At 56.6% G+C, this 67480-nt stretch overlaps 4 protein-coding genes across 10 annotated transcripts; 2 read left to right on the top strand and 2 right to left on the bottom strand.

Annotated features, from left to right (window-relative positions):
- The first annotated feature begins 6207 nt into the window (after positions 1-6207).
- Positions 6208-14110, top strand: PTGES (prostaglandin E synthase). Of its 2 annotated transcripts, none has more exons than XM_074161262.1 (4): positions 6208-6397; positions 7199-7381; positions 9026-9108; positions 11922-14110. In XM_074161262.1, exons 2-4 carry the CDS (start codon positions 7274-7276, stop codon positions 12169-12171), a joined length of 441 nt encoding a protein of 146 aa, XP_074017363.1. In that variant the 5' UTR covers positions 6208-6397; positions 7199-7273; the 3' UTR covers positions 12172-14110. The 2 variants fall into 2 exon arrangements, with proteins under 2 accessions (XP_074017363.1, XP_074017364.1); XM_074161263.1 differs by lacking the exon at positions 6208-6397 and adding an exon at positions 6702-6738.
- A 6874-nt stretch (positions 14111-20984) lies between these two features.
- Positions 20985-44018, bottom strand: PRRX2 (paired related homeobox 2). The gene is made up of 4 exons (XM_074161229.1): positions 43529-44018; positions 22039-22223; positions 21686-21864; positions 20985-21120 (listed from the first exon to the last, which is right to left on the bottom strand). The coding sequence occupies exons 1-4, from the start codon at positions 43770-43772 to the stop codon at positions 20985-20987; spliced, it is 744 nt and encodes a 247-aa protein (XP_074017330.1). The 5' UTR covers positions 43773-44018.
- Positions 44019-51175: 7157 nt separating this feature from the next.
- ASB6 (ankyrin repeat and SOCS box containing 6) lies at positions 51176-55802 on the top strand. 2 transcript variants are annotated; one of them, XM_074161208.1, is made up of 6 exons: positions 51176-51409; positions 51866-52047; positions 52325-52431; positions 52824-52932; positions 53441-53527; positions 53715-55802. In XM_074161208.1, the coding sequence occupies exons 1-6, from the start codon at positions 51297-51299 to the stop codon at positions 54389-54391; spliced, it is 1275 nt and encodes a 424-aa protein (XP_074017309.1). In that variant the 5' UTR covers positions 51176-51296; the 3' UTR covers positions 54392-55802. The 2 variants fall into 2 exon arrangements, with proteins under 2 accessions (XP_074017309.1, XP_074017310.1); XM_074161209.1 differs by lacking the exon at positions 53441-53527 and having other exon boundaries at positions 51297-51409.
- Positions 55803-56337: 535 nt separating this feature from the next.
- On the bottom strand, positions 56338-59808 carry NTMT1 (N-terminal Xaa-Pro-Lys N-methyltransferase 1). Of its 5 annotated transcripts, none has more exons than XM_074161124.1 (5): positions 59752-59808; positions 58739-58803; positions 57744-58005; positions 57269-57521; positions 56338-56847 (listed from the first exon to the last, which is right to left on the bottom strand). In XM_074161124.1, exons 3-5 carry the CDS (start codon positions 57903-57905, stop codon positions 56591-56593), a joined length of 672 nt encoding a protein of 223 aa, XP_074017225.1. In that variant the 5' UTR covers positions 57906-58005; positions 58739-58803; positions 59752-59808; the 3' UTR covers positions 56338-56590. The 5 variants fall into 5 exon arrangements, with proteins under 5 accessions (XP_074017225.1, XP_074017226.1, XP_074017227.1 ...); XM_074161125.1 differs by having other exon boundaries at positions 56344-56847; positions 57744-57939; positions 58662-58803; XM_074161126.1 differs by having other exon boundaries at positions 56344-56847; positions 57744-57945.
- Positions 59809-67480: the final 7672 nt, after the last annotated feature.

Below are 67480 nucleotides of genomic sequence, written 5' to 3'. Positions count from 1 at the left end.
GTAAGGTCCTACCTTCCTGTCCCTTCCTCACTGTGGGTTTGGGAAATATGCACTGACTGGTTTTAACTTTCAAGTGCAGGAGATGTTGTGTTGCACAGGGTATGTAATCCCTGCTCTGATGTCCACACAGGGGCCTGTGAGCTTCATTCCCTTCTTGTCTCCCGCTCTGCTGCCTCCGGACATGACTGCAGCCTGGGTCATGCTCTGTGACTGCTCCCACCACTGTGAGCAAGAGGGCAGCTGAAACAGCAACACAATAAAAAGCTTCCAGGCAACAGGGGCTGTAAATAATGCAGTTAAATTACTCCCTGCTTTCCCGGCTGATTATGGGGAGGGTCTTTTAGCATTGCACGCAGGGTGTGTTTATTAATAACATCAGAGTTGAGACCTAGACCACCTTTCTCCTGGCTGCTGAGATGCTGAAGCAAGCTGAAGTGTTGTGCATCACTCGGAGCAGGGGAAAGAAAGGGAAAGTTTTAACATTTATCTGGATCATAGCTACAGACTGACAAGTGACTCACTCGAAAAACCTCAAACTGCCAAGAAGCTCTGACTTCTATCTGAGTCACGGCTCTTGACAAGGAGGGCCTGGTCTGCTGCGCAAGGAAGCCCACCCAGCCTACTGCTGCTGAGGACCTTGCTGTGGGAAGTGAGAACATGTAGGAGATCAGCATGTGTGATAAAGAGATTTAGAAAACATGACCTATAAGGAAGGAAATGCTGCTGTTTAGTCTAGGGGCGATGGAGGGTACACAGAAAACTCGGGGGTTTAAAGATAAGCTCTGTTTTGGAAAGCTTTGTGCTGGGTGAAGCTCTACAGCAAGGCCGTGAAGGAAGGCTCTCCTTAGAGTTGGTCTCACCAGGATGGTCTGGCCACTCTCAGCTGGTGTCACGGGCAGGCAGTGAAGCATTGACCTTTCCATTCCTTCTTGTCCTATATTTCCATGTCTCTGGCAACTTGAAAATGCCTTTCGGTTGAAAAGGGTACTTAAAGGGCTTTAAAATGGGTGAGCTCTGAAGTCTGTTGTTCTTCCTGTGTTTCAGAGCAGGGTTAACAGCCCAAGAGCTAAGAGGTACCCACCTGTCAAAAAAGGTCCCTGTTCTTAAACTGGGCACCACATTGCACTTCTGAGAACGAGTAGAGCCCTGTGGATCTGCACAGCAGGAGGTTACAGCCCTTGACCAGGCTCTGAAGAAAAGAAAGGCCATCTTGGTTTGTTTTCTTCTTTTCTCCTTGAAGCTGCTCATCTGCTGTTGAATGTCACATCTCCGTAAGGCTGAAATCTGGGACCACATCTGCTTTTTCTCCCAGCCCTGTTAGTGAGCCAATGCTCTTAATGCTGTAAAACGGGCCCTGATTCCCATTTCTCCATAACACGTCATGTGGAGGCAGAACCACACAGGATCCTTTACCTTTGCTCTTGCTCAAGAGCATCCCACTAGGGAATCTGTATTTACTTTGTAGTTTTGCAAATGCTTGAAGTCTAAGAAATGTTTCCCGATTTTGAAATTTTTTGGCAGCAGGATTTGTTTCTGCTCTCTCCCAGCCTGGCGGGGAAAATCCCTCTCTTTGGGCAATAACATAAGTGGTTTTGCCTGTTGTTTACAGCTGATGGGATCTGGTTCTTGGGAAGAGAAACACATCACAAGTTGCTGTGGTGTGGCTGAGAGAGATGCCAGCTTCCTGCACACCCCAAGCCCTGACCCATCTTCTACCTACCCCATGGCATCAGTGGCAGGTGGAGCTTTGCCTAAAGCCAACTTTTAAACCAGCTGGGTCAGAGGGAGAAACCAGGGGAGAGGAGAAATAACTTCCCTCAGCCCTTCAGCCCCTCTCCCAGCGGGACTGCATCCCTGAAGGCACAGAGCAGCGTAGCCAAGGAATTCTTTCCTCTAAGAGAAAGCCCAGGCATGAATCCCGGGCTCAGAATAAGAGAAAATAATCTGCCTCCCACATGCTCACAGCCTGGTGGCCTCTATTCTAGTGTCTCTTTGCTGTCCCAGCAGCAGGGACATAGTGACTCCTCTGCAGCCAGGATGGGTATGACAGTTTGGGGCAGGAGAGTGGCTGAGAGCAGGAGCAGTGGATGGAGCTGGAAGGAGAAGGCAGGAGGATGTGCCACTGCCTCTCACTTGGCCCTGGCCCTGGTCTCTGTCCTGGGGCTGGCTGATGAACTGCAGCTTCTTCTGCTTCCCTTTCCCTGACACCCGGAGCCCCCACACCCCTGTCCCTTCCCCAGGCCTCTCCTGCTGGCTTTCTCCTACTGCGGACATCCGGTCTTCTGAGTGTGAAGGACTATTTGGGACGGTCTGATCCCACATTCCTCATGCTTGAGACCTCTCAGATACTCCAGCCAGTACAGTCACTTTAAAATGCAGAACAGACAAAATCTGCCTCAGTTTGCCAAAGACTGAAGCATCCCATTTGTTTCAGGCGATGCTAATGCTGGCGGTTTCGCTGCTGAGTGACTTTGCCTTATCTTCTGCTGTCCTACACGCTGCAAAGAGCAGTGAGGAGCCCAGGAGCTGGGAGATGAGGAGCTCCAGGTGAAGCAATGGGATTTCATTCATCTTGGGAAGAAGGTGTGTCATGGTGATGTGTGACTTTCCGTGCAGGCTAAGGAGTGCACGCAAGTGGAGCGCCTTTCTCTTTAGTAAATAGCTAAACTGCTCATGCCTTTACTTGAAGCAGTGTTTGATGAGCCAGCGTAGCACAACCTCCCGTGGGCAGCCGGATTTCCCAGGGCTGGGCGCAGCCAAGGGCAAGTGATCACTGGGGCAGGGCATGTCTGCAGGCTCCGAGGCTTTGTGGTGGGAGAAGCAGGAAGAAATGGCAGGGAAGGAGGGCACCGGTGCCTGCAGCAGCGTCGCCCAGAACGTGGGAGCACGCTGGAGAAGTGCCACCCGCCTGCCTGTCTCCTCCAGGCTGGAGCAGACCCCTCGGGCTCTTTGCCCAGCCAAGCTGTCTGATGTAATTGCTCTTTGGGAAAATTTTGGGGAATCTGAGCTGTAATTGCCCAAAGCATCTGCTGCCCTTCGAGATCAGGTTGGAGCCCAGGCCATGGCACCTTGGCAGAGGTGCCTGTGCCCTGTTGACGAGCATTTATTGCACAACCAACCCCGTTGTGTAGCTGCCACCAGAAAATTCCCCAGCATAGCGATAGTGGAAAAACATGTCGTTATAATACTGTAGTGTAATTCAGCTGGTCAAATAAATAACAACCCATGTGGGAACTCAGGGTGATCTTTATTCCATAATCTTTCCAGAGCAGGATTGTTACTAGAAGCTTCTATTTTTAAGTACTTTTCTCAAGCATCTCCCATGAATTGTTCATTCCTTCTGCCTGCTGCTGTTCAGTCCCTTCTCCAGCCAAACCCTCCATCTTTTCTCCACAGCTCCTGGGGTCAGCCTAACCTGGTGGCTAAATCTTTCAAAGCCTGACCTCCGTTCTTATTAATAATTTCTCAAAAAAAATGTGTTGTTTTTTGCTAGCATTGTTGGTTTTGGGTAGGTCCTGTCCTGGGTTGAGACCTCTTGTGCTAAAAGCTTTAAGGCACAGCTTGTAGTTTAAAGACATACTGCCCTTAGGACCTGGTCTCGTTCAAGCAATGGCTTTTTCCTAGCAGGATGTGACCCGTGGAGGAGGATCAAACTGTTAATATTAACAGCCTGCTTCCGCCCAGATTAATGCGATGGTTGAACATACTCCTGGGAGCTGCGTTGCCTTGGGTCAGGAAAGTCAGGAAGGACTGTGGATGTGTCCTACGTGATGCGAGACCCCTGAACTTGAGAAATCAAGCAGGAGCCGGGATCCCAGGGGCATTATACCTACCTTCCCAGGCAGCTTCTGCCCTTCATCCCCATCCATGTAGGTGCTGTGCCGACAGACACCATCCCTCCCTGCTGGGGTTCAGCTTGGTGTAACGGTGAAAGGGTCTGAAATGCATAAACATGTGGGAAAAACAACTTTCTTTGCCCACATGGTTTTTATACGCCATGGAGCCCGCCCAGCATATACAACACCCACGCCTCGGTCTGCCCCAGGGGCTTACGCCTAAACAAACTGTGCTTCTTGATCACTCCATTCAATTTAAATTTGTGCCAGTGGCTGGTGCAAATTGTCCAGGGCTTCCTGCCAGAGCTTGAATAACGCTGAGGAGGAGAAAGGCAGGCTGGCTGGCTAGCAGGAGAAGTCCTGGCTTGTCTGCAGGTGGTACCAAGCTTGTGTATATTCCTGCCGCTCAGTGAGGCATGCTGGCTGCTTTGGAAGAGGAAGAAGGTGCATGAAGGAAAAAAGTCTCGCTGCCGAAGAGCCTGCAGGCTGGATCCTCAGCTGGTAAAAACTGGAGTGGCTCCATGGAGGGCGTGATGTGTTGGTGAAGGGTCTGGCTGCCTGCCCTTGCCCCAGGCTCCCGGGAGAGCCAGGCAAGGGGCTGCCGGAGAGAGTCTCACCTCTGCTGCAGGGGTGGGCTGGCTCTTCTATCACCCCAGTCCTTGGACACCAAGGTCTTCTCCTCTACAGGTTTGCTCCCTGTCAGCTATGGAGAGGGGAGATGGGAGGGAGCAGTGTTTGGGATGTGGCTTTGCCGTCAACTGCTTCTGCTTGGCATTATGGTGTTTATTCTACTCTGCCGAGCCCCAGGGAGATGTGAGAGGGGTTGGGTGCAGTTTGGTTGCAGCACAAGGCTGGGGTCCAGGGCGAACACCCCAGCCCTTACCACAGTGTTTGAACCCACGTGGCTGCTGTGTGCCCCGGTGTCCCCATTCCCACGCCCGGGGAAGCAGCCGGTCGGAGACATTCACTGCCTGGCTGCAGAGCTCCACTTCGGGCTGTGCCGGGACTTGTTCTGCAGCCACCCTGACGCCAGGGTGGTGGTGACCAGCCTCAAGTACCTCTCCCTTGAAGCCAAGCGTTTGGGGTTTTCAAAGGCTCTCTGCACACTTGGTTGTCACGGGGATGAGCCAGTGCATCGCAGTGAGCAGTGCGGCATCTTTGGGTTTGCAGCATCAGGGCAGAACAGCTGCGGTGAGGGAGATTCGGAGGGAAATGTGAAAAATTTGCAGATCTCCATGCCAGGAGGGAGGTGGTGGTGTGCCTGAAGGGTCTGTCTGGCTCTGAGCCCTGCTCTGCCAGGCTGGGAGCAGCGTAGGGGTCTGGAGCAGGCAGTCTGGGGTGGAAGGAGGGACACCTGCTCTGGATGGGCACAGAGAGAGCTCAGCCCTTGGCTGGGATGGCTGGAGCATGCAGCTCCCGTCTGAGCTGAGCGTGGCAGGAGCAAAACCTCTTCCTCGGTGCTGACCCTGGCAGAAAAGCTGCCCTGGTGTGGCTCTGCTGACCATTTGCTGGGAATACAAGAAATGGTGTAACTCTCCCTTCTGCAGGGGCAGAGGCTGGGGCTGGCCTGTGGCATCCCTCGGCTGATGGTCAGGGCTGGTGGGATAACACTGTCCAGATGGAGAGGTGACTGTTTTTCTTCTTGGCTTGTTCCCTGATCAGGAGCCAGTCTTCTGGGGCTGCCCATATAATCATGCTTGCATCAAAGGTACTTCTGTGTCACCTGGGACCAGAGCTGCTGTACCCAGAGCATGAGGCTGCCTTAAATTCATACCAGCACCCCAGGAAAAAGGCTCCTATAGCCCATTCCCAGGGAGTGGGGTGCCACCGGCATCCCATTGCTGGGGACAGAACTGTCCTTGTGCAACAAGGTCTGTAGCGGTGGGACCAGAGCCTGGTCCTGGGCTGGGTGCAATGCTTCTCTTGGGTTACTCTGGACCCTCTTGGAAAGGACGGGATTAGTTTTGTTCAATGACAGTTTAAAAGTTAAAAACAAAACCAGTCCTAGATGCACGAGTGCTTCAATAGATGGTTCTGTAAATGACAAACCATCATACTCTGTTTTTTGAGGCTTTTTTGTGGCTTGAAACAATTTCTTTTATTCCAACATGGCAGTTAATTAAAAAACTGCTCACATTCTCAAAGCATTCATTTTCCATTCAATCTCCAACAATTTCCATTTGCCTGAAATAAGTAGGTTTGGTGGTTTGGTTGGTTGGTTTTTTTTTTCCCCGTGTAAAGGAGCCAAACCCAATCCAGCACTTCAACACTAATAAACCTGGAGAGCTCCGATCCGCTCTGTGCTGCGGGCTCCCTGGAGGTTTGCTGCTGCCAGCACTGGGGCCAGGGCTGGGGAAGACGTTAAAGGTTTGCACTGGAAGAGCAATCCAGCTGCTTGCAGAGGCTTAGATCCCACTCTTTCTTCCTCAGTGTTTGATGGCTGGGGAAAGCCAGCTCCAAATTCAAATGCCACTTTCTAGACCAAGGACAAGATTGCACCTGATCGCCCTGATTCACCCTCTCGGAGAAAACCAGGACGAGCTGTCTTTGGGGCTGGGCAGGCTGGTGTTTATTTCTATTTGCAGGTTTGGGGCTTTGCAATCTGCAACTTGCCTGGTTGTGCTTCCAGGCTGGTCACTCCGGGAGCTCCCATCTGAGCCGGGGCTGCAGGGGCAGCCCAGACCCCCGAGTGGTGGGCACTGGTGGGGCAAGGGATGTCTCTGTCCCCTGTGCCCCATCCCTCAGCAGGTGGCTGTGTAGGGGAGGGCTGGCCGCTTCTGCCATGGGAGCGCTCAGCCCGCACTGGGCGGGACTGGGGAATACTGGGAGCGTTGCCATGGAGGGGTGGGCTGTGGGATCGGAACGGAGGGAGCGCAGGAGCACAGTGCTAGATGCAGCTGAGGTAGGTACCTACCTTCTTCCTAGCTCCTTCTTTCCAGGGCTGATCAGCTTCTGTCTGTGGGTGAGCAGTGCCCGGCTGGGCGAGGGATGCTCTGTGCAGCTCCGTCCCTCTGGGCACAAACTGGAGGGGAGGTGGGACAGGGGGGAGTGTGGTGGGCTGGGTTAGGGAGGCAGGAGGTCGAGCTGTGGCCAGGCTGAGCCTTGCTGTGGCCCACACGGTCGAGGGGGCTGTATCCCAGCTTGGGGCATTGCGTCACCGTGGAGCTGGTGGCGGCAGGGATTGAAGAGCAGAAGCAGCCCTCTCCGCGTCCCTGTCTGGGGCTCGCTCACAGGCAGCTCTGCTACATCCTTTACTCCTGTCTGGCCCGAAGGGGTCTATGGGGGCTGTGAGTTTTCACCAAAGAAACAGCAATTACTTCTGTTGTCTTTAAACGTGGCTGTTCCTGCCCCTTCTCCCGCAGAGCCCTCTCGCAGCCCGAGCAAGATCTCCGCTGGCTGAGAGTGCTGCAGGCGACCGAGAGGCACCTTCCCCCAAAATGACGGAAAATGCAGTGTTTATGTCATTTACGTTCTACAGCACAATATTGATTTTAAAAATGTATGTCGTTGCCATCATTACGGGACAAGTGAGACTCAGAAAGAAGGTAAGTTCCAGTTTCCTTTACCTTTTTCTCCCTTTCTGGCTTTTCCCTTAGGTTTCTGTGGTTTTTCTTTCTTCTTTTATTCCTGTAAAGGCCAACAAAATTTTCCTGGAGCAAGCTGAGTTTTCTTTGACTGAAGTTGAAAGCAAAACATGTTTCATAGCTGTGGCAGATAAATATCTCGCTTCTCTTTGGCTCTTTCTGTTTATTTCTACCATCTGTAGCTTGATGTTTATAATTTCTGAATCCTAATCTAAATAGTAATTTCAGATCTAAAATGCCACACAGGTGAGCTACTTCTGGAAAGAGACTGTTTACGGTTAATTTGCCATGTCTGAAAGAAAAGAAGGGGGCGAGGGCGGGGGGAAAGGGTTGAAGAGCAAACTATTGCAATGGTCTTTTTTCTTGCAATGTAGCAGAAAGCTTTTGTGCTTTCGGAGGCTGAGTCGCTGTGTGAACACTCCAGGAGAGCAGAAAGTCACGGAGAATAAAAACAATAGCTGGAGGAAATGGCTCTTGGACACGAGGGGAAATACAGGAAGGACCAGGGGTTAACCAGACCTTTTATCGCCACAACCCAAATTGAACTCCTGGTAAAGCTCAGCTGTCTGTAAAATCTGTTTTAAAGTATTTGAGGAGTTTCTGACTACATTAGTGCAGCAAGAGGGAGAGATTTCTGCTCTCGGATAAAACACAAAGCTAGATTTTCCTGTGCACTAGCATCATTGTAGCTGATGATTTGGCTTTTCCTCGGGTGTTCCTGAATGATGCTCCGGCCCTGGGACAGTCTGGGCTTGTAACACGATTAAAGAAAACACCAGGGTCCTTTCCAGGCTGCAAAGTGAAGCTGTCGCATGTAACCAGGTCTCTGAGGAACAGCTTCTGAGCATAAGTGGCGAGCTCATATAAATCATTTTTATTTCTAAGTTTATTAGTATAGAATCATGGAATGGATTGGGTTGGAAAGAACCTTTAAAGATCATCTAGTCCAACCCACCTGCGATGAGCAAGGACATCTTCCACTAGATCATGTTGCTGATAGCCCCACCCAGCCTGACCTTGAATGTCTCCAGGGATGGGGCATCGACCACCTCTCTGGGCAACCTGTAAAGCCGTACATCTAGGCAAGATGTAGGACCCGATTCCTCCGGGGCAGGTTTCAGTCACACGGTGTCACTGCCAGAAAATCAGCCGGGAAATACTCTTTCTCGGTAGGGTGAACTAATCTGTCAGTCTCAATTATCCTTTGGATGCCACGTTCAGTGCCTGCCAGCTCTGTGCCAACAATGATCTTATTTGGCAGTTGGCAATGTCTCCTTTTGATTGGTTTCATGGGGAGAAGTGGACTGGGATCAGGCTGGAGCTCCCTTAGATCCCCCAGTTTGGGACCTGCTTGGCGGGCAGAGTTGGGTTTTTCAGAGGATATGGAAAACCCATCGGGAGGTGCAGAGTTTAACCCCCAGGACCGTGCACGTGGAAGTGCAGCAGCTCTTGTGTTTGTGAAGGGTGGTGAGAAATTGGGGCTGAAAGGTTTCCTTGGGCAGGAAGAAATCCCTACTGGCCTTAAAGATTAGGGGGAAAAACTTCTACCTGTAAAGATCCTGAAAACATTATGAGCACGTATGTTATAGGGACTCTCTTTTGCAGGCGTTTGCAAACCCGGAGGATGCGCTGCGCAACGGGGGGCTGCAGTACCACCGCGAGGACCCTGATGTGGAGCGGTGCCGCAGGTGAGTATGCGGCAGTGCTGGCATTCCCTCTGCCCCACAGGGTCATCCCTGGCAGCTGCTGGCAGAGAAACAGTGGGAAGCTAAAGGGCTCATTAATTAAGTAATTAGCTAGATGGGTTGAATGCCTGGAGCTCAGCTGTGGGACCCTGTGCACCAGAGCAGTTTAATCATTACCAGGAGCATGGTGTGCACTGGAGGACCTGGTGGAAGGACCTGGGTGGAGACTGTGGTACAATTAAACTCACTGCTAGATGCTCAAAGTCCCACGAGCCCTGGAGCCCAAAGGCTCCTCGTGCCCTGCTTTAACAGGAGCCCAACTCCCTCCAGATCCCTGCACAGCTTGGACAGGGAACTGTGTGACTGGTCCCAGTGCTGTATGCGGCTGCCCCTTTTTGGGGATTTGGGAAGAGTGTGGGCATGATTGCAGTAACTTCTGCCTCCCTAATTGGGCAAACTCTGAATCTTCCCCCTCTTCTGTGGGGCTTACAGTTCCTTGGAGGTAAAACGTGGGGTCATTCAGTCCCGGACTTGGTTTGCTGTCCTCCTCGCCCAGAAGGAGGTGCCCCAAGCATTGGGCTGGATCACTGGTGACGTGCAGGAAGGGAGCTGGAGCCGTGCCCTGCCGTCACTGAGCCCTTGGCCGCCAGCTCTGCTGAGGGGGGAGGTCTGCACCATTCACCTCTCACTGCATGCCAGATTTGCTTTAAAAAACATCCAGTGCCACCTAATCCCTGGGTTTTCAGAAGGAGGAGAAGGAGAAACAAGCTGTTCCCTTGCTAGGAAAAAGAAAATAATGGTAGTAATAATAATCATAATCCTCTTTTGATTAGTCAGAAAGACAAACTTCCATAAAAATAAACAAACAGAGCTGCGGCAAAGACCTGGGGCAGCCGGGGATCTGACGTGCAGTTAAAGCTCTCAGGGTCGGTCCTTGCTGATCTGTTCACAGCCCTGGGGAAAACAAATTAAGCCCAAGGTATTTCCCCTGAAGAAGGGTGATGTCGGGTTTCATTCTCAGGTGTTATCGGGAGGGGAGCAGGGCCACAGCCGGGCTGCTGGGCTCTGTGCAGGACGGGAGCAGAGCAGGGGAGAGCAAGCGGCAGCCTGGAGGGAGGTTTCCCCCTCGCCTCTTGGAGAGGCCCCCGGCTGCGTCTCAGCTCTGGAACAACAATTTGCCTTTATTTTTTATGTTCTCCTCCCCGTTCTTCTGTTTGTCCTTCCAGCTCTGCTGGACCTCCGAGTCCTCGGGGACTTGTTTGGATGGGGCTGCCGGGGGGCAAGGTGGGGGGTGTCCGCTCGTGTCCCCACCCCTGGGCATCGCAGAGAAGGGGAGGAGGTTGGGCCAGGCTGACATTCACCGCAGCTCCCGCTTGGTCTCCCTGCTCAGAGACCGACCCTGCCTGGAAGCAGTCGCTCTCCAAAAAACCCCGGCACTTGGTGTTGAAAATTTCTGATGGAGAAGCTTTTGGAAAACCTTGGCCTGAGGAAATTGGTGTGTTTGGTGGGGCTGTCACCAAGGTGGACATGGGGATGTCTCCTGCTTCGTAGACCTGACCCCAGGGGCAGGAGAGGGGGTTTAAAACACAGCCTTCTTTCTTTTTCAAAGTCAGTTTTCAGCCAGGTCTATCGCAGCCTGTGTCTGCACTAACGAGCTGTGACTGAGTGTCCTAAAACTTCCTGGCCACTTCTCAACTCGCACAGAAGAGCAGCACAGGCATCTTGGCCTTTGCTTCAGGGAAGAAATTACTTAAAATTTTCTCTTGGCTTTATCAACATTCAAACATCCTGGGGCACAGGAATGGGGAAGCAAGGGCAGCTCTTATCAAGGCTTCATCTCTGCTTCTCAAACCTTCAGACATGTGGGGAAAAGGCAACTGAGCCTCACGCCTGGGTCACCCTCCAGCACGGGTTTGGTCCCCACCAAGCAGGGCACAACCCGAGAGTCTCCCCCATCGAAGCTTGGGAATGGGGCTCTGTGCTGCAGAAACAGCTCTTCCATTGCAAAGGAACCAAAGAAGGAGAGGTGGAGGCAGTGGGAGGGCGAGGACAACCTGCTGCTTTGGGGACCAGTTTCCCTCCTTCGAAGAGCGGTCCCTGGGGGAGGAGGGACATGGCTCACGGCAGGATCCACTCCTGTTCTGTAGCGGTGCGGGTGGTGGCAGGTGATGTTGTGACACCCAGGCAGGCACACGTTCAGGTGGAGCGTGGGGTTTGGCCCTATTGGTGCCAATGTGTCACCACATGGCCACAGCAGTCCCTCCAGCCTGACTACGGTGCAATTAAGCAGGTGCTGCTGGCAGAGCGTGGAGGCGCAGGCGGTGCTCGGGGTGCTCCTCTCCGGTCCCCTTTGGATGCACTTACGGGGAGGGGCGAAGTCACAAACCCTCCCATTCCGGCAGTTTCTCCTCTGGAAAAAGAACGTGGTCTGGAAACCGCCTTGTTATTGTGTAACGTGGCCACATCTGGGGCCGTGCCGTGCTGGCGCCACACCAGCTTCGAGCTTCTCTCAGCTTGGCGGGGTCTTTGTTTTGCTTTGCTTATTTAAAAGCTCTGACCCTCAAGCTGCCATCCATCGCAGCAAAGGCGTCCCAGTCATGGAGGGCAAGCTTTGGGAGCATCCCAAGGGAGAGACACCAGGTGTAAAATTCTGCTGCCTCTGTGTGTAGGGGGTATCTGACTCTTCTGGGGGCTGCGTCTGCCCCATCCAACAGAGGAGAGGGCCAGCAGCACCCAGGGATGGGCGCTCTGGCTAGAAGGGATGGGAGACAGCAGGGAAGCCTGGTGGGAAGGAGCAACCTTATCTCTCTTTTCAGAGCCCACCGCAATGACATGGAGAACATCTTTCCCTTCCTTTTCCTGGGAGCCATCTACTCCCTGCTGAATCCCAGTCCCACAGTGGCCAGGATCCACTTCTTCATCTTCTGCGTGGGGCGCATCATCCACACCATCGCCTACCTCCTGCGGTTGAAGGCGCCCATGCGGTCTGTGGCATACAGCGTGGCACAACTGCCCTGCTTCTCCATGGCCCTGCAGATCCTTCTGGCCACCACCCCGTACTGGTAGCACCCAGCGAGACCGACCATCCAAACCCTGCGCTCTGCTGGCTTCCCTGGCTGGACTGGGTGGTGTGTGTGAGTGTTCCTGTGTGTGTGTGTGCATGTGTTTTGTTGCCAGGGAGGCCACTTGCGCCCCAAGGATGCTCAGTGCAACCTTTATTGATAAAGACCCTGTGCTATTGAAATGGGGCAGGGAGGTCACCAGAGAGAAGGGGCACATCTCCCTGTGGACCAGGAAGGGGACGCGGAGGCAGGTTTCTCTCGCCTTTGCTAAGGATGGGAGTGGGAGAGCACACGGACGCCGCTCGAGGAAGGGGGTCATTGAAGGAAAGAAGGTTTTCTGGCCCAACTGCATTCAGAGCTGGGAAGGGGAAGATGTGCCCTTTCCCCTTGGTCACAAATTCCTTGTGAATTGGGAAGGAAAAATCATGAGGGTCCCACAAAGTCTCTTGGTCAGCAGACATGGGTGGTCGCAGCTGTGTGGGTCTGTGGGGAGGGGGAGGTCCCTTAGGTTCCCCCTCCCGCGAGGAGGACAGGAGGCAGGTGCCTGCCGAGCAGTGTAATAGAGAAGTCGGTATCTCAGAGGCGACGTTGTGAAGCCACCAAAGTGTTCAGTGCTCTCGGCGCTGCCTCATCTCACCTCATGGGACGCAGCTCCCTGCCGGGGAGCCTGGCTGCAGGCAGGAGCCACCATGTCCCAGCAAGGACACCCCGGGGCCAGTGTTTGGCAGCTCCGGGCCAGCAGCGACTGTGGCTTTTCCATCTCAGCAAGATGCAGGAGGGATGTGCCTGGAGCAGCCAGAAGGGATTGCTTACTCTATAGAGAGCCGGACCCTTGCACAAAGCTCTGGGATTTCTGGAAAGACTGAGACGCTCACACAAAACGGGAGGTTTGCAGTTTGCAGAGCTTTCTCCCGAGGGTGGTGTCTGCGTTCACATGCCGCTGATGCCTGAAAACGCTCCCAGGGCAGCGGACTGAATTTCTCCCCCTTTGTTTGTAGCCTTTCTCCGGCTGCAAAATGGTCCGTTGCTATCTGGGGAATGTGCCGTGACCGCTTTGGGGTGTTTTCTTTCAGCTGTTTCCTGCTGTCCACTGCTGCCGAGCCCTGCGCAGCCTGGATTAGCTGGTGTTTGCAGAAAGCTCTGGAAAGGAGAAGAGTGGCTTTGAACTGCCTGGCAGGAGGAGAATTCCTCTGCTCTGCTGGTCACCTGAAAGCCGTTGTGTTGAAGAAGAGGGGCTGGGACCAGGGTACCGCAGGATGACGAACCCTGCTGAGCTCCTCTGTCCTGAAGTGCCGAGGGCTGGTCCCCAGGGCCACAGCAGCATGCAAAGGAGCAGCCCTTTGGAGAACAAGGCAGGAGGAAGCCTCTGCTGTTCAGTGCCTCCTCCCTCCTCTGACAGCAACGCAGAGTTTTACTAAGATCGCAGGGGCAAATGAGTAGAAAATAAATTCCCCTTCCACCAGTCCTAAGCACTAGAACTGTTCCCTTAACACCCTTGTCCTCGGAGATGCTCTTACTGAGACCTCACTGAGCGCCTGCCCTCACAAAGCACGAAGTGAAACACCAGCTCAGACTGATGCTCTGAGCCCTTGCCCAGCTCGGGTAGGAGCTTCTGTACCAGTAACTCCTGACCCCAGTGCAGATGTGGCCTCAGGCTAAGCTCTTTGGAGAGGTTTGGAGCAGAGCGTGCAGCTCTCCTGCGGGGGATGCGGGACCCACCGCGTGTGGAGGGTGGGCAGGACTGCAGGTTCAGCAGTTTGCCCTTGGCCACCTCTCGTTTACACGGCCTCCACAGATGTCTGCCTAATATATACCCTTCTTAACAAGCCTTTTCTGCCTCACGTGGTGCACAAGGTCCCGAACCCCTGTACGTTTCGCTGCTGCTGCTGCACATGCATCCTGGTGGCAGGAAGCAAATATTCCCAATAAAAACAAATCATTGTGCTCTGATACATCCTTCCTTCGGGAGCAGCAGATGCAGCTGGGTAGCAGCTGGGTCCAGCCCCAGCAGGCTGGCTCCCCAGCTGCAAAGCGCTTTGCTAAACCTCGCTGCAGAGCCTGGAGTGCCCAGGGACTTCAAAAGGGACATCCCTTCCCTCGGGGCCCACCTGCCCTGCAGAGGAAGCTCTTTTCCAGGTGTGTGTTATTTGTGCTGATCCTTTAAATTCAGCAAAGCTGGGGCTTGCAAAGCATTTATGCTCAGTTTTCCTTCCCAGAACAGCAGGAACACAAAGCTTGGTGTTTCTCAACCTTCCTCCATCCTGGTTTCCCCAAAGCAGGTTAGCAGTATGAGATGCTTTGTCCCAGTGAGCTCTCTTTGCAGCCAAGCTGGTGCTTAAATCCTGGAGGGCTGGAGAAGTTCAGGTAAGACGTGGTTGCTCTTGTTTCTGTGCTTATGACTTGCAAAGGAGCTGCCTGTATTTTTTCAAGCTCAGCAGCCCCCTCCTTTAGCTGGTACCTTGCTGGGAAGCCAAAGCCTTATTTCTCTAGTTTTCCCCCCTATTTTCTTAAACTGTTGGTGTTTAGGAGGTGCTGTCCCATCGGTGTCTACGTTACCTGGTTGAGACAGGCAAAATGGCTACACTGGGTAGTTTCTTCTTTCCCTTATGCTTTTTGTTTTCAAATAAGAAAGGCAGTGGCTTTATAAAATGGACTCTCTCCAATACATGTTGCTGTGGTTAGAGATGTAGCTGGGACTGAGATTTTTGGCATGGAAAGGAAGAAATGGGGGTGCAGAACCCCTCCAGCCCCCAGAGCTGCCAGTTCCTTCAGCCTCTGCTAAACTGCCTGTTCGGTGCCTGGGGCTGATGCCCTGCTCGGGGAAGCCGAGGTTACATGCCGAGCTCCGCTTTCTTCTTTCTCATTAAAAAAACCCAGCAAACCCTGCTGTACTGGCTGCAGGGAAAAGCTTGGGAACGTGAACTCTCCTTGCTCAAAAAAAAAAAACAAACAGAAAAAGCCCACAAGGCGAACTGCAGAGAGGCCTAAGCATTATTTTGAAAGGCTGTGGAGGTTTGTGGGAGGCAGGACAGAGCCCGGCTGCCTGGTCAACCCCAGCCCCGGCAGGGCTCTCCCAGGACTGAGGTGGTAGGAGCCACCGGCTCTTCCTGCGGCAGAGCCAGTGATGTTCACTGCGTGCGGGGAAAGCGATAAGCTAAAGCTTCCCCCGCCTTTTCCCAAATAATATCCTAAAGGCTGGAGCTCCCAGATTCCCGCTCCAGCCTCGGTGCGGGGGGAGGATGAGCCCAGGGTCTCTTCCAGCTCCAGGAGAGCAGGGAGGGTGGTTCCACCTACCAGTCTCTGGGTTTTTGTGCATGTGTTGTGTGTGCCAACAATGTGGTTTTCACACCTGAAATGGTAACACTGTGAAACCCACCTGGGACTGCGAAGTTTGGTGCTTAAGTATTTGAATATGACTCACGCTGCCAGTACGTGTCTTCCCTCCGCCCTGCTGAGCCCAAGGTGTCTGGAGGTGGGGGAAAAGCAAGTGGAGCCCCAGCACAAACCACTTTCCCTCCTGTGCACTTCCAGTCCGTTCAGCCCCGAGATCCCTCCTACCCCTGAGCTTTGGGCTTATCCCCTCCTTGCCTACCTGCGCCGCTTCCCAGATCTCTCCTGTTCATTGAGGCCTTCTCCCGGTAGAGTCTGGGACAAAGATCCCCCCGCCATGGGCATCTCTCTTGTGACACAGGTCACTCAGCCCTCTTTGCCCTCCCAAAATCTCCTGTTTCCTCTAGCAGATGTGGGGTTCTTCCATCTCATGCTGTAGGGTTTTGCCACACAACCCCCCCCCTTATTCCTCTGGAGGAGGTGGGACCCCTGTGGCTCATAGGGAGAGCGAGAAGAGCCAGCTCTTACAGGTATGGACACCCCAGAGCTTTGTCCCCTGGAAAAGATAACGGTGTCCAATGATGTTTCCCTGCTCCTCTCTGGCACTTATGGGGGTGAAGCTGGCACAGGGAAAACTTCATCCACCGGGTTTTTTCCTGCCTGGCTCTGGAGCTGAGCTGCGAGATGTCACCAGTTTGCGATACAGGTGCCATGTGTGTGGCAGCCCCAGCTCCAGCCAGGGGAGAAGGAGCCGGACCGGGGGGGTCCCTGGCCCGGTATGGGGAGGGGTGTGGAGCAAAGCAGCACGATGATGGGGAGGGGGGGGGCGGCTCCGCTCCGCACCCCCGACCCCGCCGGGCTTCCGCGGGCTGCGCCGCGCTCTCCTGCGCGGGTCTGTAGCACCCTCGTGTGGCTGCGGGGGGGACCCGGCTCCCTCCGACCCGGGCACCCCAGCCCGGGTGCTGGCTGGCCATGGAGCGGTGGGCAGGCCCCGGGGAGGGGGCTTGGGGTGTTTAGGGCGGAGAGAAGGAGGGATGGATGGATGCTGGGTACCATTCCTTGGGGAGTGGGTTGAGGAGGAGCCTCATGTCCGTCCCTGAACCCATAACGTCTCCGGAGCTGGCAGATGTGATGCTCCGTCGCATTCCCAGCCCCACTGATCGTCTGTGGGCAATAATTCTTCCTTGGCTTTCTAACACCCGCTACAAAGGGAACCTTTGCTTCCTCCCTCCTTCCCGAATTGTTACAGAGCACTTACACCCCCAGCAGAGGGCTACCACCCAGCTTCTCGAAAGCTTCGCTGCTGCCTTAGATTGAGTCTTTCCGGGGTTTGGAAAGAAGTAACAGTGAGCAAAATATCAGCTGTGGGGTGGAGACGCTCGTTCAAATGGAGCACAGAGTTTGGGGTGACCGTCGCATCCCCCAGGACAGGAGGGGCTCAGCTGCTGGGGGTGACACGTTGCTGTCACAAGTGCGTGTGTTTCTGCAGTTCGTAGGTGGTGTCAGCAGGACTCAGAGGTTCTCCGGCCCTTCCCGTTGCCACCAGAGGGAGAAGGGCTCAGAGCAAGGGTAGCGGGAGAGGAGGATGCTGTAACCACTAGATGTTTGTGTAATTCGTTCTGGATGGGGATAACCAGGCTGGCATCCCTGCGAGCTGGAAAATGTGAACTCTGTTTTGTCTCGCTGCCGTGGCAGCCCATGCTGATGACAATACAAAATTGTTGTCACTAAAATATTGCAGGGGCAAACTTCAGCTTTTCATCGGTTGGAAAGCCACACGCGAGCGTCGGGCTGTGGGGTCAGAAACAAGGAAAGGGCAGGGGGGCACAGCGAGGTCCTCCCATCAGCTGGGACTTGCCCTTTGGGAGTCAGCTGGTTGAAAAACAACTGCTTTGAGGAGGGAAATACAATTTGCAAATGATGTTCTTGCAAACCTTCCCCTCCCCCGCACCTGAAGTTGTGGTGTGTGCCTGGCTGTGCCTGCAGTGATGGTGTAGGAGACAATCTCCTTATTTCTCCAGTGCCTCCAATTCTCCGAGCAGGTCCAGACCTCCACATTGCCCGTTTCCAGCTCCCAGGGCTGTGTGATAACTTTCTGGTGGTCTCTGTTGGGACCATTGATGAGTACTTGTCCCAGGAGGACGGGATGTCTGTAACAGATGCTCATCCCTGATGTCTGTGGAGCATCAATTAGTGTTTCCAGGTTTCCACCCCCAATTACAGTGCTGGATTTGACCTGATAACCTAGCAGCAAGGGGCTCTGCTCCTGGATGCATCCCATCTTAGCTCGTTTCCTTGCTGGTGGGGGGAAATATGGGTGCTGTTCCCAAGGCTGTGGGTGTGAATTGGGGCAAGCACTAATGTGAGCTGCTGCTTTGTGGAGAATTTGTGAGCTGCCCGGGGTAGAACTTATAAGCTCTGCCACTCCCAGTGGGATTTCGAACGGGAAAAGCATACCTCTTCCCTAATACCTCTTCCTCAATAGCCCACATTCGTTATCCTAGAATGGAATAAGATGGATCTGGCAAGGCCCTGCAATTAGCTGTTATGCAGGGACCTTCTTTGAGCTGTTTTTTGTGTCCCTTGAGTTTCCACCACCTCTGGGCATCAGCTCGAGGGTCCCCAAGCCAGAGAGAAGCCCAGTAGCTCTGCTGTGGGAGTGCATCCCAGCTCCAATGGGCCTCAACACGCTCCCCCCTTGCTCCTGCCCCTCTCCTAGGGCATGTGGACCACTTGCTGTTTGGGAGCCTGAGATGAAATCCAAGTCTCGGAGAGAAGCTGAGAGGTGCCACCGTCACACAAGGTGAAGGTGGCTGGATCCTGGCTCTCGTCCCCTTGCCCAGAGCAGTTGGTTCCCTTGCCCATGCTCCTTGTCCAAGGCAGGTGGGGAAACCACAGTGGCCGGTGAGGAAAGAGCCACATCCCTGTCACGTGCACGGACACGTCTCTACTCAGTAAAATATTTATTCCTCCATTATTTCACAAGAGTTGTTTTTACAAAAACCTTACAAAAATTTCCAAAACACAGACATGCAGAAGAAAAAAAAAAAAATCCACCGTGGATCTTGTTACAAGTAATTGAAATGTACAAATAGAAAGGGCAAGAGGGAGCTTAGATTACAATAATCCCTCTGTCCTGCTACCCCTCCGTGGGTGCAATTTGTATCTCGTCTGGGTGAGGATTCAGCATTGACTGACAAGCTGCGATAAGCTGCCAAGAGCACGGCAGAGGAGGGGCCCTAAGATTAGGAGCGAATGTTTTCAAATATATATATACATATAGATATTTAGTGAAGAAATATTTATTCCCTGCTTTTTTTAGGTTTACAGAAATGGCATCTGCAAACTATTAAATGGGTTTATTTTCATTAATGCTCTCAAAGAGGCAGCGACATTTATATCCCTGTGGTTTCATCTTGTATAACCAAAAAAAGAGCCCTATGCTTTCCATGGGAATAGGACACCCCCAGCCCCATCCTCCTGCCCCAAGCAGCGTTTCTCATGGCGGATGATTTGATCCGCAGTGGATCCCTCTTCCCCCTGACCTGGCATGTCTTGGCTTTTGTTAGGTCTCTGTGCGGTCTCTCGCTGCGGTCTGGGGAGTTGTGTGCTCCACTTCTGGCATGGCAAACGGGGGGGGATATCAGCCCTGGAGATAGGGGTGGGGGGCACAGGGTGGGTGTTTAGGGTGGCTTTGCTCCCTGGATGGGGTGGGCAGTGTCGGTCAGGCTGTGCCCCCTCCCTGCCCACTGTGCTTGAGGAGGAGGTGGCTGTTCCCAACTCAGGGTCTGCATTGAGTGGAGCAGAGAAAGCTGGGACTGGAGGGACCAGTTCACCCCCAGCCAGAGGAGATGTGCTCCTCTCCTGTTCTCCCATCAGGTCTCTAGCTCCGGGTGCTGGGTGAGTCCCCCCAGGCAGGCACTGCTGGGGGTGAAGCTGAGGGTCCTGGTGTCCCAGGTGCTAGGTACCATGTGCGGCTGCAGTGAGAGCCCCAGTGGGAAAGGGAGAGGATGCTCCTGGGAGTGCTGGGGACACTTTCAGCCTTGGTGTTGCACGCTGGAGGATGTTTATCTGGAGGAAGCACTTTAGCAATTGCTGTGTTCATCCTCAGATCTACTGCTACAGTTCTCAGCGGGGCTAAGCCTTTCTAGGCAAATAGGGCTGGTGCCTTCTCCATCCAGACCACCCATCCAAGCTGGTGGTGTCCCTGTGCTTGGCTGCTGGCTCTTTGCAGTGGGTGAGGAAAGGGTGGTCTGGCTTCCAGAGGGCTTTTTCCACAGGGTAAAACCTCCATCAGTCCGGCTCATGCCCGATTGCTGTGGTACTGGCAGGGGAAGGTGGAAGGTGCGTCCCTCTGTGGCTCAGTCCCATGGGCAAAGGACTGGGGTGGCGTTAGCCTGGGGCAAGTTTGCCCACCCTGTGTCCATCCCCCTGCACATCCCACCTTGCAACCTCATTAGGCTGCACGGCAGGGTGGGATGAGGGGGAAACCATTTCCTTTCTGGAAAACCAAAAAAAGCCGACCCCCATGGAGTTGCCAGCCCCAGACCCCCGCACACATCTGCGGAGCTGCCGACGGGGAGGCTGTGCCTCCGGAAGGCGAAGCCTGCTTTGCCGTTGGCACGAAGCGCTGGGAGCCGCCTACTCAGCTGAAACCCAACAGCTTTTTCCAATTTTCTCTTTCCCTGGGACGGTTCAATGACCTGGGGCTCTGCAGAATCGCTGGCAAACCCACCGAGGCAGGGCAGCAGTGCCTGTTTGGGGACTGGCGATGCTCCCCCCAGCTCATAGGAGACCTTGCAGCCTCCGAGTGAGTCTGGCGAGATGCTCCAGCCCTCCTGGCCCCTCTGGGAAGGGGAAAAGCCTGATGCCATTGCCATAGGCAGCGCAGTGCCGGGGGCTGGCTGGGGCAGGGACAAGCTGTCGGCTTCCCAAAGTCTTTCCCAAGCTCCCGGCTGGGGATGCACAAAGAGGTGAATGCACGGTTCCATTTCGGCATGCATGGTTGAGTGCCGCGAGTCACAGCCCAACAGAAAGGGGGGCTCGTGATCCTCCCACCGCCGCATGCTGTCCCTGCGGGAGGAGAAGACCCAATAACTCTTTGGCTCTCTGGGCAAGATACCCAAATTGGTCAAATCCAATAGTCCAAGTTCCTTCCATGTTTGGAAGCAAATTCTTGTTCCCTTGGCAAGTCTGTTTGTCCTCGAAGAGCGCGTGGGGGGTATGTGTGTGTATATATAGCCTTTATTATAAGGGTGTGCGGAAAAGCAAGTTTCTAACCAAGTTTGCTCCATATGTGGCTATAATTATGTGCCACTTTGGCCTGGGACTGACTCTACCTTCAAAAGGGAAGAGAGGAGGAGAGGAGAAATGCTGAGACGTTGGAAGAGTGGCATGTAGATTGAGCGGGTGGTGGGTTCGTCCTGGGCCAGCACAGGAGCTCCACGCTGTATCCTGGATGAGGCCACGGGGTGGGATTTGCCCTGGTCAGTTCACAGTTGGCACCTGGTTCTGATGGAGGCTGAACTCTTTGGCTTTGAGGCGCAGGCTGGCAATGCTGTTGGCCATGTTCACCCCTTGGGTGGGCGTCGCGGTCCCACTGGAGCTGTAGGAGGGCACAGTGCTGCTGGGAGGGAGCAGGGGAGGAATGAGGCATGGCCCACGGAGAAGTCCCCATGCCCCGCACAGTCCTGCTGGCTTCCCAGGTCAGACTGGCCGTTCCCTCTTAGACATCTCCCACAAGAGCAGTCAAGGCTTCAGCATTTTTATGTGGCTGGATGCATGTGGGAACTCTTCAAACTATGCACCAGGAAGCCCTGCCTCGAGCTTTTGGACGAGATGGCTGGATGCAGAGAGCTGGGAACCAGAAGGGACCTATGCCACCTCCCTTGCCAAGATGTGGGAAGGGTCAACACAAGGGCAAGCGAATCCCTTGCGAGGACCAGGGCCCACACTCTGGCCCCAAAATGCATGGAGGCAGGGAAGCCTGCTCAGCAGCGGGCAGGGGATGCTCAGATGGGGCCGAAACAGGTTCCCAAAGCAAAGCTGGACAAGCTCCTTTCAGGCCCGTAAAACTCCCCATGTCCTCAGCAGCAGCACAGGGCTGCACTGCCATGGCAGTGGGGTGGTTCCTAGGCGGCCTGTCCCATGGCCAAGTCCTCCCCAGCTCCTCCAGAGCCTGCACCTACCTGTATGGTGAGGTGCTGGTCCAGGAGAGATACTCCGGGGTCAGTGCGGTGGGTCGTGGAGCCATGGGCTGCTCAATGGCTGCTTCTTGGCTGTAGGATTTGAGGAGTGATGCTGATCTGTTGGCCAGCATCGCCCTCTCGTTACGGCGGAACTTGGCCCTCCGGTTCTGAAACCAGACCTGCAGGGGGAGGGAAGGTGGTCAGCGGGGACTCGGTATGAGCAGGGATGTCCCAAGCATCTGTCCTACCAGTCATGGTCATGTACAGGATGAAACGAGAGAGGGGACAGTCCCTGCTCCCACCTGGGGACAAGGCAGAGGGTGGTGTTTTCTCCCACACAAACCTTTGCTCACCTGAACTCTTGCCTCACTGAGGTTGACCCTTCTCGCCAGCTCCTCCCGCACGAAGGCATCGGGGTAGTGCGTCCTCTCGAAGACCCTCTCCAGCGCTTGCAGTTGGCTGCTGTTGAAGGTGGTGCGGTTCCTCCTCTGCTTCTTCTTCCTCTTGGCCGCCCCACGGCTTGGGCTCAGGCTTTCACCTGCAGGGAAAGTACAGAAGAGGCCACATGAGAGCCAGACCTGTGCAAGACCCCACACAGTGACCTGGCTGGGCTCAAGCCTTGCTGGGGGTCTGCGCTGCCCTGCTCTGTACCAGCCGTGCTCCCTGCTACCTCCCTTGCCTCCCGTGCAACCCGGTGGTCTCCATGAGAATCAAAACCTATTTCAGGAGCTGCTGGAGCTTAGGGTTAAGCCCAACATTTGCAAAGACCTGTGGTGGTTTCGCTTCTGGCTAAAAACACCAGGACCTGATTTTGAATGCCAGTTTCAGTGGATTCTGGGGCAGCGCATGACCCAAACTGCTGAGACTGCATTTCACAGCGCCCCCCCAGCAGGGACATGTCCACGGAGTGTCTTGGGCTTGGGTCTTGGTAAGGGTTTAGGTCTAGCTTTCATGGACGGCAATGGAAATTCAGCATCAAAATATCTCCGAGATGTGGGTCTCAGCTCCCGCCTCCAGCACCGCCTGAAGGCCCGGATGTGGCATGTCCCCAAGGTGACACAGGACTGCAGCTGAGCATGCGCTCATCCAACCCTGTTCTTCAGAGCTAGGAACGAACACCACTGCGTCTCGCAGAGCTCAGCCTCCGCAGTGTTTATTTCTGGCTTTGCTGGCTCATGGAAACATGAAGCTGAGGGTGTAGTTTGGTTTCTCAGTATTGATCTTGGGCTTTCAGCCAGGCTGAGATTAATCTCCTCTTTGTTACTAATATCATCAGGTTTAGGCAAGTTTATAAAGTCTTTTTTCTGAGATACCCAGTCAGCCGCCTGAAAAGGCTTCGTGGGGAGCACATCTCACTGTCGTTCTTCCCTGTGGAGGTACTGGTTAATTATTCTTTCTGTTAATAAAGCATCTGGATCCAATCTGTACCTACTGGTGGGAAAGTATTTTGGAATTACTTGAAATGTTAATAGTTTTATGACATTCTGATTCATAGCAGGGTTATATTGGGGTTTTCTGCTCTATATCATTGCAGAGGCCATGATGGCAGGAATTACTGCTCCCTGAATATGCTCAAGAAATAAATACTGGCTAATAAGCTGTCTTGATACTTATTAAATAGATGTGCAGCATTTTCAGATGATACTTGAGCAAATAACAAAATCTACTGGAAGGGATATTAAGTCTCCTGCTTCAAGTCACCACCAAGCTGTTGAGCAGGAGGAAACTATGCGTTCCAAGACCTTTAAGGCCAGAAAAACCTTCTTGGACCTTAATTCTGAATAATCCAAGCCATGAAACCTCCACCAACAAGTTTTCTATCAAGTTCCTAAGGTCCCTTTGTACCTGAGTATATCGCTTTCAAGGGCAGTCCCATCCTGAGATGAGCCATGAGGACCAGAGAAACCCCAATGTCTGCTGGGAGGTTGTCCCAGGGACTACTCACTTTCTTCCCAAAGTAGGGTCCAAGCTTAGAGCTACTGCAGTTTTCTTGCACCCTTCTCTGAAAACCATGCTGCTGACTGATGCCACCAACAGCGTCCCAGTGCCCAACGTGAGCCAAGCCAGGGGATGTGGCAGAGGAAGGGTTATGCTTATTCCCATTGCTGGCAGTGGCCTCCTGGAAAGAGCAGATGGCTTCTCTGGTGCTTGCTGCAGCGAGGACCAGTGCCAGGGCCTGGGAGCACTGGGTGTCTCCAACACCCTGACCTGCTAGGGGATGAGACGTTGGGCTGGAAGGAGATGCAGGGATGTGGCGGTGGGACCTGGGCACCACCACCAGCCCCATTCCCCATCTCTCAGGCGCGTGCAGGGATGCTGCATCATTTTGACCATGACAGGGCCAAACTAGGACTGTGGGAAGGGGAGGAAAAGGAACTCCATCCACCTCCTAGGGCCTCACTGCAGCCACTGGCATTTCTCTGGGTCTTTTATTGTGTTCTAGGTGCTTTTGGACCTTGGTTTACCATCCCTTGGGCTGGGAATAGCCCGTGCTCTTGTATTTGGGACACAGCCTTCTTGGCTGGGTAAAGACATGATGGTTGGCGTGGTGTCTGATGTACATAGGGGTTTGAGGCCCTTTCCCCAGCCAGGAAACCACAGGCTGCCCTTCGCTGCCGTTTGTGTTTAAAGGCTCACAAATAAAATTCTCCAGATTCCCTCCAGCCCTTGTTCCTCCAGCTTCAAATGTTCTGCCAGTCTCCGCTTTCCAGTTGCCCCTTTTAGTTAAACTCCTTTTTTGGTCCTGTTTTCCTTCAGCAAGCTAACGAGCCGCTGGATTAAAATACATGAAGCCCAGCCATGGTTGTCCCTGGGTTTTCCAGGAGCCTGGGACCAAAACGGGAACCATCAGGCTGGGAAGGAGCTACAGGATGTAACAGGGTGAGAGACATTTCCTTGCGGGTTTACGGCCACCCTGTAGGGTTTCTGAGGAAATTATAGACTGGGGCTTGGTTCAAAAAGTGCCATCGCCAAGGGCACCCAATGCCCCCACCGACTGAACCAACAATGATTTCAACAGAACCCTAGTAAATGTAAAAATAAAGGTTATAAACCCCTTTTGGTTTCATCTCCGATTTAAAATCTGGCTATAGGACTTTTCCATAAGTGATGGCTTCTCTCACCCACTCTAATTTGGCTGAAAGCAAGGAGGAGGAGGAAACGTTTCTTAAATTAACTCTCAAATGAGCTCCATAGGATCTGTCCCCATTTCTCTCTGGTTTCTATCTCCCCAAACCCATGGAAGCAAGAGCTAAATGGCCACAGGAGCCGAGAAGAGCTGAGCAATTCCCGCGTGGGGCTGGCAGGCGTGCTGGGATGGAGATTTAAGACTGGATTTGGGTCAGGATGCATCCAGGTGCTGGTGGTTCCTGGGTGTTTGGGGAGCTGCAAGCCCTGGGCCGTGCCTGGGTTGGGACATATTTTTCAGCCCTTATTGTTGGTTTTAATGGAGGGGCCTTCTCCTGTACCACAAAACCCTGTGGGGTGCTCCAGGGAGTTTCTCAGAGGATGCTGGTGGCCAAAATCTCTTCCCCGCCTACTCACACCTCCCTTAAAACACGCTGCACCCCAGTGTAGCTCAGAGCTCCCCAGTCCCCCACAGAAACCTTTGCTTTCCAGCTCAATTATCTGCTATGTTCGTTTTTCCACCCCATTTCCCACCCCATCTCTGTACTGCGGGGTGGCAGCTCCTTGCCCGGGGTGCCTGCCTGGGTCCCCTGCTCTGCTCGAGGACGAGCCTTGGTAACGTATCAACATCTTTTCCCCATTAGCTCAGGCATCGCAGGCTTGTGGGACTAGATAAATGCCACCCTAATTGCCGGCGGCGTGCGTCTGACAGGTTTACAGCCTGCAAAGTCGGGCTGGATCGCTTCTATCAAAGATGCTTTAATAACCCCAAATCAGCTTTCCTAAAATGAGCATCACTAAGCGCTCTACAGCATCAGAGAAGGAACAAGGAAGAAGATGGGCTGGGTCCCTGAAGACCCCCTGCCTTCTCGCTGCCACCCATCCGCGGGAATCGCATTTAACCAGAGCCGCTGACACCTTGATGGAGGAGTCAGAAACCGGTTCCCCGCCCTGATGGGCTTCCAGGAATAAGAGTTTGTAGTTGCACAAAGTTAAAAACCAGCTCACGGCCGTCATTCTCTCACCACAAAGCAGAGCTCGGGGAGGTTATGGAGAAAGCCAAACCCTTGCCTTTGTCAGTTATAATTTGGGGGTTTCGTTTGGGGCATGGCTGGAGGCATTGGCTTGATTGTCGAACCCCGAGGTCAGAGGGGCTCCTGAGCCGCCCCCCAGCCACCTTCGCCTTCAGTGTATTTATCTTCCACTGATTACAATTTCCGCTAAAGGGAGAAAAAATGCAGGGGAAGGGGGAAAACTGGGGAGATAACGTTACTGAATAACGAAAGATGACATGAGGGGGAGGATGGGGAGAAGGAGGCGCAGGGGCTTTGCGCGGAGCAGGATGGGCCCGATGTGCTTCACAAAAAGAGCCTTAATTTGCCCCAGTGTGTTAGAAAAGACACGAGTCTTTTTGCCCACAATGTGGATGAGTTTTGGGGTGCTGGATGCAGCCGGGGGTAACATCCAGCCTCCTCTCCGTGATGCCCAACCTCAGGCGATGCTGCCTGCCCGAGAGCTGGGGGCAGCGCTCTGTCCCATGGATGCCATGGGGCGCTGGGAGCCACCCCAAAACCCTTCTCCGTGTGGGAACACACATGCTGGCCAGCCTGGACTGTGCCAGCAAGCTACCCTGCCACGGGGAACTGGGAAGAGACTGGTCCTGCCCCATTTGCAAAAGTGATGGCCCTAGTGCCGTGGGTCAGAGCTGAGCTGGTTCAGCTGAGCACCGACCAAGCCCACTTTTCTGGCTCTTGCCTTTTCCCTCCGTGCTTCCATTAGTTTTCCATCGGAAGGACTCAGTGGGTTTCAGCTGCCGAAGCCTGGGCGCGGGCCTTGCCAAGGGGGGCCCCCATGCTGGCAGGGCCCCCAGCCTCCCGCCCAGCAGCCGCCGAGTGCTGTAAAGAGGTAATTTTCACTAGATTTCCACCGAGGCTTCGGCTTTGACTTACGACCTCCATTAGCGAGCGATAAACGACCTCCGTGCAGCTGCGATCCAGACCTAACTAGCATGTAAAATCCCAGCTGCTCGCACGCCTGAGCCCTGGGGACGGCGACGTCCCTGGCTAGGGATGCTCCAGTGGGCTGGCTCATCCCTCAGGATGGCTTTCGGTGGTGGGCTCCATCGCCAACCATGCTCAGTCTCCCACGGTGGGGCAGGTCCCCTCTGGATACCTAGTTTAGGGGGTTTCTTTGCAAAATGCTCATCCCAGAGCACAATGTTTGCCCCAGCACCAATCCCTGAGACCCAGGATGGTCACCTTGGCCAACTGCAAGCCTGTCTGTCCCCTGGATGATGCTGCAAAACCTCCCATGTGCACCACCGTGTCCTGGGACAGGTTTTCCTGGCTCCGGCTCTGCCCCTTGGCTTTGGGGTGCAAACACCCCGCTTTTTCGGGAGCCATGCCAGGAGGGAGCCAGTTCAACCCCCTCCTGCAAAAAAAAAAAAACAACCCCAGGCTACGTGTCTTCCAATGTGTTTCATTTTCCATTGCGCCGCAGACCCCGGAGCCCCGAACAGTTTTCTGCCGTTAAATTATTTCACGCGTTCCATTTATTTGCGAGCAGTTTGCCAAAGACCTTTTAAGCTTTAAATTTTTCACCACCCCCCACCCCCAGCCAAATGATCAAATCTGCCGTACCCTTTACTTCCCTTCTCCGCCTGGAATGGCATTTTCCCCCACCCCCCCTTTTTTTTTTTTCCTCTTCTTGGGTATAATTTAAGGGTTGAAATAGCCTGGAGGGAATTAGCTGTAAATTCTTCCTAAGACAAATAAATTCAGCCCTCTAAGTTTCTACGTTTTTCAAACTGTTGAGAGACGTTTTGGGTTTGTTTTACTTGAAATAATGATCGTGGCATATCTGACCCTCAGGCTGCGGCCGGCTCTAACCAAATAAATAGCTTTTATTAATTAAGGTTTATCCTTAACAAATAAAACCCCAATTTGATCTCGGCCGTCTGAATTAGCAAAAATAAACAACGGGTTCTCCGGGCACTTGATGTGGATTTAACAAATTAACGCTGGGCCTTCATCAGGGAAGCCGCAGGGTGGTGGAGGCCTTTTACAGCCAAGAAATCCTTTGGAAAAACAATGTCTTTCGTTTCTCCCATGGTCTCTCTCGGTAAACATATGGACTCCCTTCATCCCTTTATATACTCGGGGGAAGCGGGGAGAGCTCCGGCGATGACGTCCGCCAGAGTTTCATGTGCAATTGTTTAACTTGTTCCTCTAAAACATGCGATGGGGAGGAAGCGTTTCCCTTTGGATCGTGGTGAGCAGTGTTGGAGCAAAGCTCTCGGGTTTGGGAATTGCCCCCCTGAGGTGTCCCCCAGCTCCAGCTCCTTTTTATCCCATAACCTTCAGCTGAGACACCCAAAGCCGGGGAGGGGAGGGATTTGGGGGTGCATGGGCAGCCGAGTGCAGCGGAACCCCCTTTCCAGCAGCTACTGCCAGCACTGCCCTGTCCTGGGACGTGGTTGGGGACAACCTGAGGGCCCACAGAGGGGTTTTACCTGCCCGCGCTGGTGCTTTGCGGGAGGAGGGATGGCAGGAGGGATGTTCTACAGCCCAAAGGGGAGCTGGGGGCTTGTCCCTGCTCGTGGGCACAGGCGGCACAGGGTTTGTCGCAGAGCTGATGGTGGGAGCTGGCAACACCGCTACATGTCTTTAATCTCCCCAAATCACCTCGGGAAGCCCAAGAGGGTGAGAAGCAGCCAGGAAGGTGACCCTCCATGTGTGCTGGGTCACCCAGCTGCGGTGACCCCACCAGTGCACCCACCAGTGGGACCAACAAGGGGTCACAACTCGGGAGCAAAACCATTATCGGCATAAATCTGTTTTCCAGGTGGTTTCACCCCATTACCTGGGAGAGAAGCCCCTTGGGGCCACCAACCCCTACGCACAGGGTGCCGATCTCAGCTTTGTTCGGCACAATGCCATGAGGTCCAAACACATCCTGGGAACAACCTGTGGGCACAGGGGACAGGGTGTCCCAGGGGAATGGGGGCTGCCAGCCCTTTCCTGGGCTCCCCAGCTGCTGGGAGCAGGCTCCAACCTCCTCATCCTGACCCACCGTCACTCCCTGCTCCCTCTCCAGCCCAGCCCCAGCCTCCCAAAGACCCTGGAAAGGGCAGAGGCTCTGGTCGTGGGGGGGAGAATTGAAGCTGGGGGGGTCCAAATGTGCTGAGTCCGAAGGAAACTTTCTCGGCTCAAGTGGCGTACATGAAAAATTTAAGAGAAGGGCAAGTCTCAGCTACTGGAGAAACATTACAGCGAAATGTTTCCGAGGATGTTTCACCTCATTAATTGTGAAAAAACTGAAACGCTGACACGTTTTTACAGGCTGCCAGTTTTGCTGGGGGAAAAGTGTCTGTGTTAAAAAGGAGCAGCTAAAGCCTGGACCAAGAAAGAGGCCAAGGCTGTCCCGGGAGGGCCTTAGCCTGTGCTCACTGACAGGCAGCAGCAGACTGTTTTATGGTTATAGAGCTGCCGCTGCACCAGCCAGAAACCACCCAGCACCGTGGTTTGCTGCCCCCGGCCGTGCAGACACCTGGTTTTTGGGAGGATCCTGCCCCACGGTGCTGCCACCCCAGGGATGCTCCATGCACAGCTGCACCCCCTGAGCCCAGGAGGCTATTCCCCTGGCACCCCCAGGAACTGCAACTGCTGCTCGGTAGCGATGCAGGGGATGGCGTGTGGTGTCTAATTGCCCACCATGGCATGTCTAACTGAAAGCCTCAACAACCTGGGAAAGGTCCTGGAGAGCTGTCCGAGCCAGCATCATCCCTGCATCCCAATGGAGATGTGTCCAGCCTGTGCTTGCAACCTGACCATGGCACTGCAGCCTTTTTTCAACTCATCCTCATCTTTGGTGCAGCAAACACGGTGGGAACGTGATGCTTAGCTGGGTTTTGGGATCAGAAGGAACCTGGAAAGGAGGAGCCCCATGTTGTGAGATGCTGCCTCTCTTAGGGACAGTCCCAGCCCAGCAGCAGCCACCGAATTCACGGGTGAGAGCTGTGAGCGGATTCAAAGCTGGCTCAAAGCCGGCTCTCCAGCAAGGGTGGCAGTGATTTATCTGCTGCAAATCCAAGTGCACAAGAGGGACAAGATCAGGAGGTCACAGTGAGGAGGGGAGGGAGAGAGGGGATGAAGGAAGAAAGGGATGAAAAGAGGGGAACCAGATGCCTGGCCAGCCAAGTCATGCTCTGTGATTTAGAGAGGAAAACCTGAAAGCCGGTGAAATCCATGAGGCTGCAGTCGTCTGCCACAGGTAAAGCCCTGAGGCTTTGACGTGTCAAACCCTCCCTGGACACTTCACAGCCCTTCCCACCACACCAGAGGCTCCTGCCCCAGCCAGAGGCTTGTGCACAGCTCATCATCATGCTCGCCCAGCTGGGGCCAGGAGCCGGGAACGGTGTTTTGGCATGGCTGGTTCCTGCGTCAGCGGAAGCATTTAATGAATTAATTGCAGCCACATTCCCTGAAGGAGGAGGCAGGGTCGGTGGGATGCTGTCAAGCCTCGGGAAGGGGCTGGGGAATATCTTTGGCCATGAAGCCCTGGTGGGAGAGGGCTGAGCAGTGTGAGAAATTTCCCCCCTGCTCTCCCAGGTGGCTGGGGGAGAGCAGGGAGGAAATCACCCACCTTTTACCCAGGGTGGGAGCCACCTGCCCAGGGACAGACCTTTGAAGAAGGGGACATGGACAGACCTCACTGCCAGGTTCACCGGCTCCGGCATGCACCCCAGCATCCTGGCCCTGTCCCCAACCCTGTGGCAGGATCCAGACCACGGAGCCTGGCACCATCAGCATCTTCTGAAACAAGTGCTCCAGAAACAGCCCTGAAAGCCAGGCAATGGTGTTGGCGCATGGCATGGGGCTTGGTGAAGATTCTTGCTGTGCTTTCCCAGCCGCCTGGCTCCCGTGCGCCCCGGGAGCCATTGTGCAGGGCCGCAGGGCTCAGACTGCCTGGCTGCACCCACAGACGGGTGGCATCAGCCCAGGGAATCCAGCCTGGGACCCAGGGCGCCGAGCACATCCCTTGGGCTCGGTGATCTGCAAGCGAAAAATTCCCTCCCAGGGCCATTCCCGTGCGGAGGGTGACCCCAGCCTGGCGAAGGGCTTTCAGGAGCTGCCAAGAGCATCCCGTGTGCTCAGAGGAGGCTGCAACCACAGCCCAACACAATGGGCTGTCCCGGCTCCAGCACCACCATCGCCTCCATTGTGTCAGGTCTCAGTGGGGATGGAGCCGCAGAGGAGCCAAGTGGGGGACGAGCTGGGGTGCTGCTCCCCCCCCAGATGCCCTGATTTCCCCCCCAAAGGATCGCAGGGTGAGGAGAAAAGCCTCCCAGGAAAGGTCCATCATCTGCGAGAGTTTGCCGGGGATGGTGAGACTGCACTGGTCACCACCGGGTGCTCCGGTTGGCTTTGCTTGGTCAGGGTCTGGCATCTTCCCTGCTTGTGGTGGGGGAACGCGCAGCTCAAGGGGCTTCACTCCCCCCTGGGGTCCCCCTTTGCCTACATGGGGCTGGGGCCATGCTGAGCCTCTGAAAACTCATCAGCAACAGTGCCCATCTGGGATGTCCCCTGCAAATGCCAAATAGGAGGAGAGAGGATAGGAGATGTAGGGTGTGTTGTGCTGCAGCTCCCGGCTTTGCCCAGGGATGCTCTGGGAGGCCGTGCCAGACCAAAGGGCTCCCCGGGTGGATGCTCATGGCTGCAGGGCCATCAGGGTCAGGAGCCGCTCAGCCGGCTGAGCTGAAGCCCTCACGGCACAGCCAAGCGCCTCGGGAACAGGCACGCCGGTGGGTTTGAAGCGCGGAGCCAGGCCAAGTACAGAGCAGCACCGACCGACGGGGGAGCAGGAATTTTAATTTTGTTCTCCCGCGAATCTGCCAGCCCCCGTGGTGGAGGCCTGGGGACCAACAAAAGGCGCTGGCTCTCCCCCAGCCGCCAGTGGCTGGGAGCTTCCCTGGTGAGGAGGCATTCACTGGGGGGGGGTTTGCTTTCATCTCCTGGCCATGAGACCGTCTCGTGGTGGGATGAGACCAGCACTTGGGCTGTCCTGTGCCTTGCAGCACTGTAGCACACCGGGATGCCCCTGGGGACGAAGCCCCCAGGCACCCACCCGGGATGCAGCATCCCCGCTTTGCCAGCATCGTTTATGCTGTGCATTAAAATAGCTGAGCGTGGAGAGTGGCAGCGCCGGTGATGGGTAACAGATGTGTGAACGGGCTTCTGCAGCGCGGGGAAACGGCCAGCCCTGTCCCTGCTGCCAAAATGCTGGGGTTTGGGTCAGCCTGGGCACTGCTGAGAGGGTCCGGGCAGAGGGGACGGCCACAGTGGCTGCCCACAGCCATCGGAGAGGGGGATACCGGGATGGACGATGCCAGAATGGATGATGCCAGGATGGACGGACCCCACCATCCTGCTCTGGGGCTGAGCATGGCAGAGGCTGCTTCTCTCCCCATCCTGCAAATGTTTTAGGCACCGTTTGGTGCATACATGATGCAGCCGCAGAGGTGCCAACATCGCTCACACGCGGCCGCCTGACATAACAAGTTACACGGTTTCCCAGCAGGGCATGGGGCATGTGTAATTAATTAACACTAATGAGACTTGTGCAAGCGCTGGCCCTGAGAGCAGCACCCGCCTGGCGCTTGCAAAGCTCCACCGAAAACTCAGCTTTAACTGCAAAGTGGGTTTCCCCGGGGGGCTGGGAAGGGGACGGGATGGCGGGTGCCTCGGACCATCACGGTGTCGAGAGCTCACTGGGACTTCCGCGTGGTCTTTGAAAAATAAAACTAATCAGCCAGGGCTACATAGCAGGAACGCCGTGTAGAGGGCTGGCTCCCAGCCAGGGACCCCTGGCATGGTGATCCCAGCCTGCCTCTTTCCCCCCTGCCCCCCAAAAAAATGTGGTTTCTTGAAATTTAATAAGCAAAAGCCCACAGCAAGCCAGCCCCAATGGCTTCTGGCACTGAAACCCAACCCCAGCCCACCAGGTTAAAGCACAGACCCCACTGCGCCAGGGTCATTGCCAAGGGGAGGGAAGAGGACGGGCAGGAACCAGGGGGAATGGTGGGAACCCCCATGGTGTCCCCTCCTGTCACCTCCTTCCACTGCTCTGGGTCCCCTCTCTTTTTTGAGGCCAATTGGGTGTTTTTCACACCCAGGCCAAGATGCCACCAAGAGCCTGTTTTAGCAGTGAGCACTACCACCCGCCGAGAGCCCATCCTGTGGCCACCGGCCGGCATCTCTGGACCAGGGACACTGGCACGTTTGGCCAGGGCATGGGATGGGCACAAGCCCCCAGCCGGGACCCCATCCCACCACCGCTCCGAGGAGGACCCTCGTGGGCGCCGGCACGCACAGACATCCCGGAAACCCTCGCCAGCAAGCAGCATCGCTGTCCTCCGGTCTGGTTTTCATTTGAGGTCGGTGGCCTCTCGCCAAATTTATTGTAAAACATTCATTTTAATAAGTGGCTCATATCTTTTTTTTTTCTTTCTTTTTTTTTTTTTTTTCGTAACCCAGCCCGGTTAACCGTTTCCAGGTTAAAGCAGAGCCTTGTGCAGAGGCGGCAGGGATGGCAGGGACAGCAGGCAGGTTCCTGGAGGCACGTTGTGGCCACAGGGAGGACACCAGGGGACACCTCGGAGATGCCAGGGCGGGGGCAGCTGCATCGAGATCCCACTTCTGTGAAGCCCGGCAGCGCTGAGATCCTCACCCTCATCACCCCAAGCCTTCATTCCCTCTGGGTCCCTGAGGAGCCCAAGCACCATTTTACCACGCTGGGGACCCCAACCCCAGCACCAGACTGGCTGAGGCCCCAAAACCCAGCCAGGAGTAGTCAGGGACACGCTGGCACTGGTGTTTGGGTGGCACTGGTGTTTGGGGGCCCCGGGGGTGCAGGATGGGGACCTCCAGGCACCCTCGTGCAAATCTCATTAAAACTTAACCCCCGGCAGGTAACCGGGTTGTGCTGAACATGCAAAAGGCTTCGCGAGGTGGACGGTGCCTGGTAGTTTGGTTTTGACATTTGTTTTAAGTTTTATAAACCTCTAATACTAATAGAAATGCTTCAATGTCTTTTAATTTAAATGAAAACAGTTATTTTTTTAATTTAAAAATTCCCCTGAGGTATTTACAACCCCCAAATTACAGCCATGTGGCCGGCCTGGCCAAGAAAGTGAAATCAGTGAGGAAGGAGCGTGGCGGCCACCCCAGCCCGACATGAGCCCAGGACGGCCCCGAGCAGCACCGTGCCCGTGGCCATCCCCGTATCATCCATGTCACCTACACAGCGCCCCATGGATGCTTTACATCTTTGCTGGGGATGTGGAATCCCAGTCCACGGGGTAACCAGCCCCCCCAGGCTGCTGGCCACGGCTACCCCTTGCGGGATGGTATCCTTCTGCCCTGCATGGCTCCGGGTGCAATGCAGCCCCCCCCGCCCCCCCAAAATACACACACTGCAGTGCCCTGTACCATTCGGGGTGCAGTGTAATCCCCCCCACCCCTCGCTGTCCAAGCCATGCCCTGCATGACCTGGGGTACAATGCAATTCCCCTGTGTGACTCGGGGTGCAATACAACACCCTAACCCCCCCCAAGCAATGTCCTGCACGAACAGGGGTACAACACAATCCCCCCACATGACTCAGGGTGTAATACAGCCCCCACCCCCGTACACACACTGTACAACTCGGGGTGCAATGCAACACCCACACACACTGCAATGCCCTGTACAACTCGGGGTGCAGTGCAATCCCCCCCAACCCCCATAAGCAATGCGCTGCATGAACAGGGGTACAACACAACCCCCCTGCATGACTCAGGGTTTAATGCAGCCCCCTCCACCCCCCATACACACACTGCACTGCCCTGTACAACTCGGGGTGCGATGCAATCCCTCCCCATACACCATACACACACTGCAATTCCCTTGGGGTGCAGTGCAATCCCCGCCCCCCCCAGGCAATGTGCTGCATGATCTGGGGTACAACACAGTCCACTCACACGACTCAGGGTGCAATGCAGCCCCCCCTATACAATATAACAATATTAATATATAATAATATATAATAATAATTATATAATATATACTGCGATGCCCTGTACAGCTCGGGGTGCAACACACACCCCCCCCCAATGCCCCGCACAACTCGGGGTGCAGCCCAACACCCCAGGGGTGGCACGACCTGCTGCACCAACGCCTCCGCTCCAGCTCCGTACCTGGGCTGCTCCCCACAGCCCTTGGGCTCTGCCCCCCCCTCCCCAGCGCCCCCCGCTCCCGCCAGCGCTGCCATGTGCTCCCCGGCGCTCCCCCGGCTCCCCTGCCATGTGCACTCCAGTTTCCTTGCGTGTGAAGCCTGCAGCCTCTCAGATTCAGTGGCTGGAAAGGATGGCGCCTCTCCACATCTGGTTCAATGCGCGAGCCTGGCGCCTGGCTTAGCCACAGTCTCCATTCAGAGACACACAGACTTTAATAGACTCATACAATTCTTCCTGATCTATCACTGCAGCCGCAGCTGAAAAGCTGCTTTATTATACGCACTCCAAAGGGGGATGAGGAGGGAAGGAGAGGGGGCCGGAGACTGGCGCTGACGCTCTCTGAAGGCTCCCAGCCCACCCGATGTCCCCCCGGGACCTGAGCTGCTCCCCCTGGCCCTTCCCTGGCTCCCGGGGACGGTTTGCTCTCCAACCCCGGGGTGAAGGAGCAGCACCACAGCATCATTACGCCTTCTGGTCAATTAACGCCTGTGGTGTCCCCCCCCGAGCTGCTGTTTGCACCCAGCAGCGTGCATGGCCAGGGCAGTCTCCAGCAGAGCTGCAGGGGCAGTGGAAAGGGGGACCCCATCTGTCCCCTTAAGGTCCCCAGAGTGTGTGTGTGGGGGGAGTGTCCCAAGCTGAGATAATTTCCCCCAATTCCTCCAACATCAGCATCTCATTAACCCCCCAACTCCCTCTAGGGGATCTGCAGCCGGAGCCATCAGCACAGGCTGCCCGTGGGCGAGGGCCTGCCCTGCAGGAGGGCTCCGGACCCCCCCCCCCTGCACCCCCAGCAATGCCCCCAGCAGGTCCCAGCACTGGGGCTGGTTTTCCCAGGGGAAGTGCAGAGCAGGGAAGTGTCTGATGAGGGATGCTGAGCCTGGATGGGGTGTTTCGTTACGCCGTGGGAAGGCTGGAAAACGTCGCCCGCAGCCATGTGTCCCTTGGGCAAACGCAAACACTGGGAATGCCTCATGGGTGACGGTGGGATTTTTTCTTTTAATTCTCAGAAATCTGGGGGCATCCTGTGAGAAGCAACCCATTTCTGCAGTGCCAGGGCAGAGCTGACTAACAGGCGTTGGAAAACCATCTTGAAACCCCAAATCAGTCCCTCCTCCCCGAGGGGGTTTGCTTTCCCCATCCTCCTGGACCTGGATGGGCATTACCGGCCCCATGCAGGCACCAGGACCGGTAGGGGACAGCCACCTCTGGCCACTGCACTTTCACCCTCTTCCCAGTTGTTTTTTCCAGCCAGGAAAAAAATGATCTGCATTAACCCTGGTCTAAATCCTTGCCCCAGCTCTGCTCGGCCACAACCTGCTACCCTGGCATTTTCAAGGATGCTCTGAGCCTGCCCAGTGGCTCAGGATCCCATCCTGGGAGGATAACTCCTTCCAGCTGCTGCTTGCGCCACAGGGAGGGGACAGGGTGCCAGCCTGGGGACACCAAGCCTCTGCCAGCCCCAAAGCACCCAGGTCCCATCCTGCTTCAAACCTCATCCCTTCAGCTCAACGATTTTACAGCTCCGGGGGGACAATTCCCAGCGGCCGGAGGAAATCAGGCCTGGGGGGACAGATGATCAGACCCACTCCCTGGGAATGAAGAAGGGTTTCTAACGAGGCAGCCTCAAAGCCCCAAATCATTTCATCAGCCTCCCAGCTACAGACACACGCCCAGGCTCTCTTAAAATGCTGATTCGTTGAAATTCGCCCATCTTGGCTGCACGGAGCCGAAATTTCATATTTTTCCTGTGAATCAGTCCCGTTCCCTGAAATAACAGCCCAAAAGGAGAGGGGAAATAGTCTTGCACTGAGCTGTTCCTGGTCGAGCTAGACACAACAGCCTGGGGGGGGGACGGGCAAGGTGTCCCCGTGCCCTGGCACCCTCCTGGGCTGGGCATGGTTGTGTCACAGGGCGTTTGAGCTGCTGCTGGGGCTTAAAGCACATCAGTGGGTGCTGCCAGGGCTCCCAAGGGAGTGGGACAAAGCCCTGTGTCCCCACCACACATGGGATCCCTCTGCTGTCCCCTCTGGACCCTGCCAAGTGGTGTGTTTTGCAGCTCCGCTCCATCGTCCTGTGTCCTTTCCTCACTGGAAAGGGGGGGGTGGGAATGAGCATCCCAACAGCAACGCCTGCCGAAAACCCAGCTCACTGCGGGTGCTGAGGGGAGAAAAATCCCAGCAATGAGAAGTTGGCGGGGGGAGAAATGATTTTCCTGCCCTCCTGGCCCAGCCAAGGCTGCTCCAGCTCTCAGGCACCCCCAGCAAGGGGGGGAACCCATCTCCCCAAGCCTTGGTTTGGGTTTTTTTTTCTCTTTACCCTCTGGCAGCAGCTCCCTCATGCAGATGCAAGCGTGTGCGGGGACCCCGCAGAGCCCTGCAAATGCTGCAGAAAACGTGCTGGTATGTATTTCCCTGCGCCCCTGGGGAGGGCTCTGAGCGAGCAGGGCTGCTTCCCGGGGCCACAAAAGCCTCCGCTCAAACCCAGAGAGCTCCTGCAAGCTGGGGTGGGGGGATCCTGGAGCCCAGGTGGGGGTGTTCAGCCCATTTGGGGCATTTTTCCCCAAATTGGAGCCCAGGTGCTACCAGTCAGTAAGAGCCTGAGTGCAACCCGGGGTGCAGAGCATCCTCCCAGGTGGCACGGGGAGGAGCAGGATGGTGAGTGGGTGTCACCCTTCGGGGCTGGAGGGGACAGGGAAGCACAGAGCAGTGATACCAGGGTGGGCTCCATGCCAGAAGCCCCATCAGACCTGAGGTCTCCCAGCTGCTATCTCCACCCCAAAGTCCCTCCCTGCCTGTGCCTGGCAGTGGTTTGTGCTGCTCTGGCTGGTTTCAGCGGGGCTGTGACCTAACTCAGCCTCTTCTCCTGCCCACGCCATGGCAAAAGCATCGCTCCCACCTACTCCGTGGTTTTTGGATGGACAAGACCCAGGCACCAGTTTCCACCTATCCATGGGACAGGGGACCTCCCTAGGCAGCCCACACGCAGGACAGTGGGACCAGTGGCAGTGACACAGGGTGAGAGCTATGCTGGAGAGTCCCCAGTTAGGGATGGGAAGCCTGGCTGGAGGGGTCACCCTGCAGTTCAGGGCTGTCCCCTGCAGCAGCCCGGAGGGGTGTAGGTTGGGTCCCTCCCCGTAGCCCTTTCTTTTTTGACTGGGATGTTCTGGGCTCCCTGCGAGCGGCTGGAAAGCGTCTGGGTGAGCCGGGACACGTCAGGCTCCCCATCCATCCCTCGCCTGTCGCCAGCCTCACGCTAAGCGCAAACAAATGTGGAGGGCTGGGAGGCGGGCTGGGGCGGGGAGCTCCCGCCTGGATTAATTGGCACTTACTCAATATACGCTGATGGATGCTGCACCAGGGACCTGCCAGCATCGGGCACTGGGCAAGTGCTGGTCTTGGGCACAAGGCCTGGCTGTGCTGACCCCCCTCATCTTGGGGACTGTCCCTGCATGGAAACAAGCCCTTTGTCTTGGGGGTCGCAGCCCTCAAAGCCCACCAGGGAGGGGGATGTTCCCAGGCAGGTGCTGGGGACAGTGAAGGTGACATCCAGTCTCTGAGAGTCGTGGCCATGCCAGGATGGCTCCTGTCCCGGTGCCACCCAGCTCGACTATGCTGGCCTTACAAGGACCGAGATGGCTCGCCTTCCCCCTGGCAGTGGATGCCACCATTCCCAGCTCCGCCACGCAGGGACTGTCCCTGCCAAGGGCCCTGCAGGATGTTTGCCAGCCCGGGAGGTTGCCATGGACAGGGACTTCTCTGCCCAAGCACCCTCAGCTGACGCTGTGTTGGGGAGCAGGAAGGGACCATGAGTGCTGTAAACCCCACACCCAGCCTTGCTGCCCACCGGCAGGTCCTTTCCCACCCTGGTGCATCCCAACCTCATCCCCAGGCTGGGGCAAGCAGGTCCTGCTGTTGCCCCAGGCTGCCGGACCCCCACTGTCCCCCACTTTGGGGAACAAAAGCACAAGAGCATCTCCTTGGTGAGCTGCAGCTATGGCCACTTCTCAAGCCTCTCCCCCCCATGAGGGCTGAGTCGGGGTCCTGACACCTCCTGTCACTCCTTGAGTGGTCACCCAGAAACAACCGAAAGCCTCCCAGGCAGAGGGGCTTGGGGTAATTTCCAGCAGTTTTGTGGCTGTGGAAAGCAGATGGGTACTGGAGAGAGGGTCTGATGGGTCTGGTGTTAGGGTGCAGGAGGACCTCGGGTGGCTCCCCATGCCTGTGGCCCAACTCTGCTGGTCCCAGGGGTCTGTATTGCCCTGAGCCAGACACAGGGGTCGGCCATGAGTTAATGATGCTGGTTTTAATTGCAGCTGAGCCATGTATGTGCTTGGATGTCCAGGGGAAGGCAGATCCCCACAGGCACATCCCGGCCCTTTTTCAGCAGCATTATATTACAGAGCTGCCTCCTGTTCCCGCAGCTGGAGGGGCCAAGGTGTCCCTGCGCTGTGCCCCCCATCCAGCGGGGACAAGTGGCATTTGGGAAGGCAGAGAAGCTCAGCCAAAATGTGTGCAGCGAGCCAGGACCAGCACAGCCCCCAGGCTGGGCCACCACAGGGACATCAGCTGGGATGGCTCTGCCTCAGGGAAGGTACCCAAGCCCTGGGAGCAGCTTGGGGCAATCAGCCATTGCTTGACCCCAAAAGCAAGCCCCTTCCCTTTTTCCACTCTGTTACCAGGTCCTTGTCCCTCCCTGCCTCACTTCTCCCTTGTCATCTGCCCTCGTTTATGCAATTAAAACCAATTTGCTGTAACATCATCTTAATCCCCTCTGCCCCCTCGGGTGCAGCCTCTCTTGCTTCATCACTGCTCTGCTCGGCATCCCCACAGCCCCAGCGTGGGTCGAAGAGTCCCTGGCACCCCAGGAGTGAGGAAGGGGCTCCAGGAACTGCTCTGCAAAGGAGATGCCCAGGGGCCGCCATCTCCCCATCCCTTCGCCCGTTCCCACTGGCTGCAGCCATGCCTACCATAGGATCCCCTTGGAGGGGCTGTAGTCCTTCCTCCAAGCCCGGCTGCGACAAAAGTGGCTCTTTCTGAGTTTTCAGCCCCGAAGCGGCTGCTGGAGCCAGCGCCCGACTCCCTCTCCCATCCCCAGGCGGCACCAAAAGTAAGTTCATTGTTTGAAAAGCCATCAGTCAAGGCCTGCTGGCTAAAATTACCCTCCTGCTTTATCATCTTGAGAACATTAAGGGCTGTTGTTAACAGATGTTTCGCGTTACACATTATTTGTTAGTCTAATGAAAGGAGGTGAACAAGCTTTCAAGACCTCAGAAGTTGTGCGGAAGGTTTTCAATGGGAGGCTGCTGCACCGCCCCAGGGGAGGATGAAGATGAAGATGAGGATGGGGACAAGCCTTCACCACCCTGTTGGCATTTCCTCACTTTTGCCTGGCTTGTGGTATTTCTGCCTCTTAATTTTTGGGTGCCATGAAAGCAACATGTTGCACAGATGATATTTGCGCTCATCCTCCCATGAGGAAGTTCTAGGTGCCCTCAGGGCCAGTTTGGGATGGGACCAAGGCAGGGGCTGAGCAGCCCCCTCATGGAGACGGAGGTGGAGACGGCTCTGGTCCTCGGTGCCACTGGGAAAGGGATATGCCAGCCCTGCAAGGGACTAATGGAGGGGCTGCTCCTGGAGGAGAGGTGTACCCAGGGACATGGGGCTGTCCCCAGCCACCCTTCCCAGCTGGGACGGCTGTGGGACAGGGGTGGTAGGTGAGGGCAGGGAGGAGTTGAATCCCTCTCTGCAAAGAACAAAACCCTGCCCTGAGCTTCTCTGGCTCTGCCAGGTTCGGGAACAGAAGCCCCCTCCTGCTGTGGCCACCTGGGGAAGAGGAGAGGGTTTTGTCGATGTTGCTGAGCATGGCCTGGGGCTGCCTAAAGCATCCCTGTACCAGCTGTGCCAGTGTTGTGCCCCCCCGGGACCATGGTGAGCCCCGCCCGGCGGAGGGGGTGTCAGCAGCTTCACTGTAGGCTCAGGGCTGCTCTTCTTCCAACCCACCGGCATGATGACCCTGATAACATCTTCATGGCCGGAGCGCAGGGCCACATCCTGCAGCAAGACACTTGGGTACCGGGGTATCTGTTGTTAATAAACCTGCTGCCACCAACCTGGGGGTCTCCAAACTTGTATCTGGTGGGAAAAACCCACAACGGTGAAGAGGAAGATGAGAAAACGCCGAGAAGATATTTTACTTTAGGATGCCAATAAAAGATAACGTTACGAGTAAAAGTTCCTCTGCTGTCATCACGCTGATGCCGAAAGCCCCACAGATGTGTAGCGAAAGGCTGATGCCCACAAAGAGAGTCTCCCCATCTCAATTTGCGAAACTACATCCCAGTTTAGGCCGTTGTAGTGGGTTACGGGTCTCACAAGTCCATGTTTGCATGCACACAGGTATTCTTCTCTGTTTCCTTGTTCTCTTCTTGCTTGCTGCCCTCAGATCCCATCGCTCAGGTATTTCTCTCTCCAGGTGGGACCAAGGGAAGAAATGCTTTCACTCCCAGACAGGTTGACAGAGCATCCCGGATGCTGACAGCGTCTTCATCCCTTCAACCTCGCCAAAACAGGTGCTAATGGGAAATATCCCCCATGCTCCGGTGGTGCTGGGATCAGTGGCCCAAACCCCATGGGGCCATTGTGCCAGGAGGAATGGGCTTTTAGGGTGAAAAATGGGTTTGTGGGGATCAGCCAGCCCTCTTGCCTCTCTCCTGGGTATTCGCATCACCCCTGATTCCCACTGAGCCTCTTTGGGGTGCGTTAGGAGCTCAACAGGGTGGTAGTTTCTCTACTGTTTGGGAAATAGCCCTGTGAGACAAACCGGCTGCTGTGGGTTGGGCCGGGTTTCCGAAAGCTGTGCTGATCCCACATGGCATACTGTCCCCTCGTATGGTCCCATCAGTGGGAGAAAACCTCCCTGCGGTCCCAAAGGCAATGTGAGAAGTACAAACAAAGCCCAAGGGAAGGGGAGGGAGGATGGAAAATGACGCCGAAAATACCAGATACCATCCCAGAAAGCAGTGCCCAGCCTCACCCAGCCCTCAGCATCCCAAGCAGGGGCAGGTTGGGGGGCTCGAGACGGGGTTCTCCGTGGAGGAAGGAGGTTGTGCAGGGAGTGAGATGTGGGTGGGAAAAAGATGCTTCAGAGCTGTACACAATGTGGAAGCTGCGGGAGGGGACAGAGGGAGCATTCTGCGTAGGGGAGGTTCCCATCAGGAGCCCCTCACCACAGATCTGGGCAGCCTCCAGGGTGGGCTGAGCCCCCTTTACCGGCACAGTTTCCTGGGTGAGCTGTGCATCCCTGGCCAGGTGTGGGTCAGGCCCTTGGCAGGGCCATCAGCACCCCAGGGCTGTGCTCGGGGGGCCACAGAAAAGAAGCATGGGGTACCAAAGCCCAGCTGGGGGGCAGGTTTGGGGAATGGCACCCCCAGGGGGCCGTCGGGGTGCCCTCTGACGTGCAGGCCGCGGGGACGTGGTGGGGCTGCACCTCCACCCCACGCTCTGCCTCCCCTCTGTTTCTCCATCCTCGTCTCCATCACCTCTGCACCCCGGGGGGACCCCGTGCTCTTGGGGGGCTCTGGGGGCCCGTCGGTGCCCCCGGACCGGGGCTTTACGGCAGGGACGGGATGAATCCTCCTCGCCCCCGCCTCGGGCACCGGAGCAGGGATGCGCAGGGGCGGGCGGAGCGGCGCGGAGAGATGCGCGCTGCCCGGCGCGGGCGGCAGCCGCGGAACCCCCGGGCAGGCGGAGTTGTCCCGTTAAAAACGCGCCTCCTGCCAGGACCGAGCGCCACGAAACCGGGTCCCGGGTCGGTCCCAGTCCCCTTTCCCAGCCCCGGCTCTGTCCTCGCTGGCCCGTTGCTGCCGGTGCTACCGGCCCGGAGACGCGTTGCTGCGGGCGCCGGGAGAGGAACCGCTGCGTCCCGGTTCCGCCGGCCCCGCCGGGCCGCCTCCGCTCCCCGGGCCCGGACAGCGAGGCGGGGATCCCCGGGGGAAGGGAGGACTCCGTAGGCCACGCAGCCCCGGCACGCACCGGCTGGACGGTAAAGTCCCGTACCCGGCATCTCCGGTGGCGGCGGGGAGACAACCGGTGCGGGGTCCCTCCCCTCGGTGCGGGGTCCTTGTACTCCCTGTCCCTGGTGCGGGGTCCCTTCCCGCGGTGCGGTGTCCCTCTCCTCCGGTGCGGTGTCCCTGTGCTCCCCGTCCCAAATGCGGCGTCCCTCTCCCACGGAGCGATGCCCCTCCGCCCCAGCCGTCGGGGTGGCGGCACCCCGCGCCTCCCTCCGCTCCCGGTCCCCCCCACCCCGCCGCGGGGGTACACCGACCCTCTTTGTCCGCAGTGCCCGGCGCTACGCAGCCCGGCCCGGAGTTGGGGGGCGGCGGGGACACTCCATCCCCACATTTGCCCCAAACCGGGGGGTACCCATCCCGGGGCGGCGGGACTCACCGTCCTGGGGCGCTGCCTCGCTGCCGCTGCTGCCTCCCGACGGCTCCGGCATGGCCTTGCCGCTACCGGCGGGCGGGGGGCCGGCCGGGGGGGTCCCGTTCATACCGGCAGCCACCTCCTCCAAATCGAGGAGGTGGCTCACGCTGAAGTTTTTCCGGCTTTGAGGATTTTCGGGCGGCTCCGGGCCGCGCACGGCGCTGGGGGCGAACGGCTTGTCCATGGCGAAGGCTGGCGCCGAGTCCATGGCTCCCACCCCCAGCCCACCCCGAGGTGCCGGGCCGCTTCCCGGCCCCCTTCCCCTTCCCCACTCCCCCAAAAAAGATTTTAAAAAAAAAGGAGAAAAAAAAATATATTTTTTTTTAAAGGGGAAAAAAAATCACGGCTGCCCTGTGAGTCCGGCTCCCTCCCCAGCCCCTGTTCCGCCTTATGCTGACGTCTGGGGAAAAAACCACGCTCCCAGCCCAAACTTTCTTCCCCTGCTCTTTGCTCTGGAGCTGTTCAAACAAACGCCCCTGCTCCGAGTCGAGCGGGGCGGCCCCTCGCCCCCCCCCACCCCCGGCACGGCGACCTGCCCCCCTGCCAGGGGCCGAGCACCGCCGGCAGCCAAGCCGCGGAAAAGCGGGGGGGGGGGAGAGGGAGGGAAACGGGACAGAAAGGGAAGGAGACCCGCTTTCCCCCCCGCTATTACCCCATCCACATCATTCCCCCCCCAGCCCTGCTTTAAGTGCTTCTATCAACAAGTGTAAGTGGCTGCGCTCCGTGGGGAGGGATGTGGGGGGGAGAGGGGCCGGGTTTCCCCAGCCCCAAATGGGGCTAGAGGAAGAGGTGACCTGCAGGTTAGCGGGGGACATGGCCCCCCTAAACCTCCAGACCCCCCCGCCCCCCCTTCCCGGTCCCCATCAACCCCGGAGCAAGGTCACTTCTCCTGGGAAAAGCCTGGCTCTCTCGCCTTAATGAGATAATTACGTCCTGCACCACAGTTAAAAACTCATAGGCTGTTTCCCTTGGGGTTAGAAAGAAACCTCCCTAATGAAAACCAGCCACCGGGAGAGGAAAAAGGAGTTTTTCCTCTTTAAAAATTATATATATATTTATATATGTATACACAGAGATGCAGGGAGGAGGGGGCAGAGCCAGCGGCTGGGGCTGGTTGCTGGTGTCCGGTGAGGGCTGGGCTCAGAGCGATGAGCAGAAATCAAAGAGGTTAACGGTTATTATTTCTTCCCCTTGATTCCAGCGTGCTCTCCTGCCCGCCGCTGCAGGCACATATGGATGGGGCTGCGACGCACGCAGGGCTCGACGCGAAAGCTCCGGGCGAGATCGGCCGCTGCAGCCCAGCTCTGAGCTCATAAACATCCCCGCTCCAGCCCAGCCGAGGGAGGCAAACCCCTGGCTGAGTTATTTTAACATTTGTCGAAAGCTTTTCTTGCGCTCTCTCTTCCCCTTCAAGTCGGAGGCGTGCAGATTTTGAAGCCAGCCAGTGCTGCCAAATCTGATCTTCCTGATGGGGAAGCAGCTTCCCAGAGCTCTCCAGCTTGGAAGGGGTGTAGCTGGAGGCAGATTTTGGCTCTCTCTGACTCCGCGGGGGGCTCCCCGAGTGTGCAAACAAGCCGGCCCAACCTCCCTTCCCCCCTCCTTTTTTTTTTTTTTTTTTTTCCTTTGGGTCCATTTATTGGCCCTATTGGCCCAATTTATTGGCCCGAGGGCCACTTTAGAAGTCAATGCCGGTGTCTGGTTCTGCCCCTCCTTGGCTGTGTAAATCACGGGCTGGTGTCACACCACTTGCTGCTCCTGCTTCCCCGGGGGCTGCTCCCCACGGATGGGTGTTTTACCTCCACCCAACACCCAGCTGGATGGGTCCCCGGCAGCACGCAGTGCCAGGGCGATGCTGTGCGCTGCAGTTATGCACTCAATGCATGTATTAGAATATAGATTGCACATATTGCCGTCAGCCCTCCTGGCTGCTCCATGCACCTGGGGGGGGAGATGCCTGCATCACCCTTTAGACCATTGGGCCCTGGGGGACCCAGTGCCACCCTGTGCCACCCTCCTTGGCCAGGTACCCGCTTTATCCTGCTTTTTTCCCACCAGGGCTGTAGGACAGACCCTTCCCAGGATGGGACCACCACCCTTCCAGGACCATGCCCAGGAAAAACTGCTCAAAGACCAATATGGGGGACAGAGATGTCCCCTTGTAAGGCAGTGACCCGCTGGCAATGTGCCCTGGTTGGCTGGGGAAGTGAGGACCCCCGTCGTTCCCTCAGCGTTTCCCCCCTTGGCCCCAGAGGCTGGGAACATCTTGCTGTGATTATTTTGGGGGGGTGGTGGGGCAGCTGGTCTTGGCCCATGAAGGGGTGAGGGCGGGAAGGGGGACGGAGCAGCCCCAGCCCCATTTATAACCCTCTTCCTTCTCCTTGTTTGGGGCCAGACCTTATTCTTGAACTGTCTGGCTTTTCCAAGGGAGACGGCTTTCCCTCAGTTTGTGGCATTAAATAATTAAATGGAGGGAATAATCATCGGTGAAACCCCCTTGGGTTCGCACTTCCTCGGGCCCTGTGATTGCTGATATTTTTTTGGGTGAAATATGACCTTTTTTATGATCAAAGGGGATCAGAGTTCCAAAGGAAAGTTAAAAAAAAAAAAAGTAAAAAAAAAAAAAAGAGGGCAAGCATTTTCTTTTTTCCCAATCCTAGCGGTCTGGTAAAGTTTCTTTAGACATGCAAAGATTTACACACCTTTCTGCAGGGTGCCTTAAATTACCCTCCGACTCTTTACACATTTCCATGAGCAGAGCAAGAACAGTAAGTCATTGAGAAATTAACTGGCCTTTCAGTAATATCCCCTGTCGGCCTTTCAGAAGGAGAATGTCTAATGACTTTTTTGAAGTAGAGGTCAGGGTTTGCTTTTTTTAAATAAAACAATCTGTATTAATGCAATTTCCTTTTTAGCTGTAGGATTTGCCTTTTTTTTTTTTTTTTTCCCTAGCATCATTTTTTTTTTAACTCCGCCAGCCACACAAGGCATCTAAAGCGAGACCCAGTTGTTTGAAACCCACCCTCCTGGCGTTTCCTAACTCTCTTGTGCAAGCTCTTCTTTATTTATGGGAAAAAAATAAATAATGTTTTAAGTGTTTAAAACTGGACCTTGGAGCTGGCAAGGTGACTCTCGGCCATGCTCGGAGCGAAGCACGGGTGGCTTGGAGATGAAGCCAAGCAGGTTCGGTTTGCCTGAGACCGAGTGCCTGGGTTTTGCTGAGCTGGGGGTGTGCTCAGAGTTTGATTTTGCTGAGCTGGGGGTGTTGGGCTCATGAACCGAAGCGGCACCGGACTGGCAGGACCGTGCCAGGCTCTCAGGGTGAGGATCCAGCCGGGCAGAGCCTGCCCGGTTTGCAGCCCTTGGGATGAATGTGTTTCTGTTTGCCAAGTCCTTCATCTTCCTCTCTTGAGAAAAACCCAACAACCCAAAAGAGGATTTTTTTTTAGTAATCTCGCTTTGTGTCCTCCGCGGAGTTTCCTGATATTTCTCTCATGCTGTGATAACATCTCGCGCTTCCAGAGCGCTCGCTGTGGCACGGATCCGGACGTGCCCTGCCAGCCCCAGCCCTGCTCCTCGCCCCTGGATGGTGGGGGTAGCTGGGGTGGGACGTGCAGCATCCTTGGAGAACTTGCTGGGGCTGGTGCTGCTCCCTTCGCTACCTGGGAGCTCGTTCTCCTTAATATTCCCAAAATCTTGCCTTATGGATATTACCACGCAGAGAAACTGGGCTGACTTACCCAGATCTCCTATGGGTGGAAGGTTTTTCCTTACTATGGAGCTGCACCTCTGCTCCACCGTAACGATGATGTTTGGAGTAAGGGAACAGTAAGGAGTAGAGTAAGGGAGATAGAAGGGGCTTGATGGTACCCAGCCAGGACCCAGCGAGTGGCTCTTGGGGTGGGTGGCACGGATCGGTCCCTTCCCTGGTGCTGGGGGAGCAGGGCTGCCAGCCCTATCCGCTTAAATCCAAGCCATGCCCAGCGCATCCTGCCCGGGGCAGGGGACCAGAAAGAGCATCCCCATCCTACCCCCGGCACCAAGGGCATTGGGCCAGGCAGGGGTCAGGGCAGCGCTGCCCACAGCGGTGACGGCCAGGGGCTTTTGCTGGAGGAGCCCCCCCATGCCCTGCCGCTCCCAGAAGCAATGGTATTTCTGTATCCACTGGGCAATTCCTCTTTCTCTCTCCATCCCTGCCAGACTCCAAAAGTGCAGCGTGCCCTGGGCTACCTCCTCTCCTCCTCCTCTCCCCTCCTGCCCTCACAACTCCCTCCATTCCCTCCTAGCTCCTTGTCTCTGTGGTCGGTGGCATTATAAAACACTCTGGCCAGGCCGTTGGTGCTTTCTCACAGCTTTCTTATTCCCTCTGTTTCTGCCTCTTTCTTTTGCTCTTTCTTTCTCTCCCTCTCTTTCTTTCCCTGCCAGGAATCCCAGTCCCAGATGAACCAATACTCCGTGGCTCTGCTATTTCCCTTTTATTCCCCCCCCCCCCCCAGCTTCAACAGCGAGATGGGAAAAGAGTGAACTAAAAAAAAAAAAAAAAAAAGAAAGAAAGAAAGAAAGAAAAAAATCAAAGCTGCACATATTGGATCCAGATGTGCTTACAGCCCTTTCCAGCAATTTAATTAAATTCCCCCAGACAGCCAGGAGGATTTCTTAATGATCAAATTTCCCTGGCTTTCCTCCTAAAATGCCCCTCTTTCTTCGGCTGGCTGTTGCTCTGTCTCCCTGATGGATAGCCAACTCGCATTCTTCCTGGTCCGCCCCGCCAAGGCGATGGGGAGGAAGGGGGCAGATCCCGACACTGTTATTTTGGCCGGGCACTCGAACGCCCCAGCCGACTGCGCCAACGACATCCATATTTGAAAAAACAGATTTTTTTCACCCCAAAAAAGTGGGGTTGGGGAGTCATCTTCCTGGAGGCCATGGCTTGCAGCATGGTCATGGCAGGACCAGGGCAGGGATGCTCCAGGGAAGGGCTCCCTTGTGCCCGACCCCTCACCAGCCTTGCCGTGCTGATGGCCAGGGAAGGGTTTCAGCCCTTGGGTCTCTGAGCCTGACCCCTTCTGTGGCTGGTTTTTAGCCGGGTTTGCCCCCACACCGCACCCCCAAAGCCTCCTTTCCAGTTGGGAGGGTTACTGGGGTGGAGGCAAAGCCTCTGCGGGGCTCGTGGGGGCATGGCCAGGCCCCTCATCCATGGGTCCAACACAGCTGGGGTCAGAGATGGCAGTGGGGTGACCTACACTTTGCCACCCCTCCTTTTCTAGCCAAAGGTGGGGAATGCAGGGGGGATTTCCCCCCAGAAGAGTGCCCCAGGAGGGCTGGACCTTGAAGGATCCCCACCACTGCCACGTGGCTGGGGACAATGACTGCGCCCAGCACTGCCACCCGGACTGCAGAGGGTTTTACCGGACCATGGAGGGTTTGGGCTTTACTGGGACTGCAGAGGGTCCAAGGTTTGCCCAGTCACTGGTGGCAGTGAGGAGGCACTGAGGACTAGACCGAGGGCCTCAGCTGCCTGTCCCACCCGATATGGGGTCTTCCTGGCTGGGCTGTCGGTTTGAAGCTGGCTCACATGGGCATAAAGCATCCTCCATGCAGAGGGAGAAATCCTCACTCCCTGTTCCTCCTCCTGCTGCTTCTCCCCTCTGGTCGCTGCCCAGGGAGCTTGGACGGGATTATTTCCCCCCACTCAGGACGGCACAGGGATGATGCCCCCCAACCCTACCTACAGGGGCTATTGGGCTGCAAGGGGGGGGTCCATGCCAGCTGCCCAGAAAGGTGCCACCACATGCCACCACGTCCCCATGGCACCAGAGCCTGCAAAGGGCTTGGGACCCCCTGTCCTGTCACAAAGGCAGGCTCGGGGGAAGTGCAGGCATTGGGGTCCCCCACCCTGTCACCCCACTTTGTGTGGGGAAGAGAAGGGTGAGAAACAGGGGGGAGCGTGACGGCATGTCGGAAAAATGCCCAACCGGCACAGCCTCCTCGCCCCCTCTGCCCCCGGGCCACGGCTGCCTGCTGAAATCTGGAAGTGCTCCACCAGAATAAAATAAATAAGTAAATAGGAAACCCAAGGCGGCTTCAGTTATTGCTGGCTCTCCGGAGCGCCCCCCCCCCCCGCCTGGAAATTCCACCAGAATAATAATGCAAATAATGATGATGATAATAATACCAATAAAGCCTGGGCTAACGCTTCCCCCAGCAGCTCTTTCAGCAGGGGAGGGTCCGGGTGTGCTGCAGGCAGGACAGCCCCCCGAGCCCCCCCAAACCCCGGGGAGGTGACAGCCACTCGGTGCCACCCCCCCCCAGCCCGTCCTGGGTGGGTGTGAGTACCCCACCGGTGGGTGGTGCCAGGAAGGCGGGGTGCTGGCTGGGGAAATGGGCTGGTGCAGGGGGTTGCAGGGCCATATCACCCACCCACACCCACCCACCCACTCCCACGGGTGGCGGAGCTGGAGCTGAAGCCATCCCGGGCGCCGGAGGGGGGGGGATGCAGCGGTGCGGGTGTGCGTGCCCACCTTGCCCTTGTAGCCAGGACAACAAGGAGGGGGTACATCAGGAAGGGGGGGAGGGGGATACAACGGGGGTGCCCCGGCCGTGCCGCCCCCGTCCCCTGTGTTCCCACCCCCGTCCCCCCCGTTCCCGCCCACCTGCCGCGCGCATTCCCGCCCCACGCGCGCTCCCGGCGCGCCGCTCCCGGCGGCGGGCTGCCCCCTGCCGGCCGCGCCGCGGCCCCGCCCCCGGTGAGTCCCCGCCCCCAGTGAGTCCCCGCCCCCAGTGAGTCCCCACCCCCAGTGAGTCCCCGCCCCCAGTGAGACACACACCCCCATGAGGCCCCGCCCCTCGTGAGGCCCCGCCCCTCCCGGCGCACCCAGCGGCTTCCGCTTCCGGCGGCGGGGCCTGGGGCGGGCGAGGGCCGGTGAGTTGTGGGGGCTCTCGGTACCGGGGCGACTCCTTTGGCGGGAGGGCGGTTGGTGGGTTTTCCGCGTCTCTCCCCGTGGAGGTTGGGAACCCCTGCGGACACTCCCGGGGAGCTCCGGGGACTCGCCCAGTGGGGCGCCGGGGGGTCCAGCGCCGCTGGGGCCCTCTCGGTGGGGTGGCGGGGGGTTTATGGCCCTCTGCGCTTTCCCCTTATGGGGCGCAGTGGGATTTGGGGGTCTCTCGATCCCCTCCCCGGGGCTGCCGCCCTGTGCGGGCCGGGGGGAGGTGGTCCCTGGGCTGGCTCCTATGGGTCGCAGGGGGTTAGGGGATCCCCGGCCTTGCCGGGGCTGCTCCAGCCCCGCTCGTCACCCCAGGCAGGGGTTTGCTGGTCGCAGGGACCCCCGGAGCCCCTCTCCCCTCCGGCCCCTGGCACCCCCAGCGGGTGGGGTCCCCTGCAAATGGGGCTTGCCCGGAGCCTGGGCTCCGCCTGGTGTGTTTTTTTCCAGCCGCCAGATAACTCTAATTTGCGGCTCTGTGTGCAGGAGATAATTTGAATACACCTCCGTGGTGTGTGGGAGGAGATCCCTGCGCTGGTCTTTCTTGCCTTTTAGAACTGCATAAGGACGGAGGAAGGCTGTGGTTTTCTTTTCTAAATGCAAAAACGCTAGAAAGCCTTGTTTGTTTTAAAAGGTGGGAAAAGTGCTTTGGAAACCAGGCAGTGCCAGGGTCTGCCTGCTAGATACCTGCAGAGGGGAAAACACCACTGCCATGCTGGAGGCCCCTGGATGGTCTGTGCGCAGAACAGAGCACCATGCCTTTCCTGCACGGCTTCCGCAGGATCATCTTCGAGTATCAGCCCCTGGTAGACGAGATCTTGGGGCTGCTGGCGATACAGGATGCAGAACAGCAGAGCACCCTTGAGAGGTAACTAGATGGAGCTGGGAGCAGGGTTCTGGGGTTAAATGCCCACTTGGTGCTGTAGGGGGTGATGGCTGGAGCTCAGTGATGTGGCTGAGGTCAGACACAGCACGGGCTGGGAACAAACCCCAGTCCCAGGGAGCAGCTTGTCCCACGGACCCTCCTCTTGCTGCTGTTCTTTGGGAATGTGGGGGTGGAGCAGAGCAAACATGGGATGTGTGTGCTCCCCGGGAACAGCCCTTTCTGCCTGACCCATGGCAGGAAAACCTAAACTGGGGTTCAGCTGTGACCCTGACGCTGCTGTGGAACCCCACAGCCAACAGGTTAGAGGCCTGCTGGTTACAAGACAAGAGGAGAGACCAGAGCATCTCCTTCTTCACCTGATGCTACTGTGACCCTTACACACCCCTGAGGTGCATGTGCCATTCAACTGGATAATTGGTTGGTTTTGTGTGTCTCAAGCCCTGCCTGTCTGGGCAGCGACAGGAGCCACCTCTCGGCTGTGAGACGAGTCTTGGAGAGGGAGACCCACTCCCCGTTTTATCAAGAAGGTGTGAGTTATGCCCTGCTGAAGGTCACTGAGCTGGGGCTCGTCCCTGCTGCAGAAATCCTCCTGGAGTTCGGAGCTGACCTCAGCTTTGAAGGTAAGGCTGATGGGAAAGGGCAGGGCCCGGCCAGGAGGAACCAGCTGGTAAGAGGCTGCCCTGGGAGGCGGTGATGTCTGGGGCAGGAAGAGGGGGTGCTGCCAGCTCAGACCCCCACTCCTTGCTGGGATAGCATAGATGTGCCTTGTGGTAGCCCTTGTCCAAACTCAGCCACGTGGGAGCTGCATTCTCAAGGCTCTCCCCAGCTGCCCCCTTCTACTTTTGGTGGGTATTGGGGCCGTTCTGGGGCTCTCTGATGCTGTGTTTTTGTCCTCAGATCCAGTCACCTACTACACCCCCCTGCACATCGCGGTGCTCCGCAACCAGCCGGACATGGTGGAGCTCCTGGTGCACCACGGGGCTGACATCAACCGGAGAGACCGGGTACGGGCTTAGCTGCCTGGGCATGGCCAAGCTGAGCCTCCTTGAGACTTCGCTGCAAGGGACTGGTGTGTGGGGACACCCCTCCCTGCTCCCCACTTCCCTCCCCTTGGTGGCCTTTCCTATTGTCTGTAGTGCTCTGATGCTGCAGCAGAAGTTTAGGTTGCCTTTTGCTGAGCAAATTTGCCCCTGCCATGGAGTGATGGGTGGGAGGAGGCTGGAGTAGACAAACCTCTGTCTGTGGACACACTGGGGAAGGTTCACTTTGATTTTTGGGGATGGGTTCAAATATGTTCTTAACATTCACCATGATGAAGCCCCAGAAGTGACTCTGCAGAGGCACTCACAGATAGTCTTTAATACTTGTGATTTTTTTTCCCTCTTGGTCTGTGCAGATCCATGAGAGCAGTCCCCTCGATCTGGCCAGCGAGGAGCCCGAGCGGTTGCCGTGCCTCCAGCGGCTGCTTCAGCTGGGGGCCAACGTCAACGCAGCTGACAAAAATGGTCCGTGTGCCCCATCAGGCTCCCCCAGCCTGGGTGCTCCCGGCAGCTGGCCCTTGCGGGTGGGCTAGAGCAGGGCAGGGGGTCTGGGTCCTTCCGTCTTGCTGCTGCAAATGCGCTCCCGTTACAAACTGGTGTGGAAGTTGGGTGCAGGCTGCAGAACCTCCCTGGTGCTGTGTGTGTTCTCCTTGTACCTTGGCTACATCAGGGGCTGAAACCAGCTCTGCAGTCCGTGGGAGAGGGGATGGGGCTCTGCCCTTACAGCCTTGGGTGCATATGGCTCTAAAACCCACTCATGGCACATGTGGGGACACCACCACCCATGTGCATGTGGCGTGTCACCCTGTCCCCACAGCTGTGCAGCATCACAGGGACAGCGGGAGCCTGCCAGAAGGAGAAGGGCTGTCTCTCCCCATGTTTGTCTGTCTGATCAGTGGGTTGGATTGTTTTCCTTCCTGCCTTTTGGGGTGTCAACCTATTTTCATCTGACTGACCGATTGCTCCGTTGCAGGGAAGACAGCGCTGTTGCACGCCCTGGCCAGCAGTGACGGTGTCCAGATCCACAACACCGAGAGCATCCGTCTCCTGTTGGAAGGAGGTGAGGGCAACCTTCTCCCCTTTCCGCACACCCTCCAGGTCTGGCACTGGCTGATTCTTTGTAAAGCAGCGGGCACTGCCCTCTCAACTCCTTTATGGTCCTACTTGAGCAAGAGTAAAGCCCAGTGTGCCACAGTTAGTGCTGTCCTGGCCTGATTGACTGCAATGTTCTCTGTCCTCTTCTCCAGGCGCGGATGTCAGGGCCACCACCAAAGACGGAGACACTGTCTTCACCTATGTCATCTTCCTGCTGGGAGAGATGGTGTGCAGCAACACCGAGGAGGCACAGGTGATCAGTCGTTTCTGCTTTCGTGTCACACAGCTGCTGCTGGCTCACGGTGCCAACCCCAGCGAGTGCCCGGCCCCTGAGTCCCTCACCCACCTCTGCTTCAAAAGCTTCAAACGCCACTTCCTGCTGCTGCGATTCTTGCTGGAGTCGGGTGCTGCCTACGACTGCTCCCTCCACGGTCCCTCCTGCTGGTCAGGCTTCCACATCGTCTTCGAGTGCCTCTGCTCGCACCTCAGTGTCTCTGAAGATGACAGCTTCTCTACAGACCTTATCCAGAAGGGTCAGACTCTGCTGGAGCTCATGATGGCCAGTTCACAAGCCATCCGGCTGCCCAGCAACTTTGAGGTCAACACCAGCAGCTGTAGGTACCACGGGGAGAAGATCAGGACTCTTTTCTGCTCTCTGAAGCAGCTGGAGCGCTCCCCGCAGGCACTGAAACATCTCTGCAGGGTGTTTATCCGGCAGCGCCTTAAACCGTGGCCAGTAGATGTCAAAATCAAGGCTCTACCTCTTCCAGACAGGCTGAAGTGGTACCTGCTCATTGACCACGCTGCTGCCGGGCACGAGGACCTCTGAGCCTGGCTAATGCCTCTCCATCTCCACCCTCCACGGTCATCGTGTGCCTACAGCCACCAAATTTCTGCTCTGGGCCAGTTTTCTTTGCAAAAGGTGGACTGTCCACGTGCCCACGGCTTGGCCAGTGCTGCCCATGGTGTCCATCTCTGCTGCGTTTTTGGGGGGATGCTTTTTTGAGCATGACGCTGATGCATGTCTGTGGAGGCCTCGTTGCTCTGGGGCCACATGGTGGGGAGCCAGGCAGAGCCCCATGGCTCCCGGGGGTGAAGAGAGCCCCTGGGCATCGGGAAGCCAGATACTGGGGCAGAGGGCCGGTTTGTGTGGATTTTAAGGAAGGGCCTGATGGGCAGGACTAGTGGGGCGGTTGGGGTGGTGTGACTGGACCTGTCAGGGCAGCCTGTCCCCTCTCTCTCTCCAGCCCTGCTGGGCCCGGGGTGGGTGACGCTGTGCCTTAGGCGAGCGGCGAGTCATGAGATGCCTGGGGGTGCTGGGAGAAGAGGTGTTCCCTGTGTCAAGAGAGTGCTGGCATTGATGTCTTGGTTTGCTGTCTCTGGTTCTGGTGGTGGAGGCGGACAAGATGGAGGGAGGTCCAGCATCCCCGCGTGGATATGGACGCTTTCCTCGCTCATGCAGGCTGCTGCACCCGGGAGCACAATGGGGGTGAGGGGAAACAGGGCTGGCAGTGGTGGCCGGCTGCTGGGCACCCTCCGAGCTTCTACTGGGAGCACCCCATCCTCCCAGCACAGAGGACCCATCTGCCAAGGACATCTCAGAGGTGCTGGGCTCCAAAACAAACAGACAAATGGATGTTTCTTGGTTTCGTGATGTGTTCCCTGTACAAGGAGGAGGAACGGGCAGCTGACTGCTGAGTGCCTTGTGCCTCCCTCCCCGTTCCTTGGACCTTGGTCTCCAGTGCCTCCTTCCCAGGAACAAGAAATTGCAGCAGGATTCGGGGGGGTTTCTTTCCAACCTGCTACTGGAGCCTGCAAACTCTGGGGCTGCACATGGAGGTTCCATGTCCCAGCTTTGCCACAGCTGTCTGGTTCCCCCTTCTAGGCATCTGCTTCCCCGTGACGTGCCAAAGACTGCCCGCAGAGCTGAGCCCTTCCTGCATTTTTGTTGTTTTGGTTTCTGTTTGTCATGGGGGACAGATGCAGAAGAGGGTGAAAAAAGGAAAAACAATTGATTCTGAGCAGGTACAGTTTATAGCAGGTGGATCTGGGATCTACTGGCAGTTTGGCTGCAGAAGGGTTGTCTCCTCCCCTCATTGCCTTCCTGTGTTTTACCTTCTCCCACCCTGTGGAACTAGAGCTGTGCATCTTGATGAATTGATGTTTGAAAAAAAAAATAATATGATCAAATACTCCCCTGGTGTCTGGAATGGGAAATGAGCAATTAAATGAGGCCTTTTTATAATAATGATGAGGGGCTTGTTTCTTCTGCAGGAGAGAAGGGGTGGAGGAGAGGGCTCTGTGGGCATGGGGTGTAAGCCTGGCTGGAGAGACGGGCTGCAGCTGGGGTCTGCTTGCCCACCTGGCAAGTTATTGTGCCGGCATTGGCCAAGTTGTGTTGGGCTACAGGATTACATCCACCTCCTCTTCTGCTGCCCGTGTGGGAGACCTGCTCATAGGATTAAAGGAGATGACCCTACAAAGCCCCAGAACCTGGTGTTGCCTCCCCAACCCACTGCAGGGAAATGGCAGAGATTTCTCCCATTTTCCTTGCCCAGCTCGTTGTTGTGAGCAGCCCCGAGCTCAAGAGCAGGAAAGGGTCAAACACCCAAGTGGGGAATGGAGCGCCAACCCTCACAGAGGTGCTCCCAGCTCCTGTTCACCAACAGGAGCCCTGTGTGACTGGTCTCAGCGTGTCTCTGGCGGGGGAGACCCTCTCGCTCCTGTACAGAGCCACTAAAGGTGGCATCAAGCCAACACTGCGTCTGACAAAGCCCACGTGCAGAAATGCAACAGCAGGAAAATGTATTTGGCAAACACCTCTTTTTCACAAACAGCAGCAACTTGGAAGACAAAGCCCCATCCTTGTCACCAGCCCCGGAGAGCGGGAGTCGTGACACCCTCGCCGCTGTCTGCCACCCCACGGTGAAGGCATGGTCCTCATCCCTCCCGGCCCCAGCAGGAACCGCTGTGCTGGCCCGTGCTCCGAGCTGGCCCCGGAGAGACCTTCTCCTGCCACCAGCTGCCCTCATCTCATGGCAAAGGTGTAGACATGGTAGATCTCATCAGGGAAGTTCTCCTGGCGTTCCTCGGCCAGGAGGTGCAGCCCAGCTCGGCGGATGATCTTACGGACTACATCCAGGTCCCGGCAGACGCTGCTGTCCACATCATCCATGATCACGCCCTCCTGTGCCATGTTGTCCTTGATGACCACGATGCCGTTGGGCCGCAGGCCAGCGCGGCACCGCTTCAGGAAGTCGGAGAGGTGGTTGTCGGTGAGATGTCCTGGAGGGGCAGAGCAGGTGTTAGAGGGCACGGGTGACCACGGCAGGACCCCCAGGCAGCATGTGATAAAAGGGGAGGAGACCAAGAGACCATGGTTGGGATCCCTCCTGACCTATTTGTACGTGAAAGCTTTAGCCTGGGGGTGTCCAACTTGTGTCCCATGGGCTCTGTCCAACTCCCTCCAACCCACACCTCTGTCCTGGCCTCCAAGGGCTTGGGGGAAGAGACCCCACAGTACAATACCCCACAGAGGGCAGGTCCCCAACCCAGCTTCCCACCTATGCTGTGATGCTCATTCTTCATGCAGACCTCAAGATCTCCTGCCCAAAGCTCTCCCCAGTGTGTGGGGAACCTGCCCCTCGGGGGAAGATGGTTGGAGGAGAGGCTGGTGAGACCCCCCCACAAGTAAAGTGACTCTCACCAATGACCCACTGGATCCAGATGACATCGTAAGAGTTGGGCTCGGGGCTGAAGTCCTGGAGACCGCAGCAGAAGTAGTTGCGCACCCGCCTGCCCTCCTCTCCCAGGTAGCTCTTGGCCTTGGTGAGAAAGTCCTCTGTCACGTCCACCATGTCCACCGTCTTGAACAGGGGCAGCAGCAGCCGCTTGGTGATCCGGCCAATGCCTGCCCCGCAGTCCAGAGCACGGGTTGTCCCTGTCCGGTTGGGACCATCCTGGAACAACAACCATGAGGGGCTGAATCGCACCATGAGGTACCCACAGAGGAGAAATGGGGCAACCACACAGGGTGGGGCTGGGATAAAGGGGACCCATTGCAGGGCAGAGCTGTCCTAGCATACATGCAATGAAGGATCCCATGGAGCAACTCAGAAGAGCCCAGCTCTGTGCTGGGAGAAGGACAAAGCTTTGGGATCATGACAGACCAGGCCACCTACCCGCAGAAACCTCTGCAGGAACTTCCTAGAGCTGTTGATGTCAATGCTGGAGATGTGGCCGTAGCCCCCCAGCATGCCGTCCACCGTGGCGGGCACATCCTTCCAGTACTTCTCTGCCTTGGAGTAAAACTCAAACTCGTTCTCCACCACCTCGCTCGTCATGTTGGCCGAGGGGCACCCGCCTGTGTGGGTCTCGCTGCTCCTCCAAGACAGAGGAGAAACTGCTGGTGAGGTCCAAAAGAGCCACAGACGCAAGGGCCCACTGAACCGGGGAGGCAGGCATCAGCTCTGTGAGTACCCCCATTGCTATTTATCACCCCTTCCCCCTCCCCAGGGCTACTGCAAACCCTAAAAACCTTCAGCTGAGAGCAAGAAGGAGCAAGCATCTAAATCCTGGAGACCAACAAGCCCCAAACCCTCTCCAGGCATGAATGTCTCAGCCAAACCAGGCATCCCAGAGCCTTGCTCAGCGATACACCCAATTATATTATTACTTTTTTTTTAAGCTGATACACCCTTTCCCCCTGTTCTGCCTCATCTCTTCCTGTTTTAAGAGCATTAACGTTTTACAGATTACATGTTTATCTGTGGCAACAGCCCCACCAGTCACCTCCCATTACAGTCACTAGAAGTTCCCGAGCACCTACCTGAGGATTGTAAATCTCAGCCGTGACCGTAAGTTAGATGTTTGCAATATAATAAAGTCAAGGTATAATCAGCAATACAAGCTATAAATCCCCCCCTCAGACATCTCATAATTCAAACCACTGTGGATTTGATTAACTGTGCTGGGGATTAGAAACTAGATTTAAGGTGGCCAAAGGGTAAATTCAAGGACTTCAAACATCTTTACAAATAAAGAAATATATAGTGTTCGGGGCTTGAATTTGCTGGCAAATATCCCATTAGACACAAAACCTTTTCTAAGGCAGTTTTGGTGGCCCCGCGTGGTCCTGAACAGCCCGAGGACGAAGCATGGGGATGCAGCACCTCACCTTGCCGATCACCGGTTGAAATCCAGTTTGGCGCGGTGGTGCCGGGAGCCAGTCTGCGCTGTGATCTACAGGAGGAAAAGACGTGATTTTAGTCCCAAATCACCCCTCTGGGCCAACAAGCGTGAGCGAGGCCGACCGCAGCGCCAGGGAGCCAGAGGTAAGAGCCACCCTGACCCTGTGAGCACCTTCCTGGGGGGCAGGAGCTACTGCTGCCCCCACTGCTCTGAGGCGGCAGGAGGCTGAGCCACTGGGGCAGCCAGTGCGTGGAGGGTTTTGGCCCTGCTTTAGGCAGCGCTGCCGTCTGATCTCATGGACTGGGACCCCGGTTCACCCTCCCGTCTCTGGCTGCAGTGTCACCCCTTCCTCGGGTTCGGCTGGGCAACCCCCCCGATAACGTTTGTCAGGGTGTCATGGGCCACCAGCACAGACTGAGAGCACCCAGTGGGACCACGCTACCCACCACCCTGGACCCCCAGGTGCTGGAGTCTCCCCGCTGCCCTGAGAGCCCCCAGAACATGGCAGCTGCTGGCTGGTACTCACCCCACAGACCTCTGCGGCTGGGGGGAGGTCCCACCAGCTCCCCCCCCCCAACCCCGCTTTTGAGGTGGGGGGTCACCCCCGTGTGGGGCCCATTCCCTGACCCCTGGGGCCTTTTGCAGGCAGAGAAAGGGAGTGCGCGGGTCCAGGGGTCCCCAGGACGAGCCGGAGGGGAGGGGGGGGGAGGGTGCACCTCGATGGGGGGGCACTGGGGTCCCATCCCTGGGGGTTTGTGAGGGGGGGGCGTTATACCAGCCCTGGCCGCGGGGGTGCAAGGCGGGGGGGGTGTTCCTGGTTCAAGGCCTACACCAGCCGTTCCCCCGGTACCCCCAGCCCGCCGGGCTGGGCCGCATCCGGCCCCGGCCGCTCCCCCGGCCTCCCCCCCCCGCCGCTGAGCGGCCCCGGGTGCGGGGGGGGGTGTGTGTGGTGGTGGTGCCCGGTGCCGCCCGTTCCCTCCGGCCGCGACCCCCGGTTACCTCAGGCGGCGGCCGTGCTCTGTCCGTTCACCCCGTCCCTGCCTCCGCCCCCGGCGTGACGAGTGGCCGCGAGAACCAATCAGACGGCGGCGCTTGCGGTGACGTCAGGGTGAGGTCATCCCCGGGGGGCGGGCCCTCACCCGCTCTCCTACCGGCTGTCCGTTGGGGGGCGCCCCGGGAAGGGGGGGGGACGGTGTGGGGCGGACTGGGACGGACTGGGACGACCCGCGACGGGGTCCGGGGCGGCAGCGGGTGGCGGCCGCGGGCAAGGGGGCCCCGTTCTCCCCCCGCTGAGGGGTCCGGCGCCCCCGACGTGCTCCCGCACCCTGTCCCGAGCGGCCCCGGGGCTGCCCCGCGGGGCTTCGTGCCGCCCCCTCGGGGACAGTGTCCCAGACCCCTGTCACGGCCCCCAGCCCGGCACCGTGCGGCTGCCGGGGAGGGGGGGGGGGGGGGGGCGGAGATGGCCGCAGCAGCCCGTCGGCGGTGACACGGCGGGGTGGCACCGGGATGGCGGGGACCGGGGCTGCCGGTGAGGACGGCGGGGTCGGGGTGACCGGGAAAAATAACACCGGGGTTTGGCAACCGAGAAGATGTCGGGGTCGGGCTGCCCGTCTGCCTCCGGCCCGGTCCCGCCGTTGTCCTTGTCCCGTCCCGTCCCGGTCCCGTCCCGTCGCGTCCCCTCCCGCCGTGTCCCGCCGCGGCCGCGCGGGGGCGCTGTTGACCCGCCGTTGCGCCGCCGCCGCTGCCGGGGGAACTTCGGCCGCGTCCTGCGGGGGGTGTGGGGGGGCACACACCGGCCCCGCACAACGCCCTGCGGCCACCCCGTGGGGCCGAGTCCTCCCCTCAGCACGGCCCCGGACCCTCCCTCACCTTCCCCCGGACACCGACGGGCAAAAAACCTTCAGGAACAAAATGTGCTTGAAATCACCCAAAACGGTCAGAAAGCAGCGGCAATGGGGACAACATGGCACGAGGGGAGCGGGGCCCCGTTCCCAGCCAGCTGGCACCCACTTACATGCCCTAATGGTGCTCCAAGAAGGACTTGCTGTCCCCAAAACAGACCTGCTCACCCCGCTGCCATCCAAAAATCCATGGCACAACCAGGATGCAGCCTCAGTGCCAGAGCCCCTTGCCATCCTTCCACAATGTCTATGTGGAAGGTGAAGGGAGACCCCACCTTCAGGCAAGCAGATGTCACCCCAGACAGCGTTTGGGCATCTGTGTCCCCCGAGTCCCTGCTCAAGGACCTGAGCACGCTGCTGGTGGCAGTGACCTGAGCCGGGGGGCTGATGGCAGGGGCCGGGCGCGCGTGTTTGGTTGGCTGTGGAGTTGGGAATGCGGTGAGAGCATCTCTAAGCACAGGAAGCACTCCTTTTGCCCCATTTTGCTCACCAGATTTTCAAGAAATGAGACTCTCTGTCACCAGGGAGGGGACACTGAGCACGGGGCAGCAGCACCCGCTTGCTCCCGGGATGTCGTGGTGTTTGGGGAGGTGCACAGGAGGGAGCTGGCACCAAGTGTCCCCCATGCACAAGCACCTGAATGACCAAACCCCACCAGGTTTCCCCTCACTGAAGCCCCCAGTGACCATTGCGTTACTCTGGTTGTCACCTGGGTTTTCAAGCAGGCCACGAGGCATCTGCATGCCCTCCATGCCACCTATTTTCCATGGGACCCTGCACTATTTACTCCCCCTGCTTCCCAAAAAAAGGCATTTTTCTCCTTTTTTTCACCATACTGCACTGGGGCTCCTGAAGACCCTTTCCATTAAGCCCCAGCCACCTCCTCCACCATTCCCTGCCAACAAGGCCCTTTGCAGTGACAGGGAGGGGACAGTGCTCCTGTCCCCCCCACCCTCCTGGGGCTGGGGTTCCACATCGGCCCTTCAGGTTTCAATGAAACCTGCAGCAATTGCCTTGAACTGGGGCCAGTCTCGCTTGCAGCCTTCCCTTTGATTTTATATTATTATTAGTAAGGCAACAGAGTGCAGCTGAAAATTAAGAGAGGAAAAAGAAATCAGTTGAGCATCCCTCGTCTTGCCATGCTTCTGAACCTGGCAAAGTGCTGGGGTTGGGGACAAGGGTGCCACCATCGAGGACGCCCTATCGAGTCCCGCTTTCTGCTGGAGACGGGTTCAACCTTGGGGCCAGTTTGTGCAAAGCCAAGTCTGCAAAAACGTGGCAGCACCGCGCTGCAGAGCCGCCCGCTCCCCTCCTCAGCTCAGCTGCCTCCCCGTGGTCCCTGCTGCCGGGAAATGCTTTTCCTCTGACCGGTTTCAATCTTGTCACTCGGTAATTCCTTGTGTGACGAGACAGAAAACACCCCCCCAGACCCCCTTCTCCAGCCCATTTGTTTCCCTGCACACTCTCCTCCTGCTCCCGCTCACTTGCCGCCTTTCAAGGTAATCACCGGCGCTGCAATTGCTCTTCAGGAATATTTTTTTTTTTTCTTTTCCCCAGGTGCTTAATCACCCTTATTACCCTTTTCTGATTAATTAATTCTAATTAATTTTGCACCATCATTTTTGAGAAGAGGTGACCAGGACGGCACATGTTGTTGCAGGTGATTTGCAAGGCAGGTCCTGCAGCGTCGGCACAGCCCTTCCCTCGTTGGCGTTTAACCCGGGTCCGAGTGGGTGCCTGCTGCCCCGTTTGCTGCCATTAATGGCAATTAATAGAGCAATGAAGTCCCCTGAGGCTCTGGGAAGAGCCCTGAGGTATTTAGCTGGGAACCTCGTGGGACGCTCCCACCTCCCTTGCCCTGCTGAGACAGCGGGGTTTGACCCTGGCCAAACCTGCCCCTGCGTCCACGTTTGCCCGGCTCCTTCAGCCGCCTCCGCCGCGCCATGGCCAAGGCTTGGGAAGTCGGAATAAATTAGGTCAGGGCTTCTCCTCGCTCACCGAGAGCCGTCAAGGCGCTTGGAGGGGCGGCAGAGACGCGGGTCCCTTTGCGCCAGCCATGCTCTGTCACCTCTCATCTTCCAGCACCTGTGTACCCTTTGCCAGGTACCGGCACAGGCTTCACCCCTGCATTGTTCCGGGGCCCTTGGAGCCAAAACCCGATGTGGTTTGGGTGATGCTGCCCATACAATAAACACAGATGTCCTGGGGACAGCAGCCAGCGTACCCTTTGCTGTTTGTCCCAAAAAGCAACCCCTGGTCTGTAGCTCACCCCCAGCACCTGGCGAGGAGAGGGGGCTTGGGCCGAGAGGCTGCGGGCGTACTCGTGCCCAGGAGGCTTCTCAGGGATCTCTGTGTCCCTGTCACCGGTTCCTGTCCCCAAAAGGAACTGGTCAGATGCTTCTGCTGGCCAGGCAGCCACCCAGCATGGCTTGGGGCTGGGGACCGTCCATCCCACCTCACTCCCTTGACCGCTGTCTCTCGCCGACACTGCTGAAACCCCCCAGGAACTCTAAGTATATAAAATGTATTCATTATATACAGTGTAATGTATACCAAATACCATAAACTGCTTTTTACTAGATAGTAGATAATAGATACAGTGTGTATATATATAAAAATTATCTCTATACACTGTGTGTATAATATTGTGAGTATAACTGTGTATATGTGTGTGTGTGTATACACATCTATATAATGTACATGGACCATTTATGCCTAGCTATATATACATACATATAAGTACAGCATACTATATAAACCATACATATATACACATATATTTACACACCAGACAGACCAATATGGGTATATAAATATATGCACATAGATATATGCACACACACAAATATATATAAACCCCCCCCATATTTTTATATATGTATGTATGGCGTACATGGTATGGTGGGTGGAAAGAGGGCGAGAGAGAGAGAGAGAGTATGTACTCTGTATACATGTGTATAGTGCACAGTGAAGCTGCCCTGGCTCCGTGGTCGTGCAGGGCAGCAGGGAGGAAGAGGAGGGAGACACGGAGGAAAGCGCACGGCAGGGAGAAAGAGGGAGAATACAAACTGCTCCGAGTTACAAAAGCTCCCCTCTTTGATTAATTGTACTTTCTGTTTGATAAATGTTACTCATGAGTATAAAATATGCAAAGCACTTAGCAAGTTCACACTGTTTAAAGAACTCAACTAACTAAATTAAAATTCGATGATACGAACGGAGCCGCGGAAGAGCAGCGTGGCAGCGGCTGTTCGGGGAGCCAGCCCGAGCAGGGGGTGACAGTCAGCCCAAGCAGGGGGTCATGCCTAGCCTGAGCCACGGCCACGCATCCCACCCGCAGCACAGCCACACATCCCACCCGCGCATCCCTCCCCCGTGAACCAAACTACACCAGCCCCATCGTGGGAAGGCACCTTGGGCCCGATGTTAGGGCCCAGTCCGATTGTTGGTCAGGGAGGGGTTCGTAATGCAGCGGGGGGCTTTGGTGTTGCCGTAGGTGAGGATTTCTCATGTGCCCCCCCCACCCTCCACCCTGGCTGGATCCCCATGGGATGGCGAGGCGTTGTGAGGGGCCAGCCTGGAGCTTCCTCACCCCTTGGCTCCACGGCGCTGCCTGCCCAGGACCATGCTGTGCAGGTGGGGGTGACCCTGGTGCAGGGCTCCCTGCCAGCTTGGATGGGGGGAGCGGGGGGAGAATATTTTGCTTTAATTCCCAAGCTCCCACCACTGCAGGTGGTGGCAGCCAAGCACCCAGACCTGGGGACCAGGGTGGCTCCAGTGGGTCACCCAAATCCCTAGACCAGGGGTTTTCTGGCACTGCTGAGCCCTGATGCGGCACCCCAACATCCCACCCAGTGACAGCCCCCCCCAGCCTTGAACTGCCATGTCTCCCATCGCACCCTGGTGAATGTGACACCTCCCTGCGTGCTCACAATGCTGTATCCTTCCAGACCTTTGAAGAAAAACAGCTCAGCCCTTTCCAGTTTTCCCAAAATGGCATAATAGCACCCTTGGGTGAAGGGAGTGAGTCCTCCTGGCATGGGAAGGATGGGGGACCCAGTTCCCCCCATGGGGTGTCTGCAGCTCATGGGCTGGGGGATGCAGAGAGCACTCCAGGGAGGATGCAGTGAGCCCTGGGAGGATGGAGAATGTACACTGGGAGGATGCAGGGAGCACTGGGAAGATGCAGTGTGTGCAGTGGGAGGATGCAGTGCACACACTCAGCAGTTTCCCTAGCTCCCAGTGCATGGCATGTGCCCAGTTCACACTGGACACGCTGCTCAGCCTCCTGCACTCTTCTCCTCGCCACTGTCCCAGGTGAGTGGGACTTGCTGGAGGCTGGTAGGAGCAGCAGCAGCCGCCTGTCAGGCAGGTAGCAGCTCCCTCCTGCCTTCATTTCAGAGGAGAAAGAAGGAAGAAAACCTGGCCTGGATCAGGCCTGACTGAGTGCCTGCCTCTCTGGAAAGACTTAAGAGCCCCGCTCATGAGGTTAAACATGTCCCCACCCCGAGCCCCACTGGGTTCCATGGGACCCGAAGCCACCCTCGCCCCAGCTCACAGTGCAGGGGCCACAACCCACGGAAATGTTTTTTTCCAACTTACCAAACCACCTCTCAGGCAGGATAAGTCCCCGCACACAGCCCTGCTCCCTCCTTCTCCCTGTGCCCCCAGCGCTGGTCACCATGCCACCCCCCCATGGGCAGGAGGTCTCCAGCCCTGGACACCGCAGCTTTGCATCTTAAACCCTGACAGAACTTCCAGTTCTTCATTTCTCTGATGCCAACAAACCCAACCAGCATGGTGCTGCTGATGGGCCAAAACTTTTCATGTCTTATTGCCCAGGGGTATTTCTTCACCCCCTCATTCTCCTAAGCCTCCTCCCCTCCCTTCGACCAAGCTGAGCTCTTGGGCCAGGGACAGGCAGGACACAGGGATTTGCCCAGGGGAAAAGGATATTTTTTTTTCCCAAAGTTGGTCTTCACTGGGATGATAAATCTTTCTGCAAAGCATGACCCCGCACCCACTCAACCTCAGTGGGGAGAGACTTAAAGTGACCCACACTTTGCAAAACCTCCTGGGAGTTTTTGCCAGGGAGGGATGAGCTGACGTGACATGGAGAGGCAGTACCGGGGAGCCAGCCCCGAGACCCTGGCACAGCCCCGGAGCCCCTGGTACATCCCATGGCAGCACAGCCAATGCCGGGCTCGGCGGTATCAACCAGGCTCAGATTATCCTTGCAGTTTGAGCAATTATTTAGTCCCTGTGAACCCACTCGGCTTTAAATCCTGCCTCAGACAAGTCCCAAACATTCGTTTCAGGCAACGCAGTTTGTGTCATCTCAGCATTAGCATTTACACTCTTATTAATTAATACTTGCTAAACTGAGACTAAAAATAAAGCGCTCGGCTCCTCGTCTCAGCTAACGCCTCTTTGCCCTCGCCCGGCAGCACGGCTGGGCTGTGGCAGGCTCAGCACCCGGCTGCTCCCTTCTCCATAGCCAGAAAAGAGAGAAAAACAAAGAAGAAGGGCTGCGTTGAAGCAGGAATCTTGCTGAAGCAAAATTCACCCCTTTCTGCACAGCCGTGGTGGGACAAACCGACCGTCTCAGCTGTGGCTAAGGGCATGTGGCAGCGTGAGGCTCGTTCTCGCCTCTGCTCCTGCCTGGGACGAGCTGTGGGGTGACGGGGATGGCAGCACACGCAGGGTTTAACCTTTATTTTCCGTTCCAGCTTCTGAACTTGTTTTTCTTCGGCTGTTTTTTTTTTTTTTTTTTTTTCTCTTGCTGGCTCAGTCTCACTTCCCATTCGGAGCTGATTTCATTTCCCAGGCGGGACACCCCAGCAGGGCTCGTGTCCAGGAAGGAAACGGTTAAGCGTGGTGGGCGCAGGTGGGCTTTTGTGCCTGCACACAGGCAGGCGCTGCCACCGCTGCCTTCAATTAAATCCGAAGGGCAGCAGTTGCTGCAAAAGTCCCTTTTCCCTCCCCAGAGCGGCTGCTGCCCACCAGCATCCCTTCGGATGCAAAGCCGGTGGGTTAGTGCTGCTGCTCAGGGAGATGCAGAGGAGAGAAGAGCCTGAAATGGGGGGTGAAAAGGCTTTTGGGGAGCCCTGGGGTGAAACCATGTGGTTTTGGGCATGGGTGATGATGCTCCCCACCACACTCCAACCAAACATTAAACCCGTGAGGCTCCGTGTTCCCTCCCTCCCCATTTGTTCGACTCCTTGGTCCCCCTTCAGACCTCAACTAAGGAAAGAAAGCAAAGTCTCAGCACAGGCTGCTTCCCAGATAGATTCCATACGTTGCAGATGGATCTATAGCACACAGACCTATAGTGTGTACAGAGCTGGGGTGCACGGCCAGCGCGGTGCTGGCTGGGTGAGGCTGTGCTGACTGTGGCTCCCTGGGGAAAGCAGCCTGCTCTGCAATATTTAATAACCTTAATAATAATAATAAATAATATTTAATAATAATAATAATAATAATAGTAAGTTATAACTTAACCTTTATTAATGAAAACCCAAAGCCTGCAAATTTACACAACTCTGGGAAAGCCCAGGGTTACCAATCTGCATGACTTAAAACACCAAATCTTGCAAGACTTGGCCAATGACCTTGGCTCCCGGTTTGGGTGCTCTTCCCAGAGCCCCTCAGCTTTTCTTTTCTTGGAAAGCCCAAACTCCGGCGGAGCAAAGCCAGAGGATCCCACCCTCCTTGCTGTGCCAGGGCAGCCCGCTGTGGAGCTGGGGGGGGGGCAGAGGGGGTCTCCCAGCCCGGGCTGTGGGGGGAGAAGCCGGTGCCCAGGTCCCCTCTGAGCTGGGTCGGGTACC

The sequence above is a fragment of the Numenius arquata genome, chromosome 19 (genome assembly GCF_964106895.1).
Source record: "Numenius arquata chromosome 19, bNumArq3.hap1.1, whole genome shotgun sequence".
Classification (NCBI taxonomy): Eukaryota; Metazoa; Chordata; class Aves; order Charadriiformes; family Scolopacidae; genus Numenius; species Numenius arquata.
Note: the sequence above shows the minus strand (reverse complement) of the source record. Positions and strands in the feature narration are given on the sequence as shown.

Coding starts and splice junctions, on each gene's coding strand:
- PTGES (XM_074161262.1), top strand. CDS start 7,274: ATGACGGAAAATGCAGTGTTTATGTCATTTACGTTCTACAGCACAATA. Junction 7,382..9,025: donor AAGTGAGACTCAGAAAGAAG/GTAAGTTCCAGT, acceptor TCTCTTTTGCAG/GCGTTTGCAAACCCGGAGGA. Junction 9,109..11,921: donor GATGTGGAGCGGTGCCGCAG/GTGAGTATGCGG, acceptor CTCTCTTTTCAG/AGCCCACCGCAATGACATGG.
- PRRX2 (XM_074161229.1), bottom strand. CDS start 43,772: ATGGACTCGGCGCCAGCCTTCGCCATGGACAAGCCGTTCGCCCCCAGC. Junction 22,224..43,528: donor CGAGGCAGCGCCCCAGGACG/GTGAGTCCCGCC, acceptor CTTTCCCTGCAG/GTGAAAGCCTGAGCCCAAGC. Junction 21,121..21,685: donor ACCAGCACCTCACCATACAG/GTAGGTGCAGGC, acceptor CCCTCCCAGCAG/CACTGTGCCCTCCTACAGCT.
- ASB6 (XM_074161208.1), top strand. CDS start 51,297: ATGCCTTTCCTGCACGGCTTCCGCAGGATCATCTTCGAGTATCAGCCC. Junction 52,048..52,324: donor AGCTGACCTCAGCTTTGAAG/GTAAGGCTGATG, acceptor TTTTGTCCTCAG/ATCCAGTCACCTACTACACC. Junction 52,933..53,440: donor CAACGCAGCTGACAAAAATG/GTCCGTGTGCCC, acceptor GCTCCGTTGCAG/GGAAGACAGCGCTGTTGCAC.
- NTMT1 (XM_074161124.1), bottom strand. CDS start 57,905: ATGACGAGCGAGGTGGTGGAGAACGAGTTTGAGTTTTACTCCAAGGCA. Junction 57,522..57,743: donor TCCTGCAGAGGTTTCTGCGG/GTAGGTGGCCTG, acceptor TTGTTGTTCCAG/GATGGTCCCAACCGGACAGG. Junction 56,848..57,268: donor CTGGATCCAGTGGGTCATTG/GTGAGAGTCACT, acceptor CTGCCCCTCCAG/GACATCTCACCGACAACCAC.